The 72,089-nt window shown below is 46.2% G+C and overlaps 1 protein-coding gene across 1 annotated transcript; it reads right to left on the reverse strand.

The window, feature by feature from the left end:
- Window positions 1–12,558: 12,558 nt before the first annotated feature.
- On the reverse strand, window positions 12,559–38,457 carry Klf9 (Kruppel like factor 9). Its single transcript, XM_041660944.1, has 2 exons — window positions 37,947–38,457; window positions 12,559–15,980 (listed from the first exon to the last, which is right to left on the reverse strand). Exons 1-2 carry the CDS (start codon window positions 38,449–38,451, stop codon window positions 15,751–15,753), a joined length of 735 nt encoding a protein of 244 aa, XP_041516878.1. The 5' UTR covers window positions 38,452–38,457; the 3' UTR covers window positions 12,559–15,750.
- Window positions 38,458–72,089: the final 33,632 nt, after the last annotated feature.

Raw genomic sequence — 72,089 nt, forward strand, 5'->3', positions numbered from 1 at the left:
TCCAGAAGTCTATTTCAATGAGACAGTTCAACTTTATTTCAGGGTAAGGGAAATACATAGGATTGGGACAGTGGCTGGGATATCGCCTAATTTGCATTTGGCAGCATGGTCCTCCCATACAGTGGGAGCACAATATCTAATTATACGTACAGCAAAGGGGGAGTATTTGCAGGGAACTATGTCAAAGGTCACACTTCAGTCAGGCATCCAGGCTCAGGGACAGTTTCCAAATAAGGTCAGGTATCCTGGCCTAGAGACCCTGTCCAAATAGGGTAGAGAAGGAGTCCTTCTGCAAAGGGAGTCCTCCATATTACACCACGCTCAGAGAACTCTACAACCTTAAATGCAGGGTACTCCAACACAGGCAGGCAGATCTCTGTGAGTTTGAGACCAGCCTGGTCTACATAGGGAGTCCCAGGGCAGCCCGGGATATGTATCAAGACCCATTCTCAAAGAGAAAAGAGTCGAAAGTTATATTCTACTGTATAGCAAGCTCAAGGCTGGTCTTGGATACATGAGACCCTCATCTCAAAAAAGCAGAAACTATATATTGTCACATATATGTATATGTCTATGAATTGTGTGTTGTTCAGTAATAGCTATACTACAATATAATAGCCAAAAACAATAATAGTCATGTATGTATATAAATGTATATATTATAGTAGTATATATAGACTATATATAATAACAAAAAAACTATTATGGCAAGCTTTCTTGTCGGACTTTCTTTTGGGACTGCCAGCCCCCCAATAATGACACAGAGGAACATTATGAATTATGAAAGCTTGGATTTTAGCTTGCACTTGTTCCCAAGTAGCTCTATAACTTAAACTAACTTGCTTCTATTAATCTACATTCTGCCACATGGCTCTTACTTTTTCTTTAAAAAAATTATTTAAAAGATTTTATTTTCATTTTACATACCAAGCACAGTTCCCCCTCCCTCCCCTCTTCCCACTCCCCCATCTTCCCATCACCCAACCCCCCATCCACTCCTCAGAAAGAGTAAGGCCTCCCATAGGGAGTCTATAAAGTCTCCCATATCAAGATGAGGCTGGACCAGCTCCCCCATCTCATATCTCTACTGAGCAAGGTAACCCTCAATAGGGAACTGGGCTCCAAAAAGTCAGTTCGTGCACCAGGGATAAATCCTGGTCCCACTGCCAATGGCTCCACAGACTGCCCCAGTCACACAACTGTTACGCACATTCAGAGATCCTAGTTTGGTCCTATGCAGGTTCCCAGCTGTCAGTCCAGAGTCAGAGAGTTCCCACTAGCTCAGGTCAGCTGTCTCTGTGGGTTTTCCCATCATCATCTTTGCTCATATAATCCCCCCTCCCTCTCTTCAACTGAACTCCCAGTGCTTAGCTGTGGATCTCAGCATCTGCTTCCATCAGTTACTGGATGAAGGTTCTATGATGACAATTAGGGTGGTCGTTAGTCTGTTTACAGGGGAAGACCAGACCAGTTCAGGCACCCTCTCCACTATTGCTAAGAGTCTTAGCTGGGAGCCACATGGCTCTTTACCTCTTTTTCATCCTGTACGTCCAACGTCCTCTGTGTCTCTCTGCCTCTCTTCTTCCCAGAGTTTCTCTCTCTCTCTTTCCAGAAGTCCCGCCTATTCTCTCCTGCCTAACTACTGGTCACTCAGCTTTTTATTAAAGCAATCACAACAACACATCTTCACACGGTGTAAACAAATATCATGCAGCACTGTGTATATTGTATGTACACACTACATGTAATAGAATAGAACACGCTTTTTTTAAAACTTCACAAATAGCCAGGTGGTGGTGGTGCACACCTTTAATCCCAGCACTTAGGAGGCAGAGGCAGGGAGGCTCTGAGTTCAAGGTCAGCTGATCTACAGAGCAAGTTCCAGGACATATGTACATACATAACATACATACCTACACACACACACACACACACACACATTAGTGTAGTTATGAAATTCAAAGACCTTGTCGGCCCTAACCTCTATTTTTCTGTTGCTTGTGACAGTATCTGGCATTCAGAAGGTACTCAATTAAATCATCTGTTCACAAAGTGCACCTTGGCAATTGCTCCCTGTCACACACACAGGCATGGTGGTCCAGCACTGAGAAGAGGGGGGCAGGAAGAACAGGAGTTCAAAGTTCTTATCTACTATATTGTGAGTTCAAGACCAACCTGGACTGCATGAGCCCCTGTCTCTAGAACAACTGTTTCTCTGCTTTGTAAATTTCTCTGGAATGAACTGATAGTAAAATGTGAATTAATTGTAGAAAATAATTTTTAAATAAAAAAAAAGAAAAGTCAATTCGCTCATAGACAATTTACTTAAAGACAAAAAATTTCTAATGATAAAAACTATTGCTTAAGCAGCAGATAGTCTAAATAATTTATAACTCAGATATATCCAGAGAAACTTAAGAGCTTAGCAGGGGTTGGAGTCTGTGATTCATTAAAATCAGTACCTGCCCTCACCCCACATCTATTGTTCACTAAAACAGTATGATCCTGTTGGTCTATAATAAATTAACTAGACACCACAGCCTAAAAGTCATAGATAATCATTTAATCCTTTGCTACTTTTACATTTTCCCACCATCTTGTAGAAACTTTAGCTTCGTGGCAAAATCCTTGGTCGAGTTAACAGAGGCCTAACTTAAAAGAAGGCAAAAGCAGGAAGTGAGGGTCCGGGGAGAGTTCTGGTGGTAGGCAGCCACACAAGCATGAGTCTGACCACAAGAGCCCACAGAAAAAGCCAGGCATGATGCTGCATGCCTGGGGTCTCATTTCTGGAAGAGAATATAAAGATGATCATGGGGCTCTTTGACCAGCCAGGTGAGAATAATCTGGGAGCCCCAAATCCCAGCAAGGAGCCCTGCCTCAAAAACAAAATCCAAAGTGGATGGCTTTCAAGGCTGATTTCTGGTCCCACGTACACAGCTGTGCACTGCCCCCCTCCCCCACACACACACCAGGAAGCCCAAGGCTGAAGCGAGGTTCAGGTACTACTGTACACAGATTTCTCACCACATCTCCAGGCTCACCTGGGCTCCACGTCTGCACCTGGCCCTGAGTTCTGTCCTGCAGCCAGGAAAGATAACTTTGCAGTTTCAGACTTACCCAGTTCACTTGGCAGAGTAAGAAGGCAAAACCAGTTCTCTTTCCCATTGAGGACTAGTCTGAATGGCTGGAGGAGTGCCCAGGAAGAAAGGGTGTAGACGTACAGTGCTAAAATAATCCACAGTCCGGAAGTTAAGAACCTAGCAGGAGGGACTAGGGAACAAATGGCTAGAACTGTATAATCTGTCGTGTTGCTGGAGCCCAGAAGAGTGAGTGAGCAGATACTTGTGTTAATTTTTTTTATTCTTAGGTCTGATTTATGTTTATGAGTGTTACCTCCATGTATGCATGTGATCTGCCATATGGGTGCTGAGAACCAAACCTGGGTCCCCTGTAAGAGCAGCACGTACACTTAACCACCAAGGTTTCACTCCAGCCTCTCAGGTACTTGTTTTAAAATGAATTGCTTTAGTCTTTGCATGGTGTTATATACACATTTTAAAGCATCTTGCTGTGATCTGCTTTTAAGTATTTGTTTGGGTGAGAGGAAATGCGCTAATCTAGAGATCAGAGGACAACACACAGGCGTCGGGTCTCTCCTTCTACTACGTGCATCCTGGGGATTGAACCCGGGTCGTCAGGTTGACAACAAACGTCTTTACCCTCTGAGCCATCTCGACAACCCCTGTCTTCTATTAATACAGGCCTTTAATTTAGTTAACAATTCTGTCTGATGTGGTAGCATGTGCCTGTAATCATAGCACCTAGTGGGCAAAGACAGAAAGATCATGGATTTCACGCCAGCTGGAACTACATGGAGCAGTGGTTCTCAACCTGTGGGTCGTGACCCTCATCCTTTCACAGGGGTCACTTAGCATCATTGTGAATATTAGATATTTACATTACGATTTATAACAGTAGCAAAACTACAGTTACGAAGTAGCAATGAAAATAATTTCATGGTTGGAGTCACCACAACATGAGGAACTGTGTTAAAGGGCTGAAGCATTAAGTTTCTTTTAAATTTCAGATCTTTCACGGGGGAGGGGTACGACATGACAGGGTTTCCTCTGTAGACCAGGCTGACCTCAAACTCAGAGAGCTCTGCCTCCCGATGCTGGGATTAAAGGCGTGCATCACCATACCGCCTGGCTAATTTTTTTAATGAAGAGTATTTAAAAATAAAAATAAATAAAATGAACAGTATTTTCTAGTTCATATCATAGTACATGTAGTTAGTTTTCAGTGGGTTTTTGAAACTTTATATTTGTGTGTTGTGTGTATGCACCGTGTGCATGTCATTGTATGTGTGGAGGTCAAAGTAGAGTTTGAAGGAATTGATTATTTCCTTCCACTATATGGATCCCAGGGATCAGAACAAAATCAGGCTTGGCAACAAGCAGCCTTACCCACTAAGCCTCCAGCCCAGTCTTGTTGTTTTGAGGCTAGTTTGGGATTCGGGGTCTCACCATGAAACCCTGACTAGCCTAGAATTTGGTAGATTGGCCTCAAACAGAAACCTGCCTGCCTCTGCCTCCCGAGTACTAGGAATGAAGGTGAGCACCACACACCCAGAAGCTGGTTCCTGTACTCTTGTTCTCATCTGGCTTTCAGATGTCCTGCAGTGGAATCAGGGAGAGTCAGTTGCTGGGCTCTAGGAAAATGGAAACTTTAACTGCAGGCAGTCCCGATGGGAGTGCATTTCCCTCTCAGAGCTCTTAAAAAGAAGCGAGGGTCGAGGTGTTCCCTCAGAAGATTCTGAAGACAAACAGATGCCCATGGTTTCCATAGCAGAAATGAACATAACTGAAATAATATATAAAAGTTGATTTGTTTGGGGGAAATTCCATAGAGGTCGATTGGTATGTTTGTTGGCGAGGAGAACAGAAAATGACTTCTTAAGATGCTGGAACCTGATTACCTAGGACTAACACAGAAACACAGAGGCTGTCTATCTAGGCTGTAAAGCAATTTTCTATCTGTAGAAAAGGAAACATGCCGACCATTGTCAGAGGCACTCTGAAACAGTGAGCTGTACATCAGTGTTGCGCTCAGGTCAGAGTCAGAGAAATGAGTCATTTCGCATGCGCTGCCCTCAGCTTCCATGAGAATGGGGAGGGGAGCTGGAAGCTTGGACAGAGGGAACGTGACTTGATGAAGACTAAGTGCACCCAGGGCCATGAGAACTGCAGAAGGAACTGTAAACAACTTAGCATTCCCTCTCTGGAGAGACCCCTGTCCGTCTCAGAACTGTCTGGTTTGTCAGATGAGTGTTTAATCATGCAGAATGTCAGAGAATACGCCTGGCCTAAGCAAAGCTGTAAGACCTAGGGACACGTTGGAGATGAGGCTCCAAAACCAAAGAAACTGAGATGAGTTGGAAGGGCAGGGCTGGACTGGGGTGGGGTGGGTCAGTGGCAGGGTGCTTGCCTTGCATGTACAAGGCCCTGGGTTTGATCCCCCGGACTGTAAAGTAAACAAAGCCCAGTTAATGCTCCCAGTATTTCATTGCTTTAGTGACACATCTTTTTCTGAGCATAAAGGCAAAGTAAGTACATTCAGAAAGAAGGGCTGTGTAGCCCTGTAGTGAAGCATGTGTACTGCTCCTGAAAAGGGACCTGAGTTCAATTCCCAACACCCACTTCACCATAGAGCAGCTCACACTTGGCCTGAAACAACTCCGGGAATTAAGACCCAGTGCCCTCTTTTGGTTTCCAAGGGCACCTTGTACTCTCGTGTGAGCATGCGTACACACACACACACACACACACACACACACACACACGAGAAATGAAGACTGGAGTGGGGAAGAAGGAAGGAAAAGAGAAAAAGAAAGGAAACAAGACTGGAATCTTGCTGCTTTGGGAAAAGAGAAAAGCTGTAAGATTGAATGGCTCACTGCTACTTACATGCAGCTGGAAGCCCCTAAGGCTTTCCCTAGAATTAGCAGAAAGCAAGCTTGCTTGCTCTGAGGCTAGGTAATGGGGTTGTCAAGAGGTGGACTCAGAAGAAAACCCGCATGCTATCTTCAGAGAAACATGCTCCTGCCTGAAACAGCCTGAGAGCATCTCTTAGAGGAAGCAGATGAGTTTGGTGTGACCCTGCCTCGTCAATCAGACATTTAGGAAAGGACCTCTTGTGCTCCTGCTTCTGAGGCTGCGGTGTTTTTATAGCCTGGTCTCATGTGTTAAATACATGTAACGAGACTGAGGGCTTAGCTCTGAGATTGCCTGCTTTGTTCCCATGAAGCCCTGGGTTCAGTCCCCAGTACTGCATAAACTATCACGTATGTGTAATCCCAGCACTCTGGAGATGGAGACAAGACATCCTTAGCTGTATAGAAAACTGTGCCAGCCAATCTCGGATACATGAATCTGTCTCAAAAATAAGACACCTCGCCTACTACAGGAAACAAGGTAAAAATGGTCATACTTGTCAAAAGAGCATAGATCCCTTAAACTTAGTACCTTTGAGGATGTTTATATATCAAGTAACAAGGTCAGTGTCCAACAGAAGCATTCTCAGGTACTGCCGACAAATGTGGATTTGAATTTATAATAAAAATAAGTCTGGGGAGCTGGAGAGATGGCTCAGAGGTTAAGAGCACTGGCTGCTCTTCCAGAGGTCCTGAGTTCAATTCCCAGCAACCACATGGTGGCTCACAACCACCTGTACTGAGATCTGGCACCCTCCTCTGGCATGTGGGCATACATCAAGGCAGAATGTTGTATACATAATAAATAAATAAATCTTTCAAAAAAAATAAGTCTGAAATATCTTAAATGGAAATGTGTAGCCTAAAAGCTTAACCCTAAATGCTAAATCTTGACCAGTAACCTGGCAGCTCCTAGCCAGCATACAAGCAGAGAAACTAGAAAGAAAACTGCAACCTTAGCAATGTGACACTCGTGAACACAGATGTTTTGTGGATTCCGTGGGCTTAGGTAGCATAAATGGAGAGGACAAGAAGCAAATCTTCAAAAAGCATTTAATTTGGAGCCGGGCTGTGGTGGCACATGCCTTTAATGAACCACCATATCCAACATTATGTTCCTCCAGTGCTGGAAAAGCCCAGGGCCTCACACATGGTAAGTAAAGTTCAACTGCTCAGTTATATCCTATGTGCTCCATATGTCCCTGATGGTCAAATTTCTAGAGTTTTGTTTATAAAAGGGGAAGAAAAGACATGTCTAAAAATCATTCTGCTCTCAGGACAGCAGCCCAAGCCCCTTGCTCTATATGAGCACCTGCTGTGTGCTCTCACCAAGTGAGGCTTGCTGTTTACTAAAGTGCTGCCTGCGCCACCCACCAGAGAGGCAGCTCATCCGTGGGGTCCCCCCTGGACATCCACTCGGGTTCACAGGGTGGTGTCTGGAGGACAGCCACGGCCGAGTTCTGAATTCTTAATCTCTCTCACCAGTTCTCCACTTCAAGTAGCCTCTGGTGACCTTGGCAGTGAAGCACTTGCTTCTTGTTTCCGCCCTCTTGAGCTGAGTTCAGTCTCTTCTGCTCCGTCCTGCCACCACAAATTCAGCTCTTCCTAGGTCAAGACGCCACATTTAAAGTTTGTTGAGAAAACTAACTCATCTTCCATTCTGAGCTGGGTCTAAGCAATTTCTCTTAGGCTCTGTGTCCTCTTTAAGAAAAGCCAAGTTCAAATGTAATATCCTGTAACATCACTGTGGAAAGTGGGCTGTGTAAATGTCTAGGGTTGCACCAAGCAGGCACAAGGGTTTCAACTTGTGTGCCTTTCTTCTCGCAGAGGATACATGGCCCTTGATTAAGAAAGAGCTAAAATCCTATCTCCCCTCTGAGTTTACTGTTCTCACATTAGCTTTGTTTAAGCAAACAACCTTGGTGTTTGCAAAATCATGGCCTGGGGTCAGTTTTGTGCAGCCAGTAAACTGAGAATGGTCTTTATCTCTTTAAATGGTTGAGAGTTGTATTCACAATCCATGACGAATAGATGCAATGCAAATGGAAGTGTCTATAATAAAATACTATTGGAATGCAACTAGTCATATGCATGTATACACTGCCTGTGACCACAGGCAGCTGAATGGTTGTGACAGAGACTACAGGGTTCACAGTGACTTGACAGGAGAAGATCACAACCTCAGTTCCAGCTCTTAGATATCGTGTCTTCTTTTGGAGGTAGAGATTGTGTTGGGGATCTAAAACCTCAAGCATACTAGATATGTGGTCATGCACACTACATATGTGGTCACGCACACGAGATATGTGGTCATGCACGCTAGATACGTGGTCATGCACACTACATATGTGCTCTATCACTAAACTCTATCCCTCGACCTCTTCTTTCTTTTGAGACAGGGTCTTCTTAACTGGGTTGCTCAGGTTGGCCTTTCACTCACTCTATAAACCAGAATAGGCTTGAACTTATAATTCCCCTGCCTCAATGTCTTGATGACAAGTCTGTATCACTAGGTCCAGTGCAGTGGTTTTTTTGTTGTTTCTTTTTTGACAAGGGTAGATATATATATATATAGCCCAGAATAACCTTGACCCTTCTGTCTCTACCTCTCAGTGCTGGAATTACAGCACTGGGGAGGATCAAACCTGGGCTTCTGAAACCTAAGCAAACACTCTACTAACAGCTACATTCCAAGACTCTATTTTTTTCTTATATTGTTTTAGGGTTGTAGTATTTTAAATTAGAATGGGACCCATCAGTTTGCAAGTATGAATGCTGGTCCCCAGTGGGTGGAACTGTTTGGGAAGGACTAGGAGGTGTTTCACTAGGGGTAGGCTTTGAGATCTCAAAACCTACGCTGGACCTACTATTGTACTCTCTCTCTCTCTCTCTCTCTCTCTCTCTCTCTCTCTCTCTCTCTCTCTCTCTGAGTTCTTAGCTCCTGCTCCAGTGCCATGCTTGCCTGTCTGCTGCCATGCTCTCTACCATGATGGTCACCAACTAACACTCTGAAAGTGTAAGCAATTCCCCAGTTAAATGCTTTCTTCTAAAAGTTGTCTTGGTTATGTTGCCTCCCCACAGTAATAGAACAGTAAGAATGATTTATTATTTTATACATATGAATGTTTTGCCTTCATGTATGTGTGCAACATGTGCGTGCTTGGTGTCCAAGGAGGTCAGAACTTGGTTTTGAACCACTGTTTGGGAGCTGGGAATCAAACCGGGTTCTTTTTTTTTTTTTGGTTTTTCGAGACAGGGTTTCTCTGTGGTTTTGGAGCCTGCCCTGGAACTAGCTCTTGTAGACCAGGCTGGTCTCGAACTCACAGAGATCTGCCTGCCTCTGCCTCCCGAGTGCTGGGATTAAAGGCGTGCGCCACCACCGCCCAGCCAAAACCGGGTTCTTTTGTACTCTAAATTGCTGAGGCATCTCTCTAGCACCATTTTTATGATTTTAAAGGCTAGTTTAAAAACAAGAAAGGTGTTGTTCATTGAATTACATTTTTTTTAAAAGACAGGCTCTCATGATACAGCCTTGACTGGCCTGGAACTGGATAAGCAATACAGGATGGCCTCATACTTGAAGGAATTGTGGTGGCTTGAAAGAAAATGACCCCCAAAGGGAGTGGCACTGTTAGAAGGTGTAGCATTGTTGAAGGAGGAGAAGGTGTGGCCTTGGTGAAGAAAGTGTGTGTCACTGTGGGCTTTGAGGTCTTATATGCTCAAGGTACACCCATTGAGACAATGCTCCCTGCCATGATGCTCATTGACTAACCCTCTGAAACTAAGCTCCCAATAAACTTTTTTCCCACAGCTCACTGTGGTTGTAGTGTGTTATCACAGTAATTAAAAAGTATCTAAGACATAATCTATGTGTTGTTTATAGTCTTATGTTACATAGTTTCATGGTTATTTAAAAGTAATGTGTAAATCTGGAATGATGTCTTTCACCATTCAGGAGGCTGGGGTGAAGAGACTTCTCTGAGTTTGAGGCTAACCTGAGCTGCTATAATTTGTGAGGCAGCAGAACTATTTTGTGAATTACACATTTTTTTTTTTTTGTTTTGTTTTGTTTTTTGAGACAGGGTTTCTCTGTGGCTTTGGAGCCTGTCCTGGAACTAGCTCTGTAGACCAGGCTGGTCTCGAACTCACAAAGATCAGCCTGCCTCTGCCTCCCGAGTGCTGGGATTAAAGGCGTGCGCCACCACTGCCCGGCTACACATTATTTATATTACTTTTTGGGTTACATTTTAATCAGTTCTTCCTGATTAGTCATTTTACTTTCTATTTTGATAGAAAGTTATTAGTATTCTGCCCTACCCCCATAATAAGTTTCTCCACCGATTCAGTAAGCCAGATCAAACCAAATTGAAAAAGTATAACAACAGGTGAGTTTTCAGGTCCCAGAGATCAAGACCAGAGAAGTGGTGCCCTCAATTGAAAGTAGGGAGATTTTATGGGTTGTAGGTGAGGGGTATCAGCCAAAAGCTGTTCAAGTATGGTCAAAAGCTGAGCTTAGGAGGGAACTTGGGCTGCTGGCAACTTCAGGGGAAGAAGCTGCAGTAGCTGCTGAGAATGTGGAAGTGGGCTTCTCTCTGAGCAGGTGAGATTTAGAGGGGGAGGGGAACAGGACTTCCCAGACTGCAGGAGTGAGCCAGAGGTTGTAACTGAACAATTAACTACTGTTATACCTTCACATAATAGATGCTGACATAAAATCATCTCTGGGGCCTAGCTATTTCTATCTTAAATTCTATTAGTTTAATCTGTTTTGATATTAGTGACTGAACTACGTTCATTGGCCTTTTGTGTTTTAACAGCTTGGCTTTTAGCTTTTGCTTTTCTCACATGAATTCTAAGACAAGCACCCCTACCCCCACATAAGCACTTGAATGTAAGTGTGCACACATGAGTATGCACACACGAATGATTTTGCAGATAGCCATACATAAGAATGCACGCGTGCATGTGTGTGCACACATATAAACACACACATGCGGTTTTGGTTTTATTCAAGTTGAGAAACTGCCTTCTAATGAGGAGGTTTCAATGACATGTGAGCTCTGTTTTCTCCATTTGTTCCTTCTTGTGTGTCACCCTTTTCCTGGCCTTTTCATTTGCACATAAAATGAACATGAACTTTGAGCTGAGTGTGGTGGCACAGCCTAATCCCAGCATTGGAAGCTCAAGGCCGGACTAGGTCACATAACCAGCTGACCAGTCTCAGCTACCAAGTGAAGCGCTTTTGAGAAAAAAGGGAAAGGCGTGCAATGGGGGGGGGGGGGGGGGGGGGGCGGGTAGAGGGAGGGAGAGGCTCCTTTACAGGAGAAGAAAAAAGAAAGCAAAATCACCAGATCTGTAATCCCAGCAACTCAAACAACTGAGGGAGGAAGGCTGAGTTCAAGGCCAACCTGGGCGACTTACTGATTCTTTGTCTCAAAACAATAAATAAAAATAAAAAAGAGCCTGGTAGTGGTGATAGATGCCCTCTATCCAGCACTCCAGGGGCAGAGGATCTCTGGTGTCAGCCTGGTCTACAGGGTGAGTTTCAGGACAGCTAGGGCTGTTACACAGAGAAATTCTGTCTTGAAAAACAAAAAATAAATAAATAAATAGGTTTAAAAAATAAAAAAGAGGGCTAAAAACAGAAGTCTAGCATGTACGAAGTCCTGAGATCAATCTCCAGCAGGACAAACTAGAAGAAAACATACATGGCTTCCCCTTTCTGTGAACTGGACAGGCAGGTGGGTAAGTGAAGGGAATGGGAACTTGGATTGGTATGCATAATGAAAAAAAGACAGTTTGTTCTCTTTTTTAAAAAAAAGTTAAATTAAGTAAAAAAAAATACATGAATGTGTTTTGATGGGGTATAACCATAAGACTTGCTACATATATGTAAATAATATTTATTATGTATATGCAAATAACCCAGAATCCAAAATAAGCCTCTCAAATCCAAAGCCTCCTGGATGGAAGCCTTTTCCATAACTCACCCTGAACTGTCTATGCTACCTACATTTTCCTGCTAAGTCATTTGTTCCCCAGTTTCCTCACCTAAAACAGAGAAAACAACAGAACCACACAGAGCTGCTGCACAGATTCAAGGAGAAACCTAAACACTCAGTACCATGGTTAGTACATGCTAAGAGCTTACTAAACAACAGCTAGGATGATTTGAAGAAATCACACCCACGCATGCTTGCAGACAGACGCACACACACGATTTGGTAATCTTCTTTGCTGTCCATGACATCTCCCTCTGCCTGGCTTTGGAAAACTGTTTCTCTTCTCTTAACCCATCACAGAGGAGCTCAGGCCCAGCCTTTAACATTTTCTGATCTGTCCCTAGCCTGTACATGAGTTACCTCAAAATATAAATAAATATTCCCCTCCGGCATACTGCAGTGGTTTCCAGTGGCCTCCACTGCGTGTACCCCACGGAGGTCTGTGAGGAGCAAATACACACAAATTTACCCCAAAATGCTGCACGGTGAAAGGCAGAGGGTTAAATCAGCCTTGCAGTTAACAACGCGACCCTACGGAAGAACATAATGGCTGCGACAATTTACTCTTCATCATTTATTATTTTTATTTGGACAACATATATACATATGTACAAAATACCTACGGTCAGAATCCTCTTTTATAATTTCATTTGATTTACAAAAACGGGACAGCAAAATAACTTAGGTCACTAATACTGTACAAAAATAAAACTGATTAAACAGTTGTAAAGATCAGTATCTTACAGTGTTACAGACCATTCATCCGCTGTGAAAGAACATCTTATCTACCCAGAGCGATGAGTACTGCTAAGTCTATCTGCAAACTGACAAACTAACTGGTTTCTGTAATTGCAACTACCAAATATAATTCTCAAAAGAAGCGTGATGTGGAGCTTAAAGCCAGGGTGTCATTCCACAATGGTGAAGGGCATTCTTCTTCCCTAACCAAGGAGAGGAGATATCTTACCTCTAAAACTAGTATATTGTCCACGAATGACAACTACTTACAGTATTAGATAAAACAGCTTCTCTTTCTTTTTAAACACCTGCGATCGTCTTTCAAAAAAATTCAGTTTGGTTAAAAAAGTAAACAAAAATTACTATTCTGCGTTTGGATTTGTAGAAGTTAAATCCATGGTCTTTTTAATATAAAAAGTAATTGTCTCATAGTTTTAGTGTTCAACGAACTCTAGTAGTCCTATTTGAACCATATCTCCGTGTAGTAAATCTAATTAGAATGCTGGCTCCTGTTCTGTGAGACAAAACAGGACTTATCACAAAGAATAAAAAGCCTTGAGTTTCTACGTTACGTTACTAGAACATAGAAGAGAATATCAAATGTGTGTCTGTCAACAACTTGAAAAGGCAAGTAGCAACTCTTCTGGGAAGGAATTATGCATTTCTCTTTCTAGACAAGTTGCTGTGTTTCTATCCACCTAGCGTTCGGCAAGAGCCACATTCAGACTCACTCCCGAAACAATGAAGATTGTCTTTCACCGACTGGTTTTTCCTTCATTTCTTTCTGTGAGGGAAAGCTGAGTTTATACAAGTTAGCAAGTTGCTAGGCAACCTCAAACTCCTCGCTCACTAAAAGGCAGCGTGCAGAGGACCCTATGCATAGCCTTTCCATGAGCTCAGGAAGAAATAGGCAGCCTAACCTATTTCATATGGAAGAACAGATGTCCTTAAAACTTATTTTGGACAGAGAAATTAAAATTTGGTTTAAAATAAGCGTTTCAAAAATCTGAAACAGAGGTAGAAAGTGTTCTTTATTTTTCCTGACATGTTTTCTCGTGAGAAAACACTTTCCTTTTTAGCTCATGGACTGCTCCCAGTCCCTAATGTTAAAAGCAGTTCTCTGGATAGAACTCCTGATGCGACTCCATTGGTTAAACAGAAAACACTGTGCTAATGATGGCTGTTGTACTGGAAGTCGGAGTCAGCTGTGCCCCGTGCCCGCTGCAGGAGCACCCGCTGCCGGGATGGAAGTGAGCCTCGCTGGGTGAAATGTGGAGCTCGCCATAGGTGAGAACCCCGAGTTTGCACGCCATGTGCTGCACATGGCTAAACCAGAGTGCACCGTAGCGCTCTGTTCTAGATAGCAGGTAAACCCGTCAGAAAGTGGTCTTTCTGAAGGAAGAAAATGTAAACATTTCCCCACGATCACTGCCGACTCCCCTCGATTGAGGTTTTTGTTTGTTTTTTTGCTTTTTTTGTTTTTTAACTATGAAAACTGAGTTTGTTTTTCTGGCCGTTTTCAGTAAATGGCATAGGATGGAGATAGTGGTTTAGGCCATTGTTAGACACCTAGATCCGAGCGAAGGAGTGGAAGGCTACGGATGCAGACAGCTGGTGGTGTGATGTCACTCACGTGTGTCTCTTTGACCTGTGCTCACAGAAGGGGCTGTTCTGCAGGGTCGCCTCTGAAGTTATTGTGGCATCTTCCCTTGGTACTTACTACTTATGGGGGCAAACTGTTTTTGTTTTTCATCTTTCAGCTCCCTTTCCTTTGATACAACCTCTTACACCTCATAGTGGGAATCTCATAGGAACACAGGAAGGCGACCAAGAAACATCCCCCCCAGCCCCAAACAAAAACCAACAAAACAAACAGGCATTCCAGGCCTGGCGATGGTTATGCACCCATTTATCAACTAACACTAGAAAGAACCGAAAGCTCTCCTTCTGTGTCCTAGCGTCATGAGTGTAATAAGATGACGTCATCTGAAAGGGCGGGGAAATTCAAACAAATTCATGAAAGGTCAAACTGTTTGCTCACTTTTGCATCTACCAAAACACCACCTTCCTCCCCCCTCCTGTTCCTCCTCAGCATGTGTTTTAGACTTTCTGCCCTCACAGCTCTGCTACGGGTTCTCAGGGAAACGTGTATACTGTAAGATAAGCAGATTGTAACGTGGTGCCAAACAGAACGTCTGCTTCTACCCTCAAAGCATGGATTACCTTACTCACCCTCGGTCTTAGAAAACGAAAGTGCAGTTTATGTTCCGATAGTACAAGTCATACAAAGCAGGGCTGGAAAGCTCCGGACTACCGTGACCTCGCGAAGGTCTGTCTTGATTAGTGTCAATTCGGACTCTGCTTATCCATTGACTAGAAGTAACTTTTGTTTGTTTGTTTGTTTTCAAGTCTTTAGATGACAGATCATGCTGGAGTAGGTGTGCTCTTGCTTGCATAAAAGACAGCTGTGCTATGGAGGGTTGTTTTTTTTTTTTTTTTCTTAAATCTCAAACGTTAAAGTGATTCAGGAGAGTGGTTCTGCTAAACAAACTGAAACACACTGGTCGGTACATTAAAAGAGAAGGAAATGATTCTGAGAGTCAACAAGCATCAAGGACCCAGAGTCACTGTGGGAGGCCAGGGGTCAACTCACCCAGTCAGACGTATGTACACCAGTGTGAATCTTCAAACGCCTACCCCGAGTCTTGGCCTTGCCCCCCCCCTCCCGCCCACCCCCAAAAACAAAGAAGAAAATACCAAAAGCATTTGCCTGCCCTCCAACAGTCAAGAGACGGTTCCAAGTTGCCTCTGCAAGGGGACCAAATGTTGACTTTGATCTTAGGCTACCATGTGCTTTTTGGAAACAGTACAGGGAGAGTATCAGAATAGTGATCAAAGAGCAGTGACCTCCTGCGGCCAGCACGCCTCGGCTGGGGCGGGCTTCCATCTGTCCGTCTGTTTCCTGGGAGCTTTGTCTTTCCGGGGACCATCTCTGCCTGGCTGCCATGGGGAAGCACCTCACAAGGGGCTGGCAAGTGCCTTTTTTGATCGTTTGATCATGCTGGGGTGGAACTCGGTGTGACGTCGGGCATGCTTGGTGAGGTGGTCACTCCTCATGAACCTCTTCTCACACAGCGGACAGCGGAACTGCTTCTCTCCAGTGTGGGTCCGGTAGTGGCGGGTCAGCTCATCCGAGCGCGAGAATTTTTTAAGGCAGTCTGGCCACGTGCAGGGAAAGGGCCGTTCACCTAAGAGAAGGGAATCAAGACAGAATACTGTTTAAAGGGCACGTCAAAAACATTCTGAAGGCCACCTATGAGTGACAACCGCTGTAACAAAAAGGATAAACTTCTTGTCATGAGTTTTACAGGCTCTGATGCATTTCTCGCAAACTCTCAGTTGACCTGACCCCTCATACACATCTCAGAATGTGGCTGTATGGTTGTCCCCCATCCATGGGGTCCCTAGCTGGATTCAACCAACAATGGATGGGAAAATATTTGGAAAGGAAAAACTGTCTCACGTACTGACTCTTTTACTGTCATTTTCTTCATGATGGAACACACATTTACACTATTACATTCATTACATTACATTACATGCAAATACTTGCATTGCTAAAAAGTTTATATCTTGAAAAAACCAAAAAAAAAAAAAAAGATACATGTGTGCACATGGGCTTGTGTGTTAGGACACTCATAAGGAGGTCGAAGGACACATTTGTGGCGTCAGGTCTCTGTTGTAATATGAGCGGCGGGGCTGCATCCCCAGCACCCTGGCCGCCTGGCTAGCTTATGCTCCGAAATAACAACACACAAACTGTATTCTTTTAAACACTGCTTGGCCCATTTCTATCTAGCCTCTTCAAGGCTAATTCTCACATATTAATTTAGCCCATTTCTAGTAATCTGTGTAGCCCACGAGGTGGTTTACCAGGGAGATTCTAGCCTATGTCCATCCTGGGTCGGAGCTTCATCGCGTGTGCCTCAGAGAGCAGAGCTATCACATCTACCCGGGAGAGGGGAGCATGGGTCTCTGCTCCAGAGAGCAGAGCTGTGGAGTCTGAGCTCACTTCCTCTTCCTCCCAGCATTCTGTTCTGTTTACTCCTCCCACCTAAGTTTTAACCTATGAGGCCAAGCAGTTTCTTTATTACTTAACCAATGACCTTCCTCCATCAGGTCTCTTCTGTTTTACTGGGGCTCTGGGATTGAACTCAGGTCCCCAGACTTGCACGGGGGTGCTACCTGCTCAGCCATCTCACCATCCTAAATGCTCACATTCGAGGTCACTGGGGGGTGGGGTGGACCTTCATCCCAGGACCGGTGTCCTTGTAAGAGGGGACATGAGAAAGAGTACAGTGAGATCCTGAGAGAGACCTTGGTGAGCATCTAGCCTCCAGAGATGACTGCTGACTCAGCCATAGGATGTCTGTGGTTCCTCCTTCTGGCAGCCCTGGCAAGCTTAGCAGGTGGGAGGTGGGGAGGATGGTTGAGAACCCTCTAAACAAATAAGCCGGGTGCCTGCACCCAATCTGCACCCAATGCTCACTCACAAGTCTTTCTTTCCTCCCTTTTAATTTTATCCTATACAATTGTTGGTTTCATGAACTCTTCAGATCAGGCCAAAGGTCAGGCCCTTTCTGCTCTATTTCCTGTTATTGTAGAGATGAAAGTAGAGAACCGAGAGGCCACCTTCCCTCCCACAACAGGCATTGCCCTTAGACGTCCCCAGGACTGTCGCCACCCGGCATCTACCAGCAAGTTTGATGGTAAGAAGCCACTACCTGCGGAGGTGGCGCTTGAGGGTAAGCTGCACAGACTTCTCCGTTGCTGTGAACTGTGCGCTCCTGCAAAGCTATCTCTGAGTGTCTCAGCACCCAGCCACCAGTGCTCACTAGCCTTCTCTTCCTCAGGGTAAACATTCCCTCCACGCCCCTCTCATTACATGCAGGCAGAGAGCTCGGGCCCCCCACTCACTGCTTCCCTGGATCCCTTCTCATGGGGTCCCCCACATGGCGGCCATCATACGGTTGAGAAAATGGGGATTTGCAAGGTGAAGCTACTTGCTCAGAAGCCTTGAGCTCACTGTCTGCCCAATGTCAAACCCGGAGCTTCTAGCTACTTGGCTGTCCTGCCTCTTGTGAGTCATAAGGTCTTGACACTTTTCCCACATCCTTCCTGCTTCTGACTGCTTTCTTAAGGTTGGAGTCGCACCAAATTGTGCCACAGTCCGACCTGGAAGACATGCTTATGGTGGCATTAAGAGATACCCACCCTCTTACACACCCACCAAGATCCTAGCAAGGAGGGTGGGACCAAGCCATCATTCGGGAAGGACACATACCAGCACAAAAGCAGACTATACTGTTAACACTAGGACCTCAGTTGCTCTTGCAAGTACCTGGCATCACCTTGCTCTGGGACCACCTGCCTGCCCTTCACACTGTTCCAAGTCCAGCCCAAGCCAGCTGTTTCGTACACACAGGACACACAGGCTCCTGTTTCCACACAGCTCTCCAGACACGCCTTTGGTAGGTGTGGGGAGGAGCGGATCATTTTCTCACTCCTGTCCCCAGGCTAGCCGGAAGCTGGAAAGACACTGCAGAGGCTGGGAGCTGTCCAGCACGAAGCCCCTGAGTCATCAGAAAGACACTCTTTCCCTTCTTCACCTGCACTGACAAGACGCAGAAACAGTGAGGCCAAGCCAGCCAACAAACAGTTCAGGCCTTGCAGACATCTATACCTGCTACCCGCGGGCATTTCTGTGCTCCAAATAGAGCCCAGGTCTAACACTGCACAGCCTAACCACGGGCTAAGTCCTTACAAGAACGCTGGAGCTACCCACAGATGAGAGAAGTGATGTTGCACAGAGAGTTCCCGAGGTGGGTCAAGAAGAAAAGGCAGCCAGAAAGTCTGCACTGAGCAATCCAAAGCAAATCTAAAACAAGCAAAAGCAGGGGCTGCAGACTCTTGACGAGCAAGAAGCATTGCACCAACTTCAGCAGACCTTGGAGTACAAGTCGAAATCCAGATTGTAACAACTCTCTAGGATTGAGCTTCTTGTGGCAAGGAAAATATTCTATGTGACTTTTGTATTACCTGCATTTATCGAATGCCCAGTACCAGTGTGTGTGTGTGTGTGGGGGGGAATCCAAGACCCCTACCCCAACATGGATACCATAATTTAAAGACTTTCAAGTCCCTTGCATAAGACTGTATACTTTATAGTTCCATATCATAAGCACATCATATGTATTTTCAATGATTCCTAAGTTACTTAAATAGTTGTTATATTTCATTGCTTAGGGACTAATGACAAGGAAAAAGATCAACATATGTCTAGTAGAAACACACTTTTCTGAATATTTTTTATCTGTATTTGACTGATGTGGAACTGATAAAACTGATGTGGAACCCACAGATGCAGGGGCCAGGTAGGTGTTACAGGGGTGTATTTATTTCCAAACACTATTACTGACCAAAACCTTCTCAGAAGTTAGGTCACTGAAGTAGACTTCAGGACTATTCTAGAACTAGGTTGCAACAAAGTCCTTCTAACTGCAAAAAAGCATCTACAGGGAAATGTTTTTTATAAACAATAGTATGTTAAATATATAATAACAAAGCCAAGCAGTGGTGGTGCACGCCTTTAATCCAGCACTCAGGAGGTAGAGGCAGGCCGATCTCTGAATTTGAGACCAGCCAGGTCTACAGAGTGAGTTCAAGGGCTGCAAGTGCTACACAGAGAGACCTTGCCTTGAAAAAACCAATAAATAAATAATAAGTGAAAATAAAAAGACAAGCTGGGATTGGAATCCCAGTACCCAGAAGATGGAGACAGGAGAATTATGAGTTCATAGTAGCCTGGGCTACATAACATAAATCCTATCTTTTAACATATATATAAAGACATAGATAGATATAGATATTATAGATAAAAAATGGGGAAAATATAGCAGAATTCACAGAATAAGCTTCAAACAAAAAAAGAGACAAAAGCTCTTGCTTTTTCGCCCTTGGAAGCTCTAGCCACTGCTCAAATGGTGCTCAGGAAAAATGGCGAGAAGACCTAAAATAAAGCTTCTGTCTTCCCAGAGCTTGTCAGTGACATGGCTTTCTTGGCAGTGTGCCATACGGGTTAGCGGTTCTCACTGCACTTGCAGCCGTGCGCCAACTGAGTCGGGAGAAGGAGGGCTAAGCTGTGTCTGCATCCAGGGAAAAGGTTCCTAAGGGTCACTCTGTTGGCAGAGTTGCCAAGGAGAAAGGGACTTCCCTCATTTAGAAGATGGCTGCACACTGGGCATGGTGGTACAAGCCTTCAGTCCCAGCACTCACGGGGCAGAGGTAGGGAGATCTCTCTGCGTTCCAGGTCAGCTGGTCTACATAGTGAGTTTCAGGACAGCCATGGCTATTATACAAAGAAACTCTATCTCCAAAACCCAGAAAGAATAAAGAAAGAAAGAAAAAGATGGCTACAGAGAAGTGTCACAGTGCAAAGTATCACGAGTCAGTTGTAGGGACCACAGGAACATTCTTCATGCTTATACAGGGAGAATTCAAAGGTATTTAGGGCTCATTCTCATGAGACTCACTTCCAATATGGCCTGTCACCGTTTGTGATTCTTCCCACTGCTCTTAATGGAGGTGCTGAAACACTTGTCCCAAGTATTTCAGAGAGAAGAGGTGAGCTAGCCCAAACGAGAAAGAACAGCCTCTGTGGGGCCCATTTCACTTGTCCACCAAAGCTGACAGTTCATAAGCAGTTAGCAAAGCGAGATGCTGTCGTCAACAGCAGGTATGAGTCTCATGGAGTACGTTTTGAAAAAGACATCAGAATGTTGAAAAAGCATTCACCAGAGCTTAGCAACCCATAACCTACCATCCAGATCTGGCTTGCAGAAGTCAAGACCAAACGGTTAAGAACGAGAGATGGCGCCTTGTGTCGGAGAAATGAGATGAAATGAGCATTCGTGACTACCTGGATCCTGGATTGTGGTAGGGCCCATGGTCACCTGAAGAGTAATATCTTGACAGTCACACACATGCCGCATGATAAAACCAGCCAGTGGTGTATGTGCAGGTCTGATGCTGTGGGAACCTACTTACTGCTTTCTCCTCTTCACCCCAGCGAGCCTTTGCACAGAACCTATTATGGGATGCATGATGATGTGAATGGCAGAGACTAGATGTCACTGACAAAGTGATACGAGGTTTGCACCTAATGAAGCCTGAAACAGGAGCCAGGCATGGTGGGCACACCTGTTAACTGACTCTTGGGAGGCTGAGGCAGGAGGCTTGCCACAAGTTTCAGATAAGTCTGTGTTACGCAGCAAGAGCCCATGTCAAAGAAAATAAGGAGGGAGAGAAGGGGAAATCACTATGCAGAGAGGAGCACAGGGCTGCAGGGAACAGACTTTGCTGAGAAGGGAAATGAGGGCTAGGAACCTGTGTCCTGCCATGCCATAGTTCTGCTCTAAGGGGGAAACCAGGTCAGGTGCACTCTTTCACCTCAGTGCTAAGGTCAAAGGGCAATGGTCAGCCTTCTCCATGATAGTCACAGCAAGGCAAGCATCAGTCAGAGGGTCCTTATGCCGGTCTGCAGCATTTTCGAGAGTTACCCTTCTCCTGGGGGGAATGCAGGCTTGTGCGAGAATTTGTTTCTGGCCTTCTCTGGAAAAGCACACCCAGAGGCAACATCATAATAAACTCTGACTTTCTGGAGCAGAGCTGCTAAGCGCCCAAGCCTTTGAATTCTCATTATTTACATCACACTCCCCGCCCCCCTCGGCACAAGCTCTGCACCTCTTTCTTACAGGCTCTTCCGGAGTATAAAGTCAACTTGACTAACAAAGCTACTAAACTTGGCACAACATGAGTAATAGACTTGCTCTGTGGAGATGACCAGGTTTGCAGAATGTTCCCAGGCCCACCACGGCAGGAGACAGGCCGAGCTGGGCCTCCCAGCTATGCTCACAAAGGGCCCACATTGCTTCTCAGAAGGAACTTCCTGGCTGCTAGCAATTAGTCAGCTCTAAGGGACTGGATCTCAAACGCCTCTCAGTGAGGTTCCTGTGCTGAAGGCTTGGTGGCCAGCTGACGGGGCTATCAGGAGGTGATGAACTGGCCAGGAAATGGAGCCTCACGGGGAAGTTAGGTCATCGAGGGCATGTCTTTGAGGGGCATATTGGAACCCTGGCCCCTCTTCTCTCCCAGTTTCTCAGCTACCATGGGGTGAACGTCCTCCATTATCCCCCACACTTCCACTGTGAATCCTTGCTCAAGTAGGCTCAAAGAAACCCAGGCAAGCCACCATGGGCTGAACTCTCCGAAACCATAAGTCAGCTAAAGCTTTCCTCTCAAAACTGACGTCTCAAGTATTTTGTCACAGCAATGGAAAGGCAACGGATATAGTTCATTCCTACTGGGAAAATCCTGAAGGGAATGGAGCTGAGACTCCATATATGAGGAGGGGGCAGAGAGCTTGGCAGGTACACGGCCTGCCCATCGGACCTTCCCAGTCCCACGCAGGCTCCCCTGGGTTCTCAGAGTCAAGGCTACCACTGAGGTCTGAACCTGAAGTCAGAGAGGCCTTTGCTTTCAATACCTCCTTCTCCCTGGTTTTTCTCAGCTTCCCTTCCTTAGTCAGAGAGGGCTCAGAGGAGGTCTAACCTTGTCATGTCACGGTTCCAAATCCAAAATCAAATGTTCTCACTGTTTCTTTCTGGCCAAAGCCAACCAAGTTGGTAACAAATCTAAGGGAAGGAAGCTTCCTTTCCAGAACAGAACTCCATACGTGTCGATCAAGAATCATAGCTTCCTGCAAGTGCACAGAACCAAGCCTGCTTCTTCAGGAAAAACCGGTTTGTATTTGACAGGGAAAGAAAGAAAGAAAGAAAGAAAGAAAGAAAGAAAGAAAGAAAGGAAGGAAGGAAGGAAGGAAGAAAGCGCTAAAAGTCTATGGGAAAAAGGGTAAATTTGGTATTGAAAAACACATTACTGATAGTGCACTTATATAGATGCACCTCTTGATAGATGCAGAACACTTGATAAAACTTAATGTTCCTCCCTAATGAAAGCTTTTAGGAAAAGAGAAAGAAAATTATTTAGCAAGTTTAAAGAAAACAAATCCGAAACCTTCCTTCAGCATAGGTCAGTAGCAAAGAAGAAGACCAAAGCTGTCCGGGGACACCTGGACTGCCATTACAGCGGCTCTCTGTCCAGAGTGAGTGAAGTCTGTGACCTGCAGCTGATACAACGATCACTGGGGAGGGGGATTCCCTCTAAGTTACAAGAGCAGGAGCCACGACTTTGGTATGGGTCTGCTCGGGAGAATTCAGGATAGACCTAAAAATGAAGGCTCAGGACTTTCACAACTATACCCCAAGAATCAAAGAAAACACACAGTGGAAGAGCTCCCACGTCCTCGGAGGGCAAAACTCAGCGTGGTACACCACAGTTCTGCGCAAACTCATACCCGACATTCACACACACGGTGGTAAGAATTCCTCTTTCTTCAAACTTGACAAATTCCTGATGTCCACCTATAAGGACAAATATGCCTGGCTTGCCAGGAGGTTTTTTTCGGAACAGTAAGTATTTGCCAGACTATTTATTAAAATATATTATTAAAGCTATAAAACAGAGACTGTGAGACACCAGCTCAGCAACAGTAGAACTGAAAACAAACCCAAAGAATCTATCGGGATGGAGTACATGATTTAGTGCATGGTAAACCCGAGTCTCTGCAGGGATTTTGTATATGGTAATGCAGTATTTCGAGTCAGTGACCACATGTATTGTTTTCATAACAGGAACATCAGATAAAAAGTTAAATCCGCAGCCCTATTTTATAGATTTTTACTTAAAGGAATTCTAATGGTCTATAAAGCTAAAAAGTAAGCAAAATACAGATCAAGGTTTTTAAATCATGGTGGAATACAGGCTTTCTAAACATGAAGCCATAAGCAAAATTCATGGATGGTTTTTCTTAGTTTTTGAGACAGGGTCTTTCTCTGTGTAGTCTAGTCCGGCCTCAAACTCACCATCCCGCTGCCTCAGAGTCTCCATGACAATATATATTTATGAAACTTTTTACACATTATAAAACTTTATGAAACAAGGACTTAAGCAATGAATTCATGAAATTACAGCAGGTAATAAGATAGGATAGTGCTTGCTATAAAGACCTGAGTTTCAGGGGCTGGAGCCCTGGCTGCTCTTCCAGAAGTCCCGAGTTCAGTTCCCAGCAACCACATGGCAACCATCTGTAATGAGATCTGGTGCTCTCTTCAGGCCTACAGGCACACGTGCAGAGAGAACACTGTATACGTAATAAATAAATAAAATGTTTTTTTAAAAAAAGCTGGGCATAGCAATACGGACATGTAATCCCAGCACTGGGAAGGAAGACATAAGAGAGTCTATAGCTTCCTAGCTGGAGCTGGGCGGTGGTGGTGCTCGCCTTTAATCCTAGCACTCAGGAGGCAGAGGTAGGCAGATCTCTGTGAGTTCGAGGCCAGCCTGGTCTACAAGAGCTAGTTCCAGGACATGCTCCAACGCCACAGAGAAACCCTGTCTCGAAAAACAAAAAACAAACAAGCTTCCTAGCTGGATAGTCTAGATGAATTGATGAACACACAGGCAGATCTTTGAGTTTCAGCCTGGTCGATACTGTGAGTTCCAGGAGAGGCGGAGAGACTCCATTGAGAAAGCTTCGGTCAGGGTGTATTATATGAGAGAATAATAAATGTAAAAAATATGACAGTTGAGGCTCAACCACTGGCCTTCACACATGCACCTGCGCAGACATGAACACAAACACCCATATACACTCAGACAAAATCACAGTCTACTGTAATAAAAGTGGACAAAGACGCGAATAGGAAATTTACAAGAGGCACTAATGATCAAGCAATACTATACAACTAGGCATGGTGGGGCACACCTCTAACCCTAACACTCTGGAGGCTGATGTGGGAAGATAGCCATAAGCTTAAGGCATGCTTAGACTACACGGTGAGACTTTGTCTCAAACAAAGTAAAAAAAAAAAAAAAAAAAAAAAAACAAAAAAAAAAAAAAAAAAACCTCACAAAGTCAGGGATGGTAGCTCACATCTATAGTCCCAGTACTTGGGTTACTGAGGGAGGGCTGCCATGAGTTTGAGACCAGTTTGAGCTACTGAGTGGGACTCTACCTCCAAATAAAAAATAAAGAGAAAGAAGAAGAGAGGAAAGAAGGAGCCGGGAGTGTGGGGTGTAGCTCACTTGATAGAGTGGCGGCTTCCTTCCAGCATGCATGAAGCCTGGAGTTCCATCTCCAGACCCACACAGACCAGACATGGTGGTACATGCTTGTAACCACAGCATTTGGGAGACAGAGGCAGGAAGGTCAGAAATTCAAGCTCATCTTTACAATGAAATCTAGAGAGCTTGAGGTCAGCAGAGGTTGGAAGGGGCAGTCACCTCCATTCTCCTGGGCTGTCATGTGCAGACACAGTGAAATCAGCGAAACAGAGACAGAGATATGAAGTTATCTAACATTTTAAAGAGCTTGGTGACATATACCTGCAACCCTAGCATTTAGCAGGCTACAAGAGGCTTACAAACCCAAATCTAGCTTGGTTTATACAGTAAGTTCAAGGCCAAACTGAATTATTAGTTTCAAAAACTAATCAATAAATGTTTTCTATGTGAATACATAGATTTACTGAAAACAATGATGCATTTGAGCTTAGGGTATCCCACGGATCATTCAGGAGTATTCCGAGATTGGCTGTTGTGGCACATGTCCATAAATTAGCACTTGGGTAGCTGAGACAAGAGTCTGAGGCCGTCTAGAAAGACTCTGACTCAAAACAAACAAACAAACAAACAAACAAACAAACAAAAAAGCCAGGTGGTTCTGAGCCTAAGGCCAGCCTATCCAGTGACCTCCAGGCTCCCAAGGGCTATTCATTGAGACCTTGACCTAAAACAATACAAAAAACCCACCCAAAACAAACAAGCCAATGTATTCTGTGGGAGCAGAGATGTATGTTTCCTATGGAGAAATTATTGGGTACCATAGGTGTCTAAGACATGGAAGAACTCATCAGAAGGGGAGAACCTTTGGGGATATACATCTGCCGCCTCACACTTCCCACACCCCTTTTCCTCCCCTTTCCATATAAGGACTTAGAAATGGCCCTAAACAAGAACGAAAGGCACCCCTTCTCCTGAGTGCTGTAATATGCCCCACATCTGCAGGCTGCCCATCTACTGCCATCCTTACCAGGCAGAGTGCCAGTCCAAGAACACAGCCTCAATCACGGTGCTTGATGTGGCTGGGTCCCACACAGATCTCCCCCATTGTCCACGGCCACCTTCCCTCCACCCACCGAGCACCTGCAGGGCAGAACACGCACGGCTTCCTCCATTCTCCAGAGGTCTTGTGCAAACCCAACATAACCGTCTGTGAACTCTGCAGACAGAACCCCACCTTCTCCTAGGTGGATTGTTTTCAGGAATACTGACTCAAAGATCACGACACCATCGTCTCCTGCTCACCGGTATTGCCATACCCAAACACGTTCTGAATGAGCAAGGACGTCTTGGCAGCCTCTGAAGGAACAGTCTTGCCCCCCACGGTTACCCATCCAAGTACCACCTGCTCCACTTCTCTCCTACAACCTTTGTAGTTTTACTCCTTTTACATTTGGCTTTTTTTTTCTTTATTAGTGCTCAGTCTGTGGGTATCACCCATGCTGTGGGTACAACCCATACTGTCGGATATCTGTGGGAAGGAAAGCAACCTGTGCTCTAGTGTAGGATGTGGGTGTCTCCCAAAGCATACATACTGCATGGCAGGCACTTGGGATCTGTGGAGTAAACCTGCCTGCTATTGCTTGCAGAACCCCCGCACTCAATAGAACTGTGAGAAACCCACAGCTAGCGAAACTCCAAGGAAAGATGGCAGACAAGATTCTCAAGCCTTCGGGTACTTAGCACAGCAGGAACTGAGTCCTGAGGCCTCATCTTGGAAATTCTAAAACAGGTGCAGAGGCAAAATATGAACCCCAAACAGTCTGTTTTTCCCGAGACAGAGTTTCTTTGTAGTTTTGGAGCCTGTCCCGGAACTAGTTTTGTAGACCAGGCTGGCCTTGAACTCAGATACCCCCCAGCCTCTGCCTCTGGAATGCTGGGATTAAAGGCGTGAGCCAGCACTGCCCAGCTCAAAAAGGTATTTTGAAACACGAGAAAAGTCTGCATGATGGTCCACTTCATTAGAAGGCATTATTTAAGTCTGTCACAGAATTGAGAGCTGGAAGCTCCTAGCCATGCTCCAAAGGCCCCACATCCACACAGCTAGTTCCTCAGAGACCAGATCCCAGCTTCCAGGAGCTGGTTCTCAGGTCAGCATGACTTCATCGGCCCAGTGTACTGTAGAAGATGTGAGAAATGAATGGCCAGTGGGCTTTCAATATCAAACAAGAAGCAAATGATCAATAACTAACTCAGACACATGGATCCTCTTCCTCGCTCCATTTTTACCATTGCTGATTTCTAACTGGCCGGGTTTCAGAAACAGCCAGCTCCAAGGGGCAGGGGATTTGCCCAAGGACACTGCACTAAAGTGCATGACCAGTTTAAAACACCGTTCGCATGCTCACTTCAGTTTTGTGCATACAAAGGGATGAGATGTGAGAAAAGAGCCAAGGCTCGAACTGAAGGCAGAAACTTTCCTGCTGGATTTTGCCTACTGTCTTCCTGGCCCTTCTTTCCATATGCATTGCTGGAGGGCAGGGATGGCATTGTTAAGGCAGTGAAGTGGCCACTCTGCCAGCTTTAGGTTTCAAAGTAACATTTTTAAAATGTAGAACACCAAGCCTGGAGCTGTGGCACAAGCCTGAAATTCCAACACGTGAGGCTGAGGCGGCAGGATCTGGAGTTCAAGGTCATCCTTGGCAGCCAGGTGAATCACGACAAGCCTGGGCTATGTGAAGCCCTGTCTCAAATAGACAAAACGCTAAACACCTTATTCTTACTGTCCTTGGGTTTTCCAGCACTTCCCAGACCTTAGAGTACACATGACCCCTGACGTGTGATGGCTTTGCTTAGAATCTAAGAATCTAAGCCTTAGATCCTTCATCGCTGTGATAATGCAGAGGCTGGTATTTTGGTCATTTCCTGGGCTCGATTCCCTTTGCTGATGCTGGGCAGCAATAAGCTATAGCCCTCCCCCGTCAGCCACAATCAGGAGAGAAGTCCTATGGTCCATAGTGCTGCTAAGTTAGGGTGTTTGAGGCTTACATGGGCCTTTTCAATGTTCTCTGTTGTTTTCAACCTGATTTGTAATCAGAACAGGATTGGAAGAACTGTATCCGTGCAGATGTCTAGGGAGCACCGTTGCTCTTCACTGCTTTTTAATGACAGACCAGGAAGTGCTCAGGAAAAGCTGCCTTCTCTCAGCCTCTCTGGAACATAAGTGAAGCTTGTGCGAGCCCAGGCTAGGCAGGACCTACTCATGGAACCTCAGGGACTGGACTCCTGGCGCTGAGTGAGTTGTTCCTCTCTGCAGACCTGGGTTTCCTCCCTTCCAAATGGGTAGAGAAGAGAAAGGACTAGGTGCCACCCACTGGAGGAACACAGGGTCACAGAGCCCAGGATCTCACTCTGTAGCTGCTGTGTAGAAGCCCTCTTCAGCACAGGGTTTCGGTGAGGATGGGACATACAGTGGGTGTGTGACAGCCAGTGGAGACCACCAGGCTGCAGGAAGGCTTGTCATGTGGATGACCCTTCACGATGCCAGAGCAACAGGCGAGCTGGCTACTCCAGATGAGCTATCACTCGGGGGAAGAAAGGCGGAAGATCCCCAAATTAGAGTGGCTGTTTTGAACTTTACCCTAGGTAGACCATACAATGTCATACATTAACAAGTCGCTCCTATATTTCCAGCACTTGGGAGGCTGAGACAGGAGGATCACCTTGAGGTTTGAGGCCAGTGTGGGTTACGGAATACTGTCTTTTAAATAAACTCACTGGCCCTAAATAGAGAAAGGACCAAGAACTCCTACACTGCCGAGACAGAGCCGTTTTCCAACAGCAGAAATGGGATGGCTGGGGTCTGATTCACTGTCTGATTCACTATACCCACTCTACCAGCCAGCTAGGCTGAGGCACATGAGGACGAAAAGTGACAGGTGATGCTAATCACCTGCCTCCAGCTTCCCCTCTGGGAACCAGAACAGTGCTGGTCCTAGGGTATGACTCTGGTGACATAGTCTTACCCACACAGGTTCCCATGAAACAGCCACTAACTAATCCCTGCAAGAAAATGAGTCACAGATTCCCTCGGCTTAGCGTTCATCAGCAAAGACGATGGAGTGTAGGTCTGAGCTCTCCAAACATGAAGTGGCCACGCTACCCTGTCCCCACAGGATCTGGCCAAGCGGCCCAGGCTGGCCTTGGATGCACTCAGAATTCATTCCTCCTGCCTGTCCCTTCCCAATTGCTTGCACCAGAGGCATGCCCTTCACGCCTGGCTTCATTCTGCTGTTGTCTTTGAAACGATAGTGTTGTTAGAAAACTCCAATGGAATTACGGCAGCCCAGGAATTTAAGTCACTTGCGTGTGTGTGTGTGTGTGTGTGTGTGTGTGTGTGTAAGCTGTTTTCTGTTTCTGACATTTATCGTGGTGTTTCTACTGAGTACTGTGCACACTGAAAGGATTTTGCAATCTCGGTGGGAACCGCTTCATAAATGGCTCGTCTTTGCACACAGACCTTATCTATTAGCGCCGTGGATAATAAATGTTCATGCGAATGGAATTCGCTCCCCTAAGCACTGAAATGGAGAATCTGGAGTCACGATCATGTAAATACCCTTGAAGATCACGCTGCTCCTGATAAACTTGTCCCATGTGAATTTTTGGTCCTGGTCTCCTGACAGTCTCCTCGGGTGGGCCTGTGGGTGTGTGAGCACCTCCAACACGTGTTGAAATCACCTTTCCTCTGCAGCCTTTTCTGTCCGTTCACTCATGGCCTATCTCTTCTGCTAAGCTCCAGAGAGCAGAAAAAAATAAATGCTGCTCGTTGGTGCATCCTGCTTGCAAGCCTACGTGGACATAGGTGTTCGATTTGCCTTGTCTGGACTGTATTCCCTCTTCTTGTAAGAAACAGTGCTCCCGTTTCCTCCTGCAACCAGCTCTTCTTCCTCTGAGTCCTCGGAGTTTAGTAGCTGAGTTCATACCGTCAGACTCGGGAGGCTTGGATGTGATGGAATCTGGTCCTGCCACACTGATGGCTTTCATAAGGGACACACAATTTATGCTCAGTCATGGCTTAGAGCCCCGGTCGTTTGCTGGAATCGTTAGGAGCGGGAAGTAGTCTTTTCGCGTGGCTTTGCTGAATTGGCAGGAAGTGAATCTGGTGTTGCTTGGCAGCCATTTTAGCACCATTCAGAGAGAAGCAGCTCATGAATGAAGCCAGAGCCAGCAACAGGGTGGCAAAGACACAGAGAGAAGGGACAGCGAGAAGGACACTGAATGCCTGGATCCAGAAACACCTTGAACCTGGAGCTCTACTTTTAATAATAATAATAAACACTTTTTAAAAAGCTTTGCTAAGTAGATTAGCCTAGGTTGGCCTCTAGCACACTGCAGTCTCGGGCCCCAACCTGCCAAATGTTGGGGCTATAGGTGTGTGACACCATGTTTGGAGCTTGGAGCACTGTTTTATCCAAGTCTACAGTCTTGTTTTCAACTTGTCTATGGATCCAAAACCCAGCCCTTGCAGGTAGAGTGACACTGGCCTATAATCTCAGCACTCTGGAGGCCGAGGCTGGAAGTTTGAAGACAGCTTTGATGACATAGTTTCAGGTTGGACTGAGCTACATAACAAAATAAGTTCTTTTTTCCGGCCGGAATTAAACAATTTTGGATGACAAGGTCGGAGTCAGTACTTCTGTTGACTTTCCTACAACAAACACAAAAGAGCCACAGGAAACACGGAATCTCTTCTCCCTGGGAGACAGCCACAGGGTTAAGGTCACTACCCTCACATACAACTCTTCGAACGTTGGAACACAGTAGAAATTCCCGGCATAACTCAGACTAGGTTAACTACGTAGTCTGGCTCCTCCCATTAAATAAGAAAAACAGTATATTTCTATCTCGTGGGATGGCTGTTTATATGTGACACACATAAGCTGTTTAGCCCAGGACCAGACAGACTACAATACTCAACATGACAACATTCACAAAGTCACCACGACCACCAGCATTTAACACACCTTTCACTTCTCAGCCACTCAGTAGCCTCAACTGACACCGGATCCACCTAGAATGTTAAACAAAAATTCTAAGACTCTCAAAGGATTCTGGGTGATATATGTATGTATATATATATATATATATATATAGTGTTTACTTTTAATTGTAATAATACTCAGCATAAGATGAGCATGCTACACCTTTTAAATGTCTCCTCATCTGAACTTGGCCTCATAACTTCATCACTATGTAATTACGGAGCTCCACTTCACAGGTGAGAAACCTGAGGTTCAGGGACACAAGAGCTTGGGCCTGAGTCCTTGTGATGAGAGTAAGGGCGTCAGGATAGGCCTACAGAGAGGATGCTAACAGCCAGTGCTCCCCTCCCAACCATGGTACCCTTGACTCCATACTGACATACAGGCGCCTCTGGAAAGCCCTAACCTAGCTCCTCTGAGACAACTGACAGGCCAGAGCCACTTCGTCACTGACTGAAACTTAGCAGAGTCAGGCCCTTGGAAAGGACAGATAGTCAAGTTCCCCCACCTTTCTCTCATTGTTCTGGGCAACACTATCTGTATAATTCTTTCCAGTCTGTACCCACATCTGTATAACTAACTCCCTCTCCAAGGGACCGGGCACATCTGGCCCCTGTGGTCACCTGAACTCATGTGCACATACCCACAGGCATCCGACACATACCTTCACATAACTAAAAATAAACAAAATGCCTATCACTTCAGGTCAGCCTCTGGGCTGTTTGTCCCTGTGCCTGCCTTTCCAGCAGCTCCCACTTGTCACGGATTTGCAGAAGCATAGAACCTCCCACTTCTATGAAGAGGGAGGTTCCAAAACATGTCTAAACTTCTCTGAAGACAGAACACAGCACCGCCTGCATTTCAAAACCTCATCATTAATTTTGTATGGTATAAGCTCCCATGGTTTTATTTTAATCTATTTAATTTAAATAACCTCTTCATTTTTTTCAAAGGACTCAGCCGGGCCAGTCAGGGATGGATTCCACTCTCCGGGTCATAGTAGTGCTCATTCTCAACTGTATTTTAAAAATAAACTCAGGGTGGGAGGTAGAAGCAGGCAAATCCCTTAGTTCAAGGCCAGCCTGGTCTACAGAGTGAGTTCCAGGACAGGCAGGCTATAAAGAGAAACTCTATCTCAAAATAATAATAATAATAACAAAAAACCTGGGGATATACTGCAGTGATTGCTTGCCTAGCACTTGGGAGGTTCAGGTTCCATCTCCCAAGTCCAGAAAACACACTCATTTACTCAAAGACCCAGAAGCTCTGGCCTAGGAGGATGAGGTGGGAAACCTTTGGATTCCAGGTCCAGGTTCTCATTTTTACCACAGGCCTCCAAAGACCTGGGGCCTGGGAAGAGGGAGGAGCCCAGGAAAAAGGGAGTTTGAAGGCACACCTAACAGGTGTTCAGGCACAATGTCCAGGAAGAACCCAGAAAAAGAAATGCTTCTCCCTTCCCTAGTGGGGAACCCCATCCTCTTCATTGATGTTAGTCCTTACTGAGGAGGCTGCTTGAGGCCAAGACAAATGCTCACTCTTGGCCTGAATGTACCAAACTGGTACTGAAGTTCTAGGAGCCTTCCAGGAAGGGAGAGCAACGGCTGTCCCAGAGCTTTGCCTGGGACTGCTTCAGTAGTGGAGTTGGCTGGTAATAAAAGGGCAGAGGCCAGGCCACTTCACCAAGCCCCTTTACTAGATTAATTCCCCTTATAGCAGCATTTTAGGCCTAGATTTAAAACAACAACAAAAATAAAGCCTTGTTAATTACAGAGTCAAAACCTCAGGAACTCACAATGGAGGCAGAACTGAGCACTCCCAGAAGCAAGCTGGAAGCCACAGGCTTTAACGTTTTCTCCTGAGAACTGCAGGCACTAGAAGATTCCCGGATAAGCTCAGTCACATGCCAGCGAAGGCAGGAGGGCTTCTGTATCTTGGCGGTGTGCCTCCAAATCTCCCAAGTTCCTCCAAAGGCTTCGGCAGAACAAGCCCATCTCAGAGGGTGGGCACTTGCTCTTTTCTAGACAAAGTGATGGATGAGATGACCTTTCAAGGTCACTTCCAACCTCCAAGGCCTATTCTTTTCAGACCAACAACTACGGACCTCCAAGAGCTCTTGAGTAAGGCCCAGGCCTGTGACTAACTTCCAACAAAAAGTGGGGCGGACTGGGAGCCAGGATTACCCAAGTCCACTGCTGGAAGGATCTCTTTCCTATTTTAACATCAGTGGGTTTTTTTTCTCCCCCTTTCTTTTTTGCCTCTCCTTTTTGCGTGTGTTGCATAGAAACAGAAAGTGCCTTTGTACCAATTACTAGGCATTAATTTACGCTCCTCCGTGGGCGCTGGGTTTGGTGGAGAAACACTAGGGAAGGGTGGGAGGGTGATGTGGGGGAGGTTTCTAGCTGTAAGCTTCCCCCCCCCCCAACCTTGAGAATAGATAAGGCATGAGAGAGAAAATAAAAACCAGACTAAGAAACACAACAGGCCCCGGGTGTTGTTTTTCAATACCAACAATGCTAATGGTCGGAAGGCATCCAGACACCGAGCTGAAAGCAGGCTCTGAGCAGAGCTAGCCCTGTGGTTTTAGGGGCTTCTGAAAGCGCCTGGGAAGCATCTGCCCTCTCTTCCTCTCAATGAACTTACTAGGGAAGATCACCGTCCTATGATGTTTCTCCCTGGGAAGTTCACTTTGGGAGTTTCCCACAGACACCGCAGAATGACTGGTTCTTGGGATTAAGCATCAACAGCTGCGACAGGAATGGAGTCCAAAGGTCCACTTCCCTCCCGTTATAGCATTGTGTCTGGAGGCAATGGGGTGCCACCATCCAGAGGGCCCCATTTCCTCTGCTGCCTCCCTCCTCCAACCCCGGGCATGCACACACACACACACACTCCTCTGAAAGGGAAACCAAGGAAACACCCACGTGCTTTGTAACTGGACCCCATTTGCATTTCATGCTGTGAAGCAGGGACCCTTGCCAGCTTCAGGAGAAGCCTCTCAGGCCACCCTGCTTTGCCAACGCTAGGGCAAATAAGAGATGGAGGAGGGCTCCTGCATTTAACTGGTCCTTCTTCTCTTCCAGACTAGGAACAAGAGTCACCAGGCTGGGTCTCCATCTCAAGGGGAGATTTCAACTAGGCCAAATAACCAAAGGCCACCGTGTCTCGGACTCAAGGGAAGAGCACCTTATCTGGAATTCACTAACCCCACAAAACCATCTTCCCAGTGGGAAGCTGCATGCGGCTCTGCGCTTGCTTCTCTACAATTCATTGCTCTTTCTCCACACGGGGCATTTGAAGGTGGGTCTAGACAGTCTCACTGGGGTAGGTGGGCAAAAATGGGCTCTTTGACAGATGGAAACAATCTTAGGAATTAGAATGATGTGTGGCCTTCTGAGGGGGCACAGTCCCTAAGTAGCTCTGTAATTTTTCCTGTCAGTGTTAAGTCACCATAGGGTACAGGGTGGGCATTTGCAGAATAAGATCATCTCAAGTCTCCTCAGGGGACATATAGTGGGAAAGGAGAAGAGAAATACTCCCGTGGGCAAGTCATCTCCTCGTCACTCAGTTGGGTTTCGATGTAAATACATCCGGGAAGGATGTAGTTTCTGAAATACTATCGCATATCGCTGTAGGAAGTTGTCTGGAAAGAACAAGGGTAAAGAGCACATCTCCTTAAGGACCAGGGTACAGGGTTTCCCTGTACTCATAAAAAGAGGAGAAAGTGATAAGGACCAGGAGACAAAACTTCAGTCACTAAGGCCTCTCAGACAAGGGCTTGGGGCCACAGCCAGAGCTGGCTCTCACCCTGAGACCTGGATTCGCTAGGCTTTTGTTTGGGTGCTAAGAATTGAACCCAGGGTCTTGGGCACACACTAAACATGCACCGCTAGCCCCTAAGTGGCTTCACATCACATGTCTGTTTGAGTCAGGGTCACACTTTGTAGCCCTGGCTGGCCTGGACCTTGCTGTGTAGACCAGGGTGGCCTCAAACTTAGAGAGATCTACCTGCCTATGTCTCCTGAGAGCTGGAATTAAGGGCATGTGCTACCACATCCAGCCACATCACACCAGAATAACACCAGACTCTCAAACAGGTAACGCCAAAGCTACAGGGAACAGTGAAAGAGACACGGGCTACCCGGAAGCAACCATTCCCACCTGAGTTAGAACTGACCAGTATAGACACTCCTGAGGAAGACCAAACATTCTATTCCCAAACTGGAGGAAGGCTTCTGTTTTGCAGTGCCTTCTGCCAGACAGTTTGAGTATCCAAGGAAAAAGTGTAAGTCTGGTATACATGTAACTTCAACATTTAGGGGATGGGAAGGGGGTGGCCAGGAAGATCTCAAATTCAAATCCAGCTTAGCCAATTCAGCAAGACCCTGTCTCCAAAGGCCCGAAATAAAAATAAATCCGTGAGATCCACCCAATACAAAGCAGTTCAAACCAACTGTTGCTAGGCAAGGATCCGGGCCCACTCACTGTTTGTCAGATCTTCTGATTTTTCCAGAGAACAAGAAATCTGGCCTCCTGCCAGAATCCTGATTTTTCGATGCTGGTAACTAATGAAATTTTTATCAACTCTGTGCCGTCCACAGCAAACAAATCTGCAAAGCAAATTCTGCAGCCGTGCGCTCCAATGTGCAAACCCCGAATTATTTAGACCCGTGGAGGGTCTCAGGGAATAAGAGAAAGGCAAACCTGAGCCTTGGCCTCATTCAGCCACCTCAACTGTGTCCTTCCTCGGGACACCACCAAAGGAGCTCCACTGAATTCACTAGAACATTTTTTCAAATGATTCGACTTCTAAAGCTGCTGGCGTCTGAAGCAGAGCAGTGCAAGGCTCTCTAAGGAAGTGAGCAAGCAGGGGGGTTGTTCTCAAGGGAATGTGTGGAGTGGCACTGAACACGGGGGTGTGGCAGGGATTCAGCTCTTAAGATTTTCACAGAATGCCTGTCTCCAGGCACCTTCAGGATTTAAAAACCAGCAGAAAGAAAATCAGGAAGCTCCTTGCCCCACCCAGCCATCATCTAACCTGAAGCTGTCTGAGAATCCAAAAGCCTGAAACTCAAACTTGGCATGTGCCTCCTCGTCAGTACACTTTGGGCAACATCTGTAGAGGCTGGAGTTTTTGTCCACACTAGCAGGACTTCATCCCCACCTTCTCCCCCCCCCCAAACATAAATAAGACCCCTGCAATCACCACACCCCTAGAACCAAAAGAATGACTAGCGTTTAAAACGGGAAGAGTATTTATTTCACTTCCTTTTCCACTCCGAAAGGTTCTCCCGAAGCAGCTGAGCTGATGTGCCTTATGGAGAATTAAAGAGCCGCCTGCATGCAGGCACACATGAGCAGCCATTTCTATAAATGCCGGAGAAGAGCACTCAGCCGAAATGGCCCAGAATGCCAGGGATCTAACTGCTGGGCCATGGAGGCACTGCGGGCCTCCCCTGTTACACCATCGGGCAGCCTTCCTGAAGGAGAAAATGCCTTTGCTCAAGGTGGCAGTGGGTGTCCACGGGAGCCACTGAACCCTGGGAATATGGCTGACATGGCCAGGCCCTCCCGACAGCTGTGGTAACAGGCTGAGTTCACAGACCACTCCTCGCCTCCCAGGGCCCTTCTAAAAATCACACCCCTCACTGGGAGGGCAGGCCTCCCCTAACCGCTTTACAGATCCAGACTTTCAAGGGAGCTGTTCCACAAGGCAACCCAGATATGGACCTCCCCAAGCACCTGTTTTTCTGTTTGTTTGTTTATCATTAGGAAATTTAGATTTCTATGGGTGCTGGCAACCACCTCCAAGAGACTAGCTTTCCAAAGGAAGTAAAAAAAGGAAAAGTGGTTGGTTACACAGTCCTTCCTTTAAAACACAAGCAAGGCCGAAAATCCCAAGGAGAGTACCATTTCGAAACCAAAACACCAGACCTTCACACCAAAAAGCCTCTGCACCTTGCCACACAACGCCAACAACTTCTTAAACAGGCTGTCTCGGGGCAGACGGGAAAGGCCTGCTGCCTGATGATAGCAGTCCCAAATGACCCTTCCCCAGCCGACCAGACAGCACCAATGCCTGCCAGCCTTGCCTGCGTGTGTTAAATTGGAACAACCAGAACCAGTTGACCAAGGTCCTTCTAAGTCCCTAAAGCCCATTCCACACAGCAGATGTCTTTACAGACACGTCGGCCTGTGCTGCTGGGCCTACAGCTAGCAATAAGCACCCCCACATTCAATCCCCGAGGCCTTGAACTCCAGCAAGAACCACACCTCTCTACTTAGGGTTCAGAGGTGCTACCTATTAAGTCCCATGGGAACAGATCAGCACCGAATCACGTTAGTTAGGAAGGTTGACTAGTCAAGAAATTAATCCACCAACCATTCCTTCATCAGTCTCCCCTGCAGCCTGGAGCAGTTTTATTTTAAACCTCTCAGGGGACTCTTGGCCAAATTTAAAACCACCTTGGCAAGCCCTGAAAAGTAGCCGCCATTCAGCTAAATGAGTCCTTGGTCATCCCTAAAAGGATTCACGCAGAGTGCGACTCCCCCCTATGCCGCGACCCCTTCCTGCAACCCCACCAGGGAATGGAATAAAAGCTGCGCCATCTGACAGCCCACCGCCAGCGTCTCCCCAGGTGGGGCGGCCCCGCACCGATGGGGTGCGGAGTCCCGGGGGCGGGGCGGGCATGGGAGGGGCGGGCCCGCTCCCCGCCGAGCCACGCAAGCCACACTCTCAGCCCTGCCGTTTGGGGGCTTTTGGGTGGCTCCTAAAGGTTGGGGCCAAGTTAGGAGAGCGTGCAAGAGTTAAGCAGCTTCTTCTCTAAAATGTTTGCAGCCTCTAGGCCGAGTGCGGAGTCCTGGGCGCCCAGGAATGCTGGCCGGCCAAAGGTTAGCTAAGCCCGGAGCGGGGGGAGAGGCGACGCCGCTAACCTGTATGCACTCTGTAATGGGCTTTAAGATGGGAGGATTTTCCATAGACTTTCCCACAGCCACTGTAGGGGCACTTGTGCCTCTTTTCGGAGGCGTGTTTCCCCTTCGCAGCCACTCCAGAGTGGAGGAGGGAGAGCGGGCTGGGCGTGTTGCCAGAATCCTGTCTCTCCTCCGGGCTGTGGGAAGGACTCGACCCAGATTCGGTGGTCACGTCGCTGTCGGATCCTATATCCTCATCGGGACTCTCCAGACTGTCGCTGCACACCGAGGGGGTCTGGATGGGTCGGTACTTGTTCAGGTCCAACAAGCTCTTGGCGATGGTGACCAGTGTGCAATAATCCTTCCAGGTGTCCCCCGGGTCACCGTGCTCCTTGGTCACCTCGCGCTCAGGTAGTTGCAGTCGCTCGGTGTCCGGAGCGCCCCCATGCTCCGGCACCGCGGTGCGGTTGGAGATGGAAACCAGACACTGGGCAGCTACGAAGTCCATGTAGGCGGCCGCGGACATGGTGCGGGCGACGGCACCCCGGGCGGTGCGGCCAAACTTGTCGGTGTCTGCGGAGCTTCGGCTCGCCCTACCTTGGCCGCGGACGACGAGCCCGGTGCGGCGAGACCGAGGGGGCGGGGGCGCGGGAGCTCGCGACTCGCGGGAGCGCCGAGGCGACCTCAGCCCCTCATCTTTACGTAACCGGCTGCGCCTCCGCACGCAGCAGCCGCGGCCGGCTCCGCCGCTGTCGCCGCCGCCCTGCCCGGCGCCCCGCGCGTTCCCCCGACGGGCGCGCCCTCCTCCTGAGACGCCTCCTTGGAGAGATGCCACACGTGGCGGTCGCAAGTTTATTAGACTGCAAACGCGTCCGAGTCGCGGGGAAAGACAACTGCCAGGCAGGCGCACGCCCTCGGCCGCCTCTCCGCCCAGCTCACGCCCCCGGGCATCAACCGAATACGCGGAAGCGGGGGGCGGGGGCCGAGAGGGACGCTGCGCTTAGAAGACACTTCTTCCCGCGTCCGCCGACGGCCACCGAGCCCCTGGTCCTGCCGCGCCGCGCCGCTCCGGCATTCCCCAGCTCAGTAACAATTTCGCAGAATCCCATCACGTCACAATCCAGGCCCCCTCCAATTGGCCAGTGGGGTGGGTGATTCAACTCTGTTTACTTTCTCCCCCTGCCAGTCAGAAGGGCCCTTCGGTGGAGAGGTGCGTCTAGAACTACGGCGCGCGGCCAATCCGACCGTTCCGTTCCGCCGCCGCGTGCTGCCCCTCCAGTCCCGAACGCTGACATTTAAAAGGGAAACTGCTCCGAGCCGGGCGGCGCATCCCCGTGGAAGCCGCCCTGTCCGCGCGCGCGCCCACGCCTCCCGGCCCACGTGCCGGCTGGCGTGGCTTAGGGACGTATCTTCCCCCAGGCGGTTACACCCGTCCCTAGGGACGACACAGAACTTCAGCTTCGGGTTTCCAGCCCTCAAATAGTTAAGTGACTTCCTGCAAACGCTACAGTCCCAGCAACCAGTCTTCCAATCAAAAGTAAGTTGGTTGATGTCACTGGCATTGGCTCAGCCAATCAGAAGGGCGTTCCGAAAGCAAGCGCCCGACACTTGTAAACCTGCGGAGCTGTAGCGAAACTGGACAGATCTTTACATTTTGTGTTGCTGGTGGTAACCCTGAAATATAGAGGGGAGGATGGGTGATTAATAAATGCAGTGTGAATCTATAGTTTTAAACAAACCCTCAATATGGCAGGTCACGTCGTCCAAGGACAAACTCTGAAGCGACAGAATCAATTCGTTCTTGTTTGAACGGCAGTATTTTGGAGATGGTTAAAAGTTCTTCACCCTACGCATAAACTATTAGAAATTCATCGGAAAAAAAACAGCTAACAAAAGATCAGGTTCCATATTCAATCTACGCCTTGGTATTTTGCTCTGCCCCAGTGTTTCTACTGCCCCAAACAGTCACTAAAGCCAGGGAAGCGAAACTCCTCATTTGCATAACTTTAAAAATCCTTTTCTTTTCAGGGACTCCTCCCAATTCCTTTCGGGCACATTTCCTTCCTCTTGCTTTACAGATGTTGAAGAACAAGACTTTTCTGCTTTATCAGGTAGATAGTGGCAGAACTCAATAGAAATCACAGGGTTCCTGATTCCCAGCTCGGCTTTAGAAGAACCAAGCCCCTGTGAAATATTAACTATGTTAAATAGATTCTTAAGAACTGGAATCAGCCAGAAATCCTTACCAACTGAATCTTGTGGCATTACTTAATTAACAATTAGTGTGGGTTTGTCGTGAATGCTGGGGTTGTTTTCCATCTTTGTAGCTGAGCAAAGAATCAAAGGCCATTATCCATAACAGGGGTGTGCTATCAGGGGCACTGCTGATTCAAAATCTGTCTACTTATTCTGAGTATGAAAGGCTCTTGTTTCTATGAGATGCTAATTTCACAGTATCTAACTCTGACTCCCACTACTGATTCATCTTCAATCTTTGGGATGCTTCCACCGGGTTCTTCTGGGTTTCAGATGAATCCTTCCAGTTTGAAGGTTAGAGCAGATTATTTCGACTTCTAAAGTCAAGCAGGAAGGGGACACAAGGTCATTTCCTGGGAAAAGAACAAACAGAAAGGAGGGACTGGCCTGTGGAGAATTACCACCACCACAAGTCAGTATCCCATCCCATGAAAGATGGGAGTCTTGCTCAGTGCCAGGCCCACACACACCCACACCCTTGCACCCTCACACAAGTAGATGTACAGTTCACTATGTGACAGGGAAGCCATCTTGGATTTATTTATTCATTTTTGCATTCTAAGATCCTTAATTTCAGGGAAGAATTCCCAGGAGCTGGCTATGATGGTGCACAGCTGAAGTCCTAGTTAGGGACTGAGGAGGATGGAGCATTTGAAGACACCAGCCAGGGGGTAGCCTGGACTAAAGAGTCAGAGCCTTTCTCAAAAAAGAAAGGGAGGGAGAGAGGGCGGGGAAGCAATAAAGGGAAGGAGGAAGGAGGGATTGATTTTACTTAATTTGTGATCTTTTTTTGTAGAATAAACTTTGTCCCTAAGGTGCATGATTTTTGGATTTGCACCTCTGTCTGCCTCCTAGGACACAGCACAGTGGCTCTCTCCAGGAGCCTCACGATCAAGGCCTACACAGCCTCCCAGACCTGTGTGTCCACTGGCATGAGTTACACTCATCCAAGTCTCTTCTGGTCTAGGTCTGAGTGGCTAACAAAAACTTTAAGATTAAGATAAATATTATTCTCAGAAAAAAAAAAAAAGACAAGCCTGCAACGTTCCTTAAAGATTATGATCCTGAATTTGAATACAGTAACCTCAGGGTTTTTTTATATCTTAAGCTCTAAATTTCCTTACTTCTTTCTGCCTTCTCTTCAGTGCCCTTTAATTTCATGTGGTTTGGACTGAGTTCTCTGATACTCTCGAATCAGTTATAAAGATCAAACCGGGAGGTGTTGGTGCACATCTTTAATCCCAGAACTTGGGAGGCAGAGGCAGGAGGATCTCTGTGAGTTCGAGGCCAGCCTGGTCTACAAGAGCTAGTTCCAGGTCAGCTACTGCTGTTACACAGAGAAACCCTGCCTCAAAAAAAAAAAAATGAAAATAAAAAAATAAAGATGGAGAAGGCAGATTTCATCCATGTGAATTTCTCTTACAGATTTGCAAACCAACTGCTACTTGACTGAGAGAATGTTTTCAAACCCAGCAATTCCAGCACTGTGCACCATAGTCCCCTTTCCTGGCCGTTCCTTCTCAGATATTTATCTTCTTCACTGCGAGATAGGCATGAGGACAGAAATTCAAAGGAGTCTGTCCATGCCTAAAAAAAAAAAAATACATGTGTTTGATAGCACAAGTAATAAATCCTACATCATGACTTTTCCCTTGTATTTTTCAACATTTTCCTTGCTGTGTTGAAATGTACCATAATAGTTTTATGATTAAAACCAGCTTATGCTGGTTGTCTCAATTAAATTTTGGCAATTTACCCTGTTAGTATTATATCACATAAAGATAAGAGGTCTGCTTTCCCAAGTTAGTCTTTATACATCTCTCCTCCAAACATCCCCACCCAGAGGTACACTGGAATTCAAAGATTGTAACTGCTTCTAGTTTATATTGTTCGCCTCTCCACACTCTCCCTAAGTTGAAGGCTTCATTATCCAAGTTCTTGAGGCTCTGGCTAAGAGCCTGTAGTCAGAACAATGAGCCATATTTACAAGGCTTCCTAAAATAATTATCATTAATGATGTAGTACAAGGTAGTGCCTGAAGGCTATAGGCCTCTGGGGCCTAAGATGAGACCTGTGACCTCACCTAACCTTCTGAGCTACCTCCTTATCTGCAGACTGATAGGATTAGATTAACACAGTTGCAGAGACTCACACCCCTGCCGTGCAGGGGTCTTTAAAAAGTCCCTAAAGGGCAGGTTGGGGTGTGGAAGGGCAGACCTGTAATCCCTGTACTGAGGAAGGGAGATGGTGGAATCCTGACGGGGTTGCTGGAGACTGTCCCAAATATCCTGGGGCAGGAGCCCCTAGAGTAAGATTTGCTCTCTCGGGTTTACTTTGTCTGCTTACACCACGTGTTACCGCAGTGAAGGTTGGAGAACCTTAATCTGGTATTTAATGAGAACGCTTCCCCCCGCCCCAAATTATTCTTTTTAAAAACAGGATCTAAGAGGCAGGCTGATCTCTGGGAGTTCAAGGCCAGCCTGGTCTACAGGAGCTAGTTCTGGGACAGGCACCAAAGCTAGAGAAACCCTGTCTCGAAAAACAGAAAAAAAATTAATAAAATAAAATAAAAACAGGACCTAAGGTAGTCTCCAACTCTAGCACCTCCCCAAAGCTAAAGTTAACATACCTTATTTTTTAATTTCATAATCTCACCACCACCCATTTCTTTCATTGGTCTGTGGGTAGAGCCTGGAAGCTTAGAATCTGTTCGTTTTCGTAGGTAAGTCCTAATAAGGTATTTCCAGGCTAATGCTGCTGATTCCTCCCTGGAGATTTATTTAGACCCAAAGCAGGGCTTTCCCCATCTTGGTGGGTGGGGCTAATCACCTGGCACTCCGTTTAAAACAAAGATGGCCAGGTATGGCCCCTGCTCTAGGCCCGAAGTTCAGCCTACAGTCACATGCTGTAGATTCAGGGTTCTGCAGATTCTGACTTTTCGCTGTCTTTTCCTGCTGAGAGGCGTGGATTGTGCCTGGACAGAGTTGCCAGCCTCCCGGCGGGAAGGAAAAGGAACAGATGGCCCGCTGGGGGTAGGGGATCACGTGTCAGACCTCACATTGGGCAGGATCCACACCTCTCCCTTTCCAGGCCTGGGCTCTGCAGATTTAGCGATCCCACCCAGTACTGAGGAAAGCTATGTTCGTTTTCCTGAAAGCAGAATTAGGGAAGGTGGTGGCCTTAGCGAGGACATAGACAGGAGTGAAGGGGTGGACTCTCCAATACAATGATGTCCCTGGAACTGAAACACAATCCGATAAAGCCGGATCTGGCGAACTGCTTGTGGCCAGGTTGAGTTAACACCCAGTGTCTGGAGGGGGCGGGGAGCTCCGGCAAGCGCGAAAACTTACACGACGCCCTACTTTACTCTCTATCTCCACTCAGTAGCCTACCGCAAAACTCCAGGCCTCTCCATTGCAGAGCGGAAAGGCCATCCGTTCATGCATATGCAGAAGGATAAGTTTAGCCCGCAGCCCCCCTGTGCTCAGAGCGGCCCTGCTCGCCGCTCGGAGGCGGGTGCTCTGCTCCGGCCGCAGAGTGGCAGGCGGTTCAGCCACTTGCGCGCCAAGCGTCTGGGCCTGGCATCGCCCTTTTAAAAAGTCTTCCGCAGGCGGCCGCCGCCGCAGCAGCAGCCGGAGGAGGCAGGTTCATCTGAGGACAGTCCCAGTTCTCAGAAATCCCTTCCCTGCTGGAACATCAAGCTCCCTTTGCTGCAGTTGAACAAACTGCCCTAGATTGGGGGACGAGGAACCCGCCCCAAACTCGTGCTAGGAGCTCCGGGCGCCCGCGCCCACGTGAGCTAACCTTGAAATTAGCCCCCACACCTGAGCTGGGGTGGAGCGACTGGGGAGGCCTGCTGGCCCCTCGGGGCGCTAGCCACTAGGTTTGCACCCTCCACGTGCGCGCACCGCCCTGTTTCATAACTCTAGAGAGATTTTTTTTTTTTAATCTCTGGGGTACCATGGGTGTGAGGTGTGCTGAGAAGGCAGGCCACCTTCCACCTCCACATCCTCGAAGATCAGGAAAACCTGCCCTGTGGTACCCCTGGGAACACTGCAGAGTAGGGTGTCACGATGACATCAGCCTCTAAACATAGTCCGCACCGCACCCCAACTCTGGGCGCTGCGAGCAAAGCGCGGGGTGGGGGTGGCTGGTGCTGCTGTCTCCGGGCGGGGCGGGGCGGTCTGACCGGCCGGCCAGGCTGTGCGGGTGAAGATGACTTTGCAGGAATCGTGCTCTCGGCGACTGCAGGCACAATCTCTCCCCCGATGACCCGGCCACGCGGCTAAAAAAACAGCAATATCTTTCCGCGCCCTCCCCTGCCCCATAAAAGCTACGCGCACACGTAGCCTTTCGACCCAGTGTGCCTTTTATTTATAAGTCAACCCATCCCCAGCCCGGGTCTCCGGGCTCGGTTCGATACCGGTGCCCGTCCCCCCCTTCCCCCCTCCCCTGCCACGGCTCCGGTACTGCCTCGGGGCTAAGCTTGCACAGGGGTCGGCGCGGCCCTCTGGGTGAGTCAGAAGGGCTGTGTTTCCTGTGGTTGTTGTGGAACAGTTTGTCCTTTTTACCCCCCCCCCACCCGTCTCCACCCCCTTGGTAAATATAGCGCTCACGTTTCATCATCTCTTTGTCCAACGAGCGCCAGACACCCCGGCCCGCGGCCCACGCCGCCTCCCTCCTCCTCCAGGCTCGGTTACCTCGCATAACCCCGCGCACTGGCGGCGGCAGCAGCCGCCCCTCAGTACCGGCGCCGCTCCCCGGCGCTTCCCACCACAGGACACTCCCGCCCTCTCTCTTCGCCTCCCCTGCTTCCAAGTGTCCTGTCTCCCCCCCCCCCCCCGTGCCACCCATTCTCTCCGAAGTCCCCTCTAGACGTTGGGAGGTAGACACACCCACGTCCTGACCGCTGGGTCCTCCGCCCCCTCCCGTCGCAAGTCCCACGTCCCAAGGATGATGCCTTGTTCCCCTCCCGAGTGAGCGTAGGTGACAGGCGGCTGAAACAGTTCTGATTCACCGACAGTTGCTCGTACTTAGGGGGGTGGGTGCTTGGCGAACTGTCTTCCTCCCACCTTCTACCGCCCCTACCCCAGTAAGGGACGTGGGCTGCAGGGTCGGGAAGGCGAGGTGAGTGGATGACAGGCAAAAAAGTGTGTGCTTGTTCTTCACTCTCCCTCCCACACCCTGTTTCTTTTCCACACATGCAACCACCCACCGGGACCGGAGGCGGCTGGTGTTCTCTGAACACCGGGAACTGGCTCTCTCCGTGGTCTCCTGTTTACTTCCCTCCTCTCTCTCTCTCTCTCTCTCTCTCTCTCTCCCTCCCTCCCTCCCTCCCTCCCCTCGCCCATCACCAGCCCTGCTTCCCTCCTGCCTGGAGCAGCTGGGAAACCTGCCGCGAAACACTGCAGTCATGGGACTTCCCTGTGCCCATGTGGCCCTAGTTTGCCCTGTCCTGCCCTGCGGACCGCTTGGGGCGCGTCTTCGAAAGGACGGCACTTGAGGCTCCTAAACCAGCAGCTCTCTCCTTGGCTCCTGTCTCCTCCTCTACCCTCCTCTGTTCTGCCCCCCATACCTCCCTGCGAAGGCAGGGCCTGGCAGCCTTTTTGGCTGGGCTTCTGGGCCACCCCCATGAGCGGCCACCTGTCTGGGAAGAGGTGGTGTGACAGCTGACAGATCCTAAGAACTCTACACCCAGGAGGCAAGAGAGCTGGCTTCTTCGCCACCACAGACTGTCCTGTTTATGCCAGCTGCCCCTACTTTCCCTACTGGACCCCCATAATCTATTCCCAGGGTACACCTCGAAAGAGGCAAACCTTTCCTTTTCAGGCTTACTTCCCTGCAGGGAGGAATTCAGCTTTTCCTTACAGTTAAGCTGAATGAACAAAGGGCCCCAAAGAGGACAAGAGGTTCCAGCTCTGTGTGCTGCCTGCCTGAGGTTCACCCCATTTTAAAAACTACCTCTTCACCACCCTCTGCTCACTGCCATGGTTACCACAGCCCTGTCCTTGAGCGGCACTGGTTGTATAAAGGCAGCAGCGAACAAGGGCATTTTATGTGTTCTTTTAAATATCCAAAACACTGGGTTGGTATTTGGGAAGCAGAGAAACGGAAATAAAAGGTCTGGCTGTGGCCTGTTTCCTTTGACTCCAGGACCCTGAATAAATCCTTTACCCTGGATGGCCTCCTCGCCCCAAAGAGAGGATGAGGTTTACTGAGCCTCCAGAGTGGAACTGAGAATGGGTAGCCAGCAGCAGGGCGTCGGTCCCTAAGTTAGTCGGCCCCTCTCCCCAGCGCCAGCAGCTTTAGACCTTGCCCCCAGGCTGTGCTCACCCCGCCTTGAGCCTTCCTGCTGACTGATTCTCCTTCACGCTCCAAGCGCTCCAAGAGTCCCACGTGCTTGACTCACAACTCTCCACACCCACCCCACCACTGTTAAACACTGCTAAGGAATTTAGAGATCAGGTAGGTAAGTGGCCCTTCCGGGGACCCTAGTCCCTGAACCTCCCCATTGTTGTGTGGGGATCCTAGACCTTTGGAACACCAGATTCCAAAGCCATTTCTGAACTCTTGTCCTGCACCTTACTTCCTGTCCAACACTTCTTTCTCTTCTAGTTTATGGGCTCCAATAACCATATTTGAGCAATTCTTTGACTCAGTTTGGCCCTCCAATCTCCCTTTTCACTGTTCTATCCTGTCCTTACACCCTTCCTACCCAGTTATGGCAGACACCATGGTTTGTATACACGTTCCCCTCACCTGGTTCCTGGGACCTCTTGGCAAAGGACAGTCCCTCTCCAACTTGCCATGCTGAACTAAAATAACAAGGCTATGCTGTCGCCACTCTTAATTTATGATCCTAAGTCTCTAGTGGGCTCTCAGCACTGTCCTTCCGCATATCCCCAGGGACTTTCCTTTCCCACACTCTGAAATAACTAAATTGCACCTTCTGTCCTCAGACACCCTCCTTGTTCCACACTCTGAGCCAAAAGCCCTGCTGTTTATTTCACGGAGGAAATGAAGGCAATTGGACAAAAGGCTTCACCTTCCGCCTACTGTACCCTTCATGCTCTCGATCCTTCTGTTCAGGTGCTGCCTACACTTCTGTTCCTGGGATACCCATCCATACCTCACCCACAGCACCAGGATGTCTCCCAGTTGTCTATTGCTACAGGTAGGATATTATTTGAATGGCTTCATGTCATTGAAATTTAATCCCTATTGTGAGAGGGGAAAAGAATGGGCCGGGATGGCTCAATTGGTAGCATATGAGAGTCTCATTTAATCTGCAAGTCCCTGTTCAGTCTATGTTTACTGCACGAGTACGAAGACAATAGTTTGAATTCCCAGAAGCCATGGAAATGCTTGGTGGGCAACCTGCTCATAATTTCTGACACCCACCTCAGGACTCCATATGCATGTACACATATGTGCCCCCAACACATATATACACATGAATATGTATACACACATATGCACACATAAAGAATGCTGTGGGATAGTGCTCTTATACACTGTGAAGATTTGTCTCTCATATTGGTTTAATGCTGATTGGTCAGTAACCAGGCAGTATAGTCAGGGCAAACAGACTAGGGGAATTCTGGGAAGAGGAAAGGGAGAGATGCTGTCACCAGCCAGGCACAGAGGAAGTAAGATGAGAATGCCTCACTGATAAAAGGTACCAAGCCACATGACTAAACATAGACAAGAATTACAGGCTAATTTAAGTTGTAAGAGTTAGTAAATAATGAGCCTGAGCTAATAATTGAGCTAATAGATCAAACAGTTTATAATTAATATAGACCTCTGTGTTTCTTTGGGATTGAACTGCTACAGAACCAGGCATGACAGAAACTTCTGTGTACAAAAGAAAGAAAAACCCTAACTACTATGGAGTCACCTGTTGCTCATCCCACCCCCTCCCAGGGTGAAATATAAGCAATGTCCCAGCAAAAAATAAAGGCCTAAGTTCACTCTGGGTAACCAATGATTATATTGGCTTTCCTTACAGAACACAGGTGAGTGGATACCCACAGGGTTGTGGACTCTCCTCCCCCTCCAATAGGCCTCCCCAGGAAAGCCTTTACCCGCCAGTGACAAGCACTTCCCTGCAGCCTTATAGATTGAGCTTTCCTCCCTAAGTTTTCTCTGGCCTATATACTCATTCACTCCCCTAGCCTGTGATTAAGGCAGAGTTGCATACAAGAGATGGTTGTAATGGAAAATTCTTATGTGAGGGTCTCCCAGTTTGCCCTACTTCTCTGTGTCAGGGTGTAAGCTGTCCATAGAGCACACTGGGATAGTCCTTTTGGCAGAGGGGTGTAGCTGAACTCCTCAAAAGGGCAGTCGCTTGGCTCTGAGGGCAGTCATTGTTGACATTCCCACGAGTGAATCCTGCTAGCTTTATAAGCAGGCAAGAGGCAGGTTCTAGCATCCTTGTCTCTTTCCAGCTGATGCTTTATGCCTTCAAGGCTGGCTTTACCATCCCAGGCCCGTATCTCTAGAACCCTGAGCCAAACTATACCTTTCTTTGTAAAGAAGTCTACCTTCTTTTGTTATAGTAATGAAAAATATAAAAAAACTTCTACTGTTTTTATTATTGTTGTGTACATGTATATTGTGTGTAGACGAGTGTGGGTTCATGAGAGCTTCTCTCTCTCTCTCTCTCTCTCTCTCTCTCTCTCTCTGTGTGTGTGTGTGTGTGTGTGTGTGTGTGTGTGTGATGACTTTCCCAGGTAAGGTTTAGAGGCAAACACTTATAACAAAGCCGCCATCCATTAATAGCTTTGGAACTTAGCCCCACCTCCTGCTCATCATCAGAATCATTCACATTAGTACAAAAATGCTTTTACTTAAACACACAGACTCTTAAAGCCAATAGAAAGTCCTTATTCACCTAACAGTGGGCTACATAGGGAACTTACCCAAACTGTGTAGCTACTTGCTTACCATTCTTGACTTTTTATGCACAAAAAAATACATCCTGGTTGACATACTTCAATTAGTAAGAATGGTTAGCAATAAGCAGAGCCATAGAAGTAAAAAAGCAGGGTTAGTACTCTTAAGGCTTTCCCAGAACTGTGGACTATGATGGATTAGGTCTTTGTTCTTGCTTTTTGGCAGGTGTAGGGGTCTTTGTGCTGGGTTCTTAGGTCAGAATTGTATGTTGGTGCTTTTAACATGGCATCAGTGTGCGAAGGTCTGGGGGCCTGTTACCTATTCTCCTGTCTCTATTCACGGGTATACATACATGTGTATGAGTGCTTTTCAAGGACTCCATGGTCTTCTGTAGTCTTTGCTTACTGTTTTTGCCTGGCTGCACATTCCCCGATCAGTAGCAATCCTGCATGCTCCTCCTATTCTCTCTCCATTTAACACCAGTCACACTTTCACCCCTACCGCTAGACCAGAACTGCTCTTGTCAAGGTCACAGATGACTTTCATCCTGAAAAATCTCCAGGAGTTATTTCTCTCCACTGACTGCCTCATAGCACAGAAGACAAGGAGGAGACAGTGAAGAATCACAAGGAGAACAGACTTCTAGAAGCCAGCTCAAAGAGAGGCCAGTTCCTCAGCTGTCTCCTCCAATGCCCTCCACTTGTCTCTCTTTTTGAAAAGTTTATTTATGAGAGAGTAGCGAGGTGGCTCTGCTGTTAAGAGCACTTGTTGCTCTTCCCGGGGGCCCTTGATTCCCAGCCTCATGTGGCAGTTCACAACTGTAAATCCAGTTCCAGGAGATCTGACATCCTCTTCTTACCTCTGGGGGCATCAGGTGCAATCTAATACAGGGACATATGTGCAGGAAAACACCCACACACATAAAACAAACTTGAAACAAACAACAGAAAACAAAACCAAAAAAAAAGTCAGACATGCCTTTAATCCTAGCACTCGAGAGGCAGAAACAAGTGAATCTCTTTGTTTGAGTCCAACCTGGTCTACATAGCAAGTTACAGACCAGCCAGATCCTGTCTCATAAATCAATGGATAGATAGATAGATAGATAGATAGATAGATAGATGAATAAATATTATTGTATGAGTGTCTATGGAGATAAAAGTTCCCCCTTCCACTTTGTGACTTCCAGGGATCAAACTTGGGTTGTCAGACTTGTTTGGTAAATGCTTTTCTCTGCTCAGTCATTTCTCCAGCCTTCTAACCTCTTACAGTCGAGTGAATCCAGGACTTTGGCTCATCTTTCCCACTCCATGGGTGACTTCATATGCCCTAAGATGTCATACCTTCTGTGCGGTGGTTCCCTGTATTATTGTGGCTTGTATCAAAAGCTGATGTGACAGATGTCCATTTAGAGAGTCTCCCTGTGTAGTTCTGGCTGGTGTAGAACTCACAGTCACTTTCCTGTCTCAGCCTCTGGAGAGCTGGGGTTACCTGTGTGCACCTTCATGCCTGGCTATCCCTGCCTTTGTGCCCCACATAAACTTCTGTTTGTCAAATTTCTGATGTCTCCACATCTTGACCCTTCCCATCGCCTCTACTGTACCACCTTCACCTCTCGCTACAGTCGCTGTCCTGGACCTTCTTGCCTCCACTTGGTCACAGTCTCTCTTTGCTTACAACTCCTACAGGCTCCTTCAAACACAACAGGTGACAAGACAGCCCTTTGTAAAGCCCTGCGTGTCCCACAGGGCACCTGCTGTAGTCTGTCCAGTGGGAACAAGCCCCGCCAGTGTAGGGCCTGGCTTAGCTTCTTGGACTTTCTGAGACCCTCTTCTTATTCTGTTGTTTTTCCTTACTCCACTCCGGCCACTCTGCTCACCTTCCTTCCATGGGAGCCAACCAAAGGCTCTTCTTCCTTAGAAACCTTCACAGGGGTGCATCCCATTATCCTGGAGCCCCATTCTAAGATCCTACATGGCTTCCCTCTCCCCAAGTGTCCCCCACAACTCCTCCTCGTTCTCTTTGATATTTATTCATTCATTTGCCCATGCGTTTATTATTTGTTTGTTTGAGACAGGGTCTCAGGTTGACCTCACATTCTCTCTATGACCTCATGATCTCCCTGCCTCCACACCTCTCAAATGCTGTGATTATAGACAGGCGAACCATACCCAGCTTTCCTTCACTCTCCAGGCCTCTGCCCCAATGGCCCCTCTGAGAGAAAACCACGTTGGTCAACTTTGCAAACCCTGCCGCTTCCTATTGCCCCTGGCTCTGTTTTATATTTTCCTTTCCAAAGAAAACATTCACTATCTTTTTTTTTTCCTCCTTGGCTTTGTTTTCTCATTTCATATTAATTGTTAGTTCTGGGTCTCTCTCTTGTTGGAATACAAGCTATTTTGTTCATTGATATATTCTTCGTCCCTACAACAATGCCTGAAGAGAAATACATTCCCAGCGAACGTTGCCAAAGCCAAACACAGAGGAGAAAGCCCTGTAGCATCTGAACTCTTATATTTCCCAGACACCGATAAAATATTCATTCTGTGATTTGGACACTCCACGTCTACTGATGAGGAAATTAAGGTACAAAGCCAAGGTCACAGGGGTGCAAAGCTGGAATTTGCCCTCAAGACCCTGCCTCCAGAGCTTGTGTTTTTGAGTACTCCCTCATCCTGCCCCTGCCTCTGAGTAAGGCAGAGAACTGCAAACCAGTTCTTCCTGCTGCGGCTGCAGTCAGCTGCTGAAGCACACAATGGTGTTTCCAGATATCATCTGTATGTGTGTGGGGAGCAAGGAGTGTCACGTGGGCCATTTCTCCTACTCCAGACACAGACGCTGAAGAAACAGTGAGGACGCAGCTGTGCGTTCGTCTTGGCTGGAGGGTTTGCTACCTCATGATGCTGAGCAGATTTGTGCAAAGGCATCATAGTGTAGTGGGAAAGCTCCCGCACAGACATAGCATGATCATAGCAAGATGCCCCTTCATCTTCCTGCTCCACTACTCTAGCGTCAGCTTCACCTGGTCCCTCTCCCTCCCTCCCTCTCTTTCCACCCTGCCATTACAGTATCATTTACCTTCTGGGCCAGTTCCTCACAATGTGGAAAATTCCAATCATGGATAATGGTATAGTCTGCCTTCTTGTTCACGCTCGTCATCCCCTCGGGGCTTATGCAGGTCTTTCCTTTGGCCTGATTGGGCTAACTTGTTACTTCCACCAACCTATCATCATGGCCAGGGGATACTTGGTGAAGATAGTTTTGCATTTAGAGATTCAACAGCCCTTTCTAAAAGGTTTTGGAAAATGTATAAAAAAGTTAAATGAGTAGCAATGTTGCAAGCCTTCCATTGACTGGGAGCTGCATAGCAAGGAAGAAGACACATTGACTGTAATGCTTAAGACAGTTTTGCTGACCCCTTTGAGACACACTGACTTATGCCTGTTACCCCAGTAAATGGGAGGCAGAGGTAGGAGGATTGCCAATTCAAGACCAGCTTGGGCTGCTACCCAAGACTGTGTCTAAGAAAGGAAGGAAGGAAAGAAGGGAGGGAGGAAGGAAGGAAGGAAAGAAGGGAGTGAGGAAGGAAGGAAGGAAAAAGAAATGGGGAGAGAGAGAGAGAGAAGGAGAGGGGAGGAAAAGTGGGTAGGACCCAAGGACTCATTAGATTATACTTTTGGATTTAGAAGGGGATTTCTTTCCTTTGTTGACAATGGGGCGTGTGGCATTTAGGATATTAGGAAGGAAGGATGAAACAGGAGTACTTTTGTCTTTGACCTTTTGTCCCATCCCCACAGCTTCCCTCTTCTTATTATGAGATAGCTCTTACTAAGTAGAGCAGGCTGGCTTGGACTTTGCTATGTAGCCTGAACAGACCTTGAATTCTCAAGCCTCCTGCCTTTAGCCTTCTGAGTAGCTAAGGTCACAGGCTCACCTACCAGGCCCTGTTCCTTTTCAGTTTTAACTATTTCTTTCTTTTTTTTTTGTTTTGTTTTTTGGTTTTTCGAGACAGGGTTCCTCTGTGGCTTTGGAGCCTGTCCTGGAACTAGCTCTGTAGACCAGGCTGGTCTCGAACAACTATTTAATTCTTTTTGCCTGTAGTTTTAAAGTTTTGTTTATTGTTGTTGTGTGTATACATGATGGGCACATTTGGAGGTCAGAGGGCCACTTTGTGGAGTTGGTTCTCTCCTTCCACCTTTCTGTGGGTACCAGGGATGCTAAGGTCAGCAGGCAAGTGTCTTTATCCACTGAGCCATCTTGCTGGCCTCCTTTCTGAGACAGGATCTCCTTATATAGCTATGGCGACCTTAGACTTGTGGCAGTCCTCCTACTTTAGCCCACCTAGTACTGGCTTAAGGTGTTTGCACCAGGCCCTGCTTCTTTTCAGTCATTTTTGCTTTTGTTTTTCGAGATAGGGTTTCTCTGTGTAGCCCTGGCTGTCCCGAAACTCACTTTGTAGACCAGGCTGGCCTCTAACTCAGAGATCTGCTTGTCTTAGCCTCCTAAGTGCTGGAACTAAAAGTGTGCACCACCACATCTGGCCTTTCCAGTCTTAATATGAGAAATTCTATGCATTGGAAGCTGCCGTGTGTTTTTTCTGGAGAGATGCAATGCACTGAGTGAACAGGCTCTAAGGTCGAGTCAGTTGGTCCTTATAGTCGGGTCCTATCGCTCATTATTTCCTTGAAGTTGGGAAAATTACGTTCTTTTAGAATTTCATGGATTTGTGTGTGGGAGGGGGAGTTGCTTGGTTTTTGAGATGGGGCCTCATGCAACCCAGGCTAGCCTAGAACTGGCTATACCTAAATGCTGGGGTTCCTAGCATACACCACCACATTGGTTTTGTTTGTGTATGGTTTTTTTTTTTTTTTTTTTTTTTTTTTTAGACAACCTCACTGTGTAGACCAGGATGGCCTTGTATTCTTGACAGTTTTCTGTCTCAGAGAGACTGGGTTTACAGACATGAGCTGCTATACATTACCTCTAAAAAGAGGTAAAAATAGTACCTTTTCACAGAATTGCTGCAGGTACCACATGCTATAAATGACATGGAATTCAGCAGAGGGCATGATGCTGAACAAGTACCACATTGGTGTTTGCCATAGAAATGAACCTGGAGACGGGTAGCTTCTCTGCAGACGATCCCAGAGAAGAAGAACCAGGGTTCGGGAGCACAGTTGAGGTGTCTTCTATAGGAGAGCCTCTTGCAATTACCCGTTCCAAGAATGGGAAGCAGAGGGATTTATCCATCAGACTACATTTTCACTGACGAAAGTCTCTTCCAGGAAGATCAAGCAAGCCTTCCATTTCTGGGTGCCTCAACTTTGAAGAAAGCTCTGGGACAGAGAGTATTCAGGAGTCTGCCTGAAATTTGCACTCTGCAGAAATGTTCCGTGCAGTTGAGGTTAGAGATGGGTCATGAATATGTGAGGAAAAGCACAGGAAGCGCCTGTTGAGAGGGCTCTTTCCGTGTTAGCCATCGTTATTAGATTAAATGACTCACCCCAGCACACCTCATCTTTCCTGAGTAAGAGGCTCACCTGGGGAGCTTGTTAAAATGAAGATTTTGGTTCAGTAGGTTTGGGGTGGGCCAGAGCACTACATTTTAATGAGCTCCCATGTGGGGCTAATGCTAATAGCAAGATTTTATTTAATTGATGCTCACTTATCGAGCCCCTCCTCTCTCTGAATTATTGTGTTAGAGACTGTGACATTTTGTTTGGTAGGGTGAATATCAGTCTCCCCAAAATGTCCACGATAGAATCCTCAGCCTTTTGAATACGTGACCTTACATAGCAAAAGGAAGCTTTCAGATGTGGCTCAGTTGAGGACCTTGAGATGGGACGTTTATATTGGATTAACGGAGCAGGCATGACACGCTCACAAGCTTTTATGAAAGGAGAGGGAGAGAGGAGACTGGAGTGATGGTGCCATACCTAGGTCTGAAGAGAAAGGACAGGAACACAGGCATCTCCAAGAACTCTGAAAGTTAAGTTTTCCTCATGAACTTCTGAAGGAATAAAGCCCTGCAGACAGATTTTAGATATATTTTTTTTTTATTTTTAATCCACTAAAGCTGCACTGTCCTAGCAGCCCCAGAAACTAATACAAAATGAGGCCTGGATAGATCACATGAAGAAGCTATAATAACATATGACTCCCTAATGTTAGTAGCTTCAATTAAAAAAAAAGATGTTAATTGTTCAGAATACATTGAAAACAAAGATTGATTGAGGTGTCTCTCCATTCAGGTCCCAGACTGCAATGTCTGGAACACTGCAAGCAGAACTTTCTCTCATATCTCATATGTTGCCATCCCACCCTTAAGGGGGATAGAAAGCATGATTCACCCACATGCGCAGAAGGCAGAGGGCTGGAAATAGTGGCTGATCCTCTATCTAGGATAGCTGAGTAAGCTCCTGGTGTATTCATCTAGATATAAGAACAAAATAAACTATCCTCTGGATAAGATGTAAACATAAACTCTCTATGTCCTACATGTTTGTAATCTCAGCACTAAGGAGGCTAAGGCAGGAGGATTACCAGCTTGAAGTCAGCCTCAAACAAAGCAAAACAACCTATATAGTTCTATAAAACAAAACTCTAGATGAAATAGAAAAACAAAGACAGCTACTTGGGCCTCTGAAGGACAGCGGAGCAGGAAGTAGAAGGTGGTTGATCTTTTGAAGAAGGGAATCACATCAGTAGAGAGAAAAGAGGGCGTTGACTAAGGCGCACACCTTCACTTGTAAATCCAGTAAGTTCTGATAGCTAAGGTGGTAACAGGTGTGTTAATTCATTTGATTGGTGTAGTCATTGCTATCATGTTGTATATATGATCTTTATTTGTTAATCAAATATTTAAAAATTTAGGGATTCAGGGTGTAGCTTGGTGTAGCATGTGAGACTCTGGATTTGATCCCTAATATCACAAATTTAAAAAAAAATAAAAAGAGAACTTCTCACTTACAGCAGCTTTGGTAAATTCCTGTGATGATTAATTATTTGTCAATTTGATGCAAACTGGGGTCATCTGGGAAAAAGGAACCTCACTTGGAAAGAATGCCTCCATTCCATTGTCCGGTTAGGAAGTCCATGGGGTTTAATGGCTGACATAGGAGGGCTCTGCCCTCTACGGGGGGGCAGTGCTTCCACTGGGCAGATGGTCCTGTGCTCTGTAAGAAAATAGCCTGAAGGAGGAGCAGGCTGGGAAGCAACATTTCTCCATGGTCTCGGCTTCAGTTCCCCACTCAAGGTTCCTGCCTTGAGTTCCTGCTCTGACTTTCCTCAGTGATAGATAGTGACCTGGGAGTTGTAATAAGCAATAAACCTCTTCCTCTTCAAGTTGCTTTTGGTCATAGCATTTATTAGAGCAATCGAAAGCAAATGAGGACAGTACCAATCTATTATATGTATAAAGGGAAAGTAAAAATCTACTGAGGATGAGTGGATAGGAAATTTAAAGTAGCTAAAATGTGAACAGGATGTGTGTATGTGTGTCTCTGTGTGTGCATGCATGCACATAATCTTGTCTTTCTTTCTCTTCCTTCCTTTCTTCCCTCCTCCCCCTCCCTCCCTCCTTCCCTCCCTCCTTCCCTCCCTCCCTCCCTCCCTCCGTTCGTCCTTCCTTCCTTCCTTCCTTCCTTCCTTCTTCCTTTTTTGAGATAGGGTTTTACTCTATAGTTTAGGCTAACCATGAACTCACAGAAATCCTCCTGCATCTGCCTCCCAGGTGCTGGGATTATAGACCCAAGGCACCACACCTGTCCTTATTGTCTTATGAGTCAGAAGACAAAGTCTGGGCACCCTTAGCTGATGAAAATCTAAGGAAGAAATTCCAGAGGAGCGAGAGCTAGAGAGGACGAACTAGGCTATAGTGAATGCATTACCTACAATGCCCAGAATAGATTTTAAACTCAGCGTGTAGAGAAAGGGAGAATCACAGCCTACCACCAGAAAAGACAGTCATGGATAGAGGGTGACCATATGGTGGAAACTGGAGCTAGAACTTCTAAAGCAGCTATTATATGTATAAATGGAAAAAAAGAATCCACTCAGAATGAGTGGATAGGAAACCTCAGCAGAGAAATAAACACTCAAATGGAAGTTCTGGAATTTGAAGACTTACATGAAGGGCCTAGAGATGTAGATCAGTGATAGAGTAATTTCAGAGCAGGCACAGGGCTCTGGGTTCAATCTCCAGCACTATACAGATAGAAAGAAGGAAAGAAAGAGAGGAAAGGAGAGGGAGGAGACGGAGAGAGGAGCAAAGCAGTCATTGTAAGGGTTAACTGTAAATGAAAGCTTTCTGTTCTGACCACCTAGTCACAAATAAACACTCCGAGGTTTATATTAATTACAAATGCTCGGCAAATAGCTCGGGCTTGCTACTAGCTAACTCTTACACTTAAATTAACCCATATTTCTATCTATACTTTGCCATGTGACTCATGACTTGATACTTCATTTTCTATATTGTCCTGCTTGTTCGGTGGCTAACTGGCATCTCTCCTTATTCTCCTGACTCCACCCTTCTTCCTTTCAGCATTCTTTGCGTCAGGCTGTCTCGCCCAATTTCTTCTTGCTCTGCTATTGCTCTGCTATTTTCTTATTAACAATGAGAATAATCCACAGCAGTTAACAGCAGACGGGGATGATTAACAGAGAGTCAATAAACTTGATGATAGATCAGTTGAAATTATCTCTTCTCTGGAGATTCACAGAGAAAAAAACTGTTGCAAGAAAAACTGAAGAAAGCAAGCCTTTGGGACTTGGTGAGTGACATTAGAAAACCTCACACACCACACGTGCTATGTAGTATTAGAAAGAGAGGGAGTGAAACAGGAGGTGCATTTGAAGACATACACTTAGGCTTGTTACCTACTGTCAGCTGCTGGTAAGAAATATTAACACAGTGCAACAAGATTCTATTTACATCTTTCTATTACACTTATTTTTATTGATTTGTTGGGGGACATGCATACTGTGGTGCTTCTTTGGCAGTCAGAGGACACCTTGCAGGAGTCACTTTCCTCCTTCTGCCGTGTGGGTCTGATAGAATTCAGGTCATCAGATTTGGCAGCCAGCTGGGCGGTGGTGGTGCACGCCTTTAATCCCAGCACTCGGGAGGCAGATGCAGGCGGATCTCTGTGAGTTTGAGGCCAGCCTGGTCTACAAGAGCTAGTGCCAGGACAGGCTCCAAAGCTACAGAGAAACCGTGTCTCGAAAAACTAAAAAAAAAAAAAAAAAAAAAAAAAAAATGGCAGCCAGTGCCCTTACCCACTGAGCCACCTTGCCATATCTCTGTATTTGTTTTCACATGGAGTCTTGCTGTGTACCCTAAGCTGGCCTCTCTCTCATGATCCTCCTGCCTTGGCCTTCCACATACCTGGATGACAAGTGTGTAGTACCACACCTGACTCTCCACAAGATACTCTGAGAGTAGCAGGAGAGGGAAAGAGAGCGTGAGAACCAAACCCATACTTAGCTAGGCAAGCTCTCCATCACTAAGCTACATCTGCAGCCCATTAATAGTCTATTTTATTATTAGTTACTGTTAAGTAAACACTCTGTCTCTCAGCTCCATCCCTAGCCTTTGGTTATTGCTGTTAATCTCTTATTTTGCTGAACTTATGAATTAATCTTTATCATTGATACATATATATATATGTAACATAATATATCTGTATTACATATCTGACTTGCTGTTATCTGTGGTTTCAGGCATCTCCTGCGAGTCTTGGAACACATCCCTTGAAGATAAGGGAGGAACAGTATAGTGAGACGTACGTTGACAGATGTAAAAACCTCAGTGCAACTTAAGCAGGATTAATACAAAGAAAATAATAAGTAGGCACATCACAGCCCAGCTCTGGCAATGCAAAGATAAAGGGAGACTTTTAAAGCTGTCAGAGGGGTAGTCATGCGGTAACCACAGGAACAGAATCTGAGCAGCACAGATTTCCCATCAGAAGCAACAATGGCATCTTATAGGACTGAAAGAGAAACTTCCTGCCAGCCAGATTTCCATGTCTACTGGAAATACTCGTCAGGGAAGAAGGAAAATGAGAATCTGCTACCCACTGACTCATATACGACATTTCTAAGGGTGAAAAAAGTGAGTTCTGATGTATAATGGGGGAGAGTTCTTGCTTCATTTGGTTTTTGTTTCTTTCTCTCCCCCACCCTGCTCCCTTGTTTGTTTTATTTTTTTTTCCATGGTGGGATCTCACTGTCTAGCCCAGGCTGGCCAGGAACTTACCGTATAGCTCAGGCTGGCCTAGAATTTGTGGTAGTCTCTCATTATAATCTTTTTTTTTTTTTTTTTTTTTTTTTTTTTTTTTTTTTTTAGTTTTCCGAGACAGGGTTTCTCTGTAGCTTTGGAGCCTGTCCTGGAACTAGCTCTTGTAGACTAGGCTGGCCTCGAACTCACAGAGATCCGCCTGCCTCTGCCTCCCGAGTCTCATTATAATCTTAAGAGGGCTGGGATTACAGGCATGAGCCATTGGGTCTTTCAGAAAGAGTGTAGGGCCTTGGTAGTGATAAATATGTGGATAAATTCAAACGATTTTTAAAATATTTTATTTAAAATACATACTAGGAGGCCTGACACAAGGCATATGTCTTTAATCCCAGCACTGGGGAGGCAGAGGCAGGATAATCTGAGTTTAAGGCCAACCTGGTCTACAGAACAAGTTCCAAGACTGCCAGGGCTACACAGGGAAAACCTGCCTCGAAAAACAAACAAACAAATTAACACATAGTAAGTATTTAAATCCAAAATTATAGCCTTAGTCATGCGGTGGTGGCGTACACCTTTAATCCCAACACTTGGGAGGCAGAGGCATGTGGATCTCTGTGAGTTCGGGGCAAGCTTGGTCTTCAAGAGCTAGTTCCAGGACAGCTAGGGCTGTTACACAGAGGATCGCTGTCTTGATAAACCAAAAATAATAAAATAAAATAAAACAAAATAAAAATGATAGCCTTATAGGGCTTGTAATAATATAAATTCAATATATGTAGCAATGGTAGCATAGGATAAGATAAATTCATATCGTTACAAGTTTTCTAAGTAGTATAATTTAAAATGCGAGTAGATAGATCTATTTGAGGTACAAATAACTGTAGTAGTCTTTCTCCCCAACGATGTCACGGTACGGGGAGGGAAGATGTTTTCAGATCATCACAGCACAGCTCTTTCCCCTTGGGAAGCTTTTTCCTGGAAATTTTATTAGTGCTGAACATGAAGGGTGGTAAGATGAGAAAAGGCCGGGGCTGGAGAGATGGCTCAGAGGTTAAGAGCATTGCCTGCTCTTCCAAAGGTCCTGAGTTCAATTCCCAGCAACCACATGGTGGCTCACAACCATCTGTAATGGGGTCTGGCGCCCTCTTCTGGCCTGCGGGCATACACACAGACAGAAAGGCCAACAACAGGAGTGAGGCTTCAAGAGCAGACCATGCCACTCACAGTTAATGTATGCCCAGTCACTGGGATTGCCTTCTGTCTGTGGTTGGTGAGAGGCCCAGGCCTCCATAGATTCAGTGAGTTCATAGCCGTAGTACAACCCCCAGCAGCCTGGCCCTAGGTTCAGAGCCAGGGAAAGAAACATACCCTGAAAACCTGACCAGAGCCAGGGGAAGAGTCTCCGGACCCTGAAACCTGGACTAGAAGAACGCACTAAGCTCCTAGATTCAGGGCATATCAAAGATACTCACCCTGGTCCAAATATTAGAGTCAAAAAGGTAAAAAGAACCAAAGAAAGAAACAAGAATTTGGCTACAGAATCAGAGCCATCGCTGCTCCGACACAAAACCAACCAATCCTGGAGGAGGGAAAACTGACCAATCACGGAGCCCCTACTGGTTTAGCATTCCCCTCAGGCAGTTACTGGTAGCTGGGAATGCTCCTCAGGCCTGCATCATAGGGGGCAGCCAATCCCAAGCCCGGAAGTCTGGAATTCCCCTCCCCCACTCGGGAGCAGCCAATCACAAGCCCAGAGGCTTGGACTTCCCCAAGCTTCTTCCTCTGTATAAACTCCCTTCTTTTCTCTGCTCAGGGTCTCTTCTGTGTTGTTCCTGCTGCTGCTGTTGCTGCCACCTCTGATTCAGACAGATATACGGAGCAGCTTCTGACTGACGGAGGGACCCGAATTAACTTGAAATAAAGACTCTGCTTTTGCATCAGGTAAGGCCTCATGGTGATGTTTTGGAGATCTAGATTTTGGAAGAAGGGCCTTGTATTGATCCATACGAAGTGTCATAGTTTGGGTCTTTTAAAAGGAATTTACGTAAATTACATTAGTCCTTTTTCTTTCTTTCTTTCTTTCTTTCTTTCTTTTTTTGTTTGTTTTTCGAGACAGGATTTCTCTGTAGCTTTGAGTCCTGGGACTAGCTCTTGTAGACCAGGCTGACCGCGAACTCACAGAGATCCGCTGGTCTCTGCCTCCTAAGTGCTGGGACTAAAAGTGTGCACCACCACCGCCTGGCTACAGTAGTTCTTGAGACTGGGAAGTAGAAGACCAAAGTGTAGGTAGGTCCCGTATAGAGTAAGGGTCCACACCTTTTTTTAAAAAAAATATTTATTTATTTATTATGTATACAATATTCTGTCTGTGTGTATGCCAGAAGAGGGCACCAGATCTCATTACAGATGGTTGTGAGCCACCATGTGGTTGCTGGGAATTGAACTCAGGACCTTTGGAAGAGCAGGCAATGCCCTTAACTGCTGAGCCATCTCTCCAGCCCAAGGGTCCACATCTTTTTTTTTTTTTTGGTTTTTCGAGACAGGGTTTCTCTGTGGCTTTGGAGCCTGTCCTGGAACTAGCTCTTGTAGACCAGGCTGGTCTCGAACTCACAGAGATCCGCCTACCTCTGCCTCCCGAGTGCTGGGATTAAAGGCGTGCACCACCACCACCCGGCTAAGGGTCCACATCTTTGCTTCCAGTTTGGACCTCAGACGTTGTGTTCTCACACAGCTGAAGGAATGGAAGAGCAAAGCAATGCAGAGTCTATTTCCTCCTTCCCTCTGTAAGTGTCCTAATTCACGAGGGTGCAGCCTTCTGATGGGGACTTTCCAAAAGTCTCATCTCTTAATATCATCACATTTATAATATGTGTGATCTTTGGGCACGCATAGTTCACAGACTCACAGGAGAAAATTGCTGTGGAATAAGATGAAGGATAGACTAAGGCAGACAGAGCTAGGAAGCCAGAAGTAAATTGCAAGGTAATTATAAAAATCTTGATTAAAGATACTAAAGCCATGCTGGGCGGTGGTGGAGCATGCCTTTAATAATCACAGTACTCAGGAGGCAGAGGCAGGTGGACCTCTGTGAGTTCTAGGACAGTCAGGACTATGGAGAGAAACCCTGTCCCAAAAAACCAAAATCAAACTAAACAAACAAAAGCAAAAGATACAAAGGCTTGACAAGGACCTGGGCAGTGGGACAGGGATGAGGATATGGTAGGAAGATGGTCAGGAAGCAGCTATAAGAGGGTTCAGGAAAGGTTAGACTGCTGAGAGACAAAGCTGAGGCTCCTGACTCTGGGCGCTGGTATCAACTAAGACAAAGGACAGGTGACCAAAAAATGGAAGATAGAGGCATAAAGGAGAGAACTGATTAAAAGTACAGAGGGAACAAAATTCAAGGGCTTGGGAAGGAAAAGGAAGGTCACCTTGTTTTCTAAAGCTGTAAGAGGAAGTTGAGCCTGACTAGAAACAGGAGAAGTCTGGAGATGGAGAAGATTAAAAAAGAAAAGGCTTGGACTTCACTACTGGTGGTGTTTGTTTTCTCTATTAAACAGGAGGAGAGGAGGTAGTTGGTGTGTGTCTGTGTGTGTGTGTGTGTGTGTCTGTGTGTGTGTGTGTGTGTGTGTGTGTGTGTGTGTGTGTGTGTGTCAGAGGCACCATGACAGGGGCAAGAGTTTGCAACATCACCTGACTGACTTCTGTTCAGGATCTGGCATATTCTGTCCTCTGAAACAGTGAGTTGGCTCTGTGAGATCCATGGGGGACTGGTTCCAGAACCCTCTGCTAAAACCAAAATCTAGATATGCAAGTGTCTTACATGAAGTGGTATAGTATTTGTGTACCACCTTTGCACATCATTTTAAATTACCTATAGATTACTTATAATACCATATACCTTGTCAATCTGTGAAAATAGTCCTTGAACTGTGTTGTTTAAAGAATTAATAACAGAAATGTGTGTTTATGTTTAGTACACACACAGTCCCTGACATATACCTTCTTTTTTGTATGTTTGCTTTGTGGTTTGGTTTTTTTTTTTTGTCTTTGTTTTTTTCTTTTTTTATTATTTAGTTTTTCTATAAAGAGTCTCTCTATGTAGCTCTAGCTCTCCTGGAAGTCGCTCTGTAGACCACGATGGCCTTGAACCCATGGAGATCTGCCTGCCTCTGCCTCCCAAATACTGGAATTAAAGGCATGCCCCATTACCACCCAGCCATATATCTTTTTCTTGATCCACAGTCAGAACCCATAAATAAAGAGGACTGTGTCATCAAGTATGAGGATTGTTTAGCTGTTGCAGCTGTCTCCCTGAGAAAGAAAACTTAATTTATTTTGTGTATTCTATGCATGCACACTTGGAGGTATGAGTGTGTGTATATGGCACAATTGTGGTGTGGGAGGGTCTATGCCACTATAGGTGATGCCACCCCTGGGCAGGCAGCCCTGGCTTGTATAAGAAAGTAACGTGAGCAAGTCAGGGAAAGCAAGCCAGCAAGTGCCATTCCTCCATGGTTCCTGCTTCTGCTCCTGCTTGAGTTCCAGCCTGACTTCCCTCAATAATGGGCATATAAGTCAATAAACCCTTTCCTCCCGAAGTTGGTCATGGGAGGAATTTGCCACAGCAATAGGAAACAAACTAGAACACTGCTTGCAAAAGGAAGCTTTCAAATCGTGAGGTCATAATGACGTTATCATGCAAGCTTTGTTTTTGCTGGACCTCCCTCCTGTACCTCTCCCACGTGCCCGTGCCCTCCCACATTTGTGCTCCTTCCAGTACTACTTTTCTGCTCTTCGTGTTCCGTGTATTCTACTGCTTTCCTCATTCCTTCCTTAAAACCCTTTCCCCCTGTGTTCACCTTTAATCCTGCTCAAGATATTGGTTGTATATCTAAGCCAATGGATATATCCTCCCCAATTGTACACAAACAATTACTATTACAAAGGCACTGCATCTTACCTTTCTAACAATAATAAATCTTGAAGGTTCCTACTTGAAGGTCAAGTACATATTACATATTGATCTTCAGTATATAGTTTGCCCAGGTTCAAGGGCTACCATAGAATCCCAATAGAAATGTGCATTATTTTATTTAACAAATTCTCTTTTTTCAGCATTTAATTTACATCGAATCTCTTGGAATTCCAAAAACTATTATATTATAACAAACAACCCTTCACACTGGGGCAATATACCTGTAACACAAGAGTTCTAGAAACCCAACACTGAATTAAAGCGGACACACATTGGTATTGTTTTGAGACGAACTCTATGTAAGCCAAGTTGGCTTCAAACTAGCAATCCTCCTGCTTCAACCTCCAGACTCCTGGGATTGCTGGCACACCATGCCCAGATCACATTTGTAATTTTAGTAAATGTTAAAGAGCTGTCCTTAGGATTTGTATCAGTTCATGTTGATTTTATCTTTTAAGATTGTCTTTTCCTTTTATGTGTGTCTGACTTGTTCAGACTAACGTGTTTCACTGCGGTGTTTTCAGACATGCATATTCATACTTTGATCACAGTGTCCATTATTACCCTGCTTATCCCCTCTCCTTCTAAGTATGTTTCCTCTTCAGGGAAACATGCAAAAAAAAACTTTGTTTGAGCTGGATGGTGACAGGCGGCAGATCTCTGTGAGTTCGAGGCCAGCCTGATCTACAGGGTGAGTTCTGGGACAGTCAGGGCTACACAGAGAAACCCTGTCTTGAAAACAAACAAACAACCTGTCTTTGATTCTTTTGCTAGTCTTGTTGATAAAAAGATGATGTTATTGAGGTACTTTTAATCCACATCTTTTCACTATGGAGAGGTTGAGGAATATATTTGAGAGCTCTTCTTATTCTTCTAATCTCTTTTTCTTTCCCATTTCCCTCAGATTATATAGACTTTTCCTCCCCAGAGTCTTTCTCAATCAGCATAATAGCCCTTTGTCTGTGACAGGAATCACAAATATTTTTTCCAACTTATTTGCCTTTTAACATTGGTTTTTGAATTTTAGTTACCCAGAAGTTTTAAGATCTTTGTTACACTGGCTGGTGAGATGGCTCAGTGCTTGAGAACACTTGTTGCTCTTGTAGAGGATCCAGGTTTGGTTCCTACCACCCACATGCAGTTTACAACCATCTGTAACTCAGTTCTATTGGATCTGACACCGCATTCTGACCTCTTTAGGCAACAGGCACACATGTGGTGCACAGACATACATACATGCAGGCAAAATACCCATACACATAAACAAAAATCCAAAAAGGTTTTATACATTTTTTGTGATAATATTTGTATTCACTGGTCTTATTATACTTCTAGATGTTATTTCATACTTAGAATACCTTCCACGTTCAGATGAAAACTGTTGAATGATGCTCCTTGGTCCCTCTGGCTTCATGGATTTATTAAAAACATCTTTCTGGTATGATTCATGAGGTGTGTATTTTACTTATTTTTCCCCAGTTAATCTCTGATTGTTCTCGTGTTTGAGTTTACTTCCTTTATATGTTCACATCCACATCACCTCTGGGTAAGGACATCCCTTCTTTTTTATTTCTCTCGTTCTTTCCTTGTTGACTTTGCTACAACTCTAGTAAAATGCTGACTAGTGTAGAGGCAATGAGCATTTAGCTTGTTTTCCACCTGTCTTTGAGCAGTCAGGCAAACGACTGAATGCCTATGTGGTTTTTCCTATGTATTTATTTATTTGTTGTGTATACATGTTTGCTCATGTGTACATGTGAGGGTCAAAGGACAGGTTGCAGGAGTCTGTTATTTCCTTACACTAGCCAGTGAGTACCAGGGATCTACCTCAGGTCATCTGGCTTGGTAGCAAGCACCTTTACTGGCTGAGCCATCTCCCTGATCTGATCTTGGCTATATGTTTTCAGAACGTTATCCACAATAACGTTGCTTTTTTTTTCTTTTTGCCAACCTGAGCCATTCTTCAGAATATGTGTTGCCTAGGAAACCATAAATAGTAAGTATGAACTTAGCTGTCGTTTTTTTATAGATGCCCTTTATCAATCATATTGAAAAAGTTCTTTCCTATTATTAGCTTGTTGAGAGTGTTTGTCATGGATTTTGACAAATGCTTTTCCCTTACTGGTGGAAATTATCTTGCTTGACCTTTATCCTTTTAATGTGGTATTTGTTTGTTTGCTTGCTTTCTTTTTGAAATAAAGTCTTGCTGTGTGGCTTAGGTTGGCCTGGAGCTCACTATTTGGTCGAGTTGTCCTTCAGGTCACGAGTCTCTTACTTTGGCCTCCTGAGTGCTGTAATCATAGGTGTGTATCACTGTACTCGGAACTTTTGTGTTTTTTCTTTTTGGGAGTTTTTTTGAGATTTTTCTGTGTAGCCCTGTCTGTAGACCAGACTAGCCTTGAACTCAAAAATCTACTTGCCTCTGTCTCCTAAGTGTTAGAACTAAAGGAATGTGCCACTACACCCAGCAGTGTTTGTTTCTTTTTAACTATTAATTTGTTTGGAGAAGAAAGCCGAGCTATCATTGCCAAGACCTCTGAGGTTTAAGGATTTATCTGAGACAACAGATGTAGGCGGAGGGCTCGTTTGTTTGTCCTGGCCGCCCGGCTAGCCTAGACCCGAAATAATCACACAGAAACCGTATTAATTAAATCACTGCTTGGCCCATTAGCTCTAGCTTTTTATTTGCTAACTCTTACATATTAATTTAACTCATTTCTATTAATCCCCGTTTCACCATGTGGCATTGGCTTACCGACAAAGTTTCAGTACATCTATCTCTGGCAGTGGTTCCATGGCATCTCTCTCTCTGACCCCGTCTTCCTCCTCCCATGCTATAGGCCAAGCCAGTTCTTAATTCATCAACCAATAAAAGCAACAAACAGAAGGACCTCCCACACCAAACAGAGAATGAAGAAACAACAGGCAAACATAGGAAAGGTGGGATCAAGTAGACTGTGGGCTCTGGTAGAGATACACCAGCAGCAGCCTGGAGACAGCTGGTTTATTGTGTACAGCATGAACAAGGAGGATGCAGGCGTGCTAATCTCTATAGGAGGTCTCTGTAGGGCAGCATTCCCAGGTTGCCATCATCCAGGAGGAGAAAGCTATGGCTAACAGTTTCTGCATACACTTGTTTTAGCTAAAGGTTTATAAATGTCCATGCTGGGACCAGAGGAAGGCTTTTCCATTCCTCTGAACCTGACTTGGGGACGGCTTTGCTGTTCTTGGAGATATGAGGCATTGGGTTTCTTGACATGGTTGTGTTCATGTCAACTACACACATCACTTAGGACTTCATCTATCCTCCACAGGTCATGATTTGTTATCCTTTAAATGTATTTATTGAGTCTATTTACCAAATCTTTGTTAATTAATTTTATATTTTGCTCATAAGAGATATTGGCCTGTAATTTTCTTCTCCTTTCCTCACCACATACTGACTTGAAAGACCACATAATTCATATACTAAATTCCCATTTCTGGATTTCATGTTACAATTTGTCTCATTGGCATCTGTCTTCCCTGGGGTCTCTCAGCAGCTGCACTGTTAGATATTAGGAGTTAGACTGTTTACTGCCTCTGCTATTCCAGCAAGGCGCAGGAGACAAAATGAGGTATCAATTTTGTTATGCCTTTTTCTACTCCACGGTCATACCCATAGGAAGCATCCTTCCAAGTTGAATAGCTGGGTCAGTGGGGAAACATAATTTTAAGGACCTTGCCATTTTATCAGCCAATGTCTCATCAGGAAATTAGAAATGGTACTAATTGTTTTAACCAGGGGACTTAATTTAAGGAATAATTGCTATTGTTAGAAGAGCTGAAGAAGCAAAATGAGAAGGTAAAATCAGCCTGAGGGCAGTGACTTCAGGAAATTACTATTAACCCTACGACTAGAGGGAAAGGGAGGAGTTGGTTTTACTAGAGCCCTGAAAGCACTCATTGCTGTCCCTGATGAAGGCAGTGCCTGTTTCTGGAACCAGTGGCAATATGCACACTCCATGGTGGCACACTGCATAAGGACCTTACTATCAACAGTGGACTGCACATATGCCAGGGTCCCCAAAATTATAATGAAGATGAAAAGGCCTTTATGCTTGGTGCCTCTCCAAGCATTAGAACATCATCACAAGACAAGGAATTTCTCCTTGTGGTAATTCTGATGGAAGCACACATACTGTGTGTCCAGTGCAATAAAAGAGGAGTGTGCACCATTATTCATACCATGGACTGCTTGATCGTGATAGCAAATGAAGATGCTGGTGGGTTTATGTATTTGCTACACAGTAGTCTAGACTTTATTTTAAAGTGGGCTTTTATTATAGAAGAATGTTTGATGTTGGGCTGGAGAGAGGGCTCAGCAGTTAAGAGCATTTGCCTTTTTTACAGGGGACCTGGGTTTCCTTCCCAGCACCACACGCCAGCTATAACCATCTGTAACACCAGTTCTAGGGGATCTGATGCCCTCTTCAGTACACAGATATCCATGCAGGCCAAACATTCATATACATAAATTAATTTTGAAAAATGTTTTCTAGAGCTGGCTATGGTAGTGTGTGCTTGTATTAATCTCAGCATTCCAGAGGTGGCAGAAACATCAAGAGTTTAATGTAGTTGGATACATGATCTACTTGGGTCAAAAGTCTTCTCACCCTAGATCAGGCACCAATGTCACACCAAAGAAATGATTCCACTCAAGTCCTTCTTGGTAAACCTCTTGCTTACAACAGCATGGGTGACCCCATCAGCAGTGAAAGTCCCAGCCTAGCATGAATGATGGCTCCCTATAGCTGCACCATGAGGGTCCCCCTGCAGTTAACTTTCCGTGGTCCACTTACTCGGGTACAGATGGGGAATTACTTAAGCTGGGAGGGAGGCTCACAAGGCCATGGGACAAATCTCAAGTGAGGGTGGATGACCCTTTCCAATCTCTCCTTGCAATATGAGCAGCCTGCCCTTGTGAAGTAGCTCTTGGTGGAGGGGGGCAGAGTCATGACTGCTGTGACCACACCATTGTGCTCACAATATAATGTCCTGCAACGCAGGGATCCAGGAGGGATCCGTTTTAACCAAATGGAAAATTATTTACTGTAAACCAGTTGGATGCAGCAACAGCTTCTTACACCTTGAGTCTACTGTCTTCTGGTTACGTCACCTTCTTTTCTGCTGGATTTAATCTAGGACTTTGTTCATGGCAGCCTTAGGAACAATAGGCTGTACCATATATGTGCCCCATATGGTCTAGGTATGTAATATGCTATACTGTCTAGGTTTGTGTAAGAACGTTGTATGATGTTTACGCAAAGGTAATATCAGCTAAAGAGACCTGAGAACATGTCGCCCTTGTAAAACTACAGCAGTCCGCTCAGGAACCCTGATTGCTCTTCGAGCAGATGAGGGAGGGGGACTTGATCGGGAGAGGGGGAGGGAAATGGGAAGCGGTTGTGGGGAGGAGGCAGAAATCCTTAATAAATAAATTTAAAAAAAAAAGATTAAAAAAAAAAGAATCCCTGCAGGATGCTGGAACCAGAGTCATCGGCTGCTGCAGCTGTTGAATCTGTGAAAAGATGATCTTCCCCGTTGTGGGAAGCTTCAGAGACAGCTGCACTAGCAGAGGAATAAAATGTTTTCTTCCTTTCTGCCCTCTAGTCAGTTCTGTCAGGGTCTCCTACCTAGTGAGCATAGCCAGAAGCAAACAGCAGAGGAGTTAGTCGGGTCCAGCTTCCCAAGACGCAGAGAGAACTTCCGCCTCCGTGGGCATTTGACTTGTGAAGTCGCCAGGGCCAGTCGCCCAGGGCCCCACCCTTAACGGAGCCCTGTGCTTGCTTTAATGCTCCCTTGTCACTGCCTTGAGATTTTAATTTAAAAACAGAGTCTCACACTTTTATTTTGCACTCACCCTGCAAATTATGTGGCTGGTCTCACAGACCAGAGCATGGAGGGGCATGAATGAAGCAGACAGCCAAGAGAAAAATGCCAGAGCTTCCGTGTGCCAAATTGCTATCCTCAAAGTTTATAGCAACTTGAGTGTCTCAGCAATGTAGAGAGTTGCCTGGGAAACCATAAATGGATTTTGGTGCTGATAGACAAGTTTCTAAGATTTATTTTTCCACACACTGTGTATACTGGTTCCAAAAGCAGCGATGGAGAAGTCTACCAGCTGGCTCTTGGGTCTTCAGCCTAGAGGGTCAGGTTGTAAGGCTTTATGTGTCAATCTCCAGTCTCCTGTAGGAAGAGACCTGACAGGGAGCTCACTGGTTCTCAAGAAATCTATACACCATTGCCTCCCTTTATGGTAGTACTTAAGTCCATCATATTTATCTGTTAGTGTCTCTCTGCTGGCATGTCGGTGTAGAGATTGCAGTGGCCCAGTCACCCACCATCACTTGGAGACTGTGAGGGTCAGCAGGTTGCTAGTTTCAGCACGTCTTCTGGAAGAGAATGGTTCTTGATTGGCCCCAAATTCCCCGGCAACAGCAAAAGGCAAAGGGATTTCAAAGCCTTGGTCGAGTGGGTAAACTATTACAGAAACCAAAGCACAGTCATCTCATAAAGGGGAGTGGGGAGGTAACCAGGAGAGGAAGTAGATGAATTCCTGAGGGAACCCCAAACTGCTGCTTTAGTCCTTGAAGAGCCAAGAAAAGCTCACTTTGAGATATGGAACTTGCAGTTACACCTGCCGGTCAACTAAAATGGGCTTCTGGACATCTGTTTCTTTGAATTAAATCACAGAGCCTATAGGTAGTTTTCTGTAACTCCCTGTAAAAGATGAGATTGATTTTTTTTTTAAATCCTTGCTATCTGCCAGTGTATATCTGGCTATACTCAGATATGCTAGCTTTGGCTCCCAAAGATAGAACAGTGGAAGGAACAGAAACAACCCCGACCTTCTCAGACCTACAGCCTGAAAAGAGGAGAAAGCAACCAGTAACACCATGGCAAGATTAGCACTGTGGCAGGAGAGTTGAAGGTGGCTTGAAGAAAACATAGCACCTCATGGAAGCATCAGGGAGCGCCTGCAAGTGCGGTCGGTCGAGCAGCACTAAACCATGCAAGAAGGGAAAGATGGGTGGAGGGCGGCCATTGAAGGAAGAGGGAACAGCTGGCACACTATTCCTGAGGTGACAGCTTACTTTGGGTGTAGGAGCTGAAGGACATAGAATGTGAAGAGGCAGCAATGGAGCTCGGGAGGCTGAGATGGCAGGGGCATCTGTTGATTTCTTACCACATGCAAACCCTATTTTGATTTCTAACGCAGCAAGGAATAAAGGAAAAAGAAAAAGCCTAACTCCTTCAAGATAGCTCTTTAAATACCCTTGACCTTTACCTAAGGGCAATGGCAAATGATTCAGGTCTTCAGTCTCAGGAAAGAGACATGAGGTACGAGTCATCATCAGTGCTGCGATCCTGGTACTCGGGAAGCTGAGACATGAAGACTGGGAATTGCAAGCCAGACTGGAGCATGTCTCAAAAAATGTAGTGAGAGGGGTTTTTCGGCAAGCATAAAGAACCGCCTTTCGAATAAGTTCGGTTTGTGGCCTCCGTGGGCTGATCAAGTGGAGATGTCTGGTAGATGGATGTTAATTATTAGCCACTAACTGAGAACCTTAAATTACTTCAGGGGAGCTTAGCAAGCGAGTTTCTTTGCAAATCTTAAAGGAGTCAAGCACAGATTCTTTTGTTTTGCTGCAGGAGAGACCAGGCAAAGTCTAAACCATCAAATTCCTACGCCCTTTAAAAATCCATGGCTCCTCCCAGCTGCAGGGAAGGTCCCTTGGACTCTAGC

Source organism: Microtus oregoni, unplaced genomic scaffold (assembly GCF_018167655.1).
Source record: "Microtus oregoni isolate MIOR12 unplaced genomic scaffold, Mior012 000012F_ref0000307, whole genome shotgun sequence".
Lineage (NCBI taxonomy): Eukaryota > Metazoa > Chordata > Mammalia > Rodentia > Cricetidae > Microtus > Microtus oregoni.

What these genes read in the sequence shown, in the direction of transcription:
- Klf9 (XM_041660944.1), bottom strand. Translation starts at nt 38,451, where the DNA reads ATGTCCGCGGCCGCCTACATGGACTTCGTAGCTGCCCAGTGTCTGGTT. An exon ending in CCATTACAGAGTGCATACAG is followed by an intron (nt 15,981 to 37,946) that starts GTTAGCGGCGTC and finishes CCCTTCTCTTAG; the next exon opens with GTGAACGGCCCTTTCCCTGC.